The sequence below is a fragment of the Staurois parvus genome, unplaced genomic scaffold (genome assembly GCF_062004578.1).
Source record: "Staurois parvus isolate SC_StPar_1 unplaced genomic scaffold, SC_StPar_1.0 ptg001225l, whole genome shotgun sequence".
Taxonomy (NCBI): domain Eukaryota; kingdom Metazoa; phylum Chordata; class Amphibia; order Anura; family Ranidae; genus Staurois; species Staurois parvus.
In genome coordinates this window covers 97,924-170,012 of record NW_028319021.1, presented here as the reverse complement: position 1 = coordinate 170,012, position 72,089 = coordinate 97,924, and the positions used below count along the sequence as shown (strand labels likewise).

Genomic DNA, 72,089 nt, shown 5'->3' with positions numbered 1-72,089 from the left:
TGGTACAAACAATGATGATAAAAATGGTAATAATATATAATGATAAAACTGATGATAATAATGATTATGAAAATAAATATAGTATGATTTAATCAAACTGATGATAATATATGAAAACCATTAAAAAATAAAATTGGTATAAACAATGTTGATAATATATAATGATAAAATCTATAATAGTAAAGATGATAGTACTATAGCATGATATAAAACTGATATTAATATATAAGAAAGCCAGTAATAATGAAGGTGATACTATACAATGATAAAACTGATAATAAAGATATTAGTGTATAGTGATAAAACTGGTATAGACAATGACGATAATAATAATGATAAAAATGATAATCTATAATGATAAAACTGATGATAATAATGATGATGAAAATAAATATAGGATGATTTTAAACCAGTAATCAAACTGATGATCAGAATATATGAAAACCAGTAAAAAAAAACCTGGTATAAACAATGTTGATAATATATAATGATAAAATCAATAATATTAAATATGAAAATAATATAAGATGATTTAAAGCCAACAATAAAACATATTAATATATAAGAAAACTAGTAATAATGAGGGTGATACCATAAAATGATAAAATTGATGATAATATATAATGATAAAACTGGTATAAACAATGGCAATAATAATAATGAAAAAACCAGTAATATTATACCACGATAAAACTGATAATAATGATGATAATATATAATGATAAAACCAAAAATAATGATGATAATTAGAGATGAGCGAATCGAACTAGGCGAACCGGAATTCGAGTCGAATTTCAGGAAATATTCGATTCGTGTCGAAACCGAAATTTTGCCTACTTCGGGTGCGCGAATCGAACATTTCCCGATCAGCCGGCAAAAGTGTCCCTGCAGTGAGCTCCGCTATTTCTGACAGTTCTCTGACAGAAGGAACACATGTTTAGCGGTTGAAACATTGTATCTATTAGTTTACATTTAGGATACAGATGTTTCAACCACTGTACATGTGAAGAAGTTGTGAGAGAACTGTCAGAAATAGAGGAACTCTGCACATACACTTTTTGCCGGCTTGGAATTATTCTTCTTTTCATCCTACTTCTTCTTCTTCTTCATCCTCAGAAGAAGAGGATGAGGATGAGGATGAAGAAGAAGAAGAAGAAGAAGAAGAAGAAGAAGTAGGATGAAAAGAAGAATAATTCCAAGCCGGCAAAAAGTGTATGTGCAGAGTTCCTCTATTTCTGACAGTTCTCTCACAGCTTCTTCACATGTACAGCGGTTGAAACATCTGTATCCTAAATGGAAACTAATAGATACAATTTGTATCTATTAGTTTCCATTTAGGATACAGATATTTCAACCGCTGTACATGTGAAGAAGCTGTGAGAGAACTGTCAGAAATAGAGGAACTCTGCACATACACTTTTTGCCGGCTTGGAATTATTCTTCTTTTCATTCTTCTTCTTCTTCCTCATCCTCATCCTCATCCTCTTCTTCTGAGGATGAGGATGAAGAAGAAGAAGAAGAAGAAGTAGGATGAAAAGAAGAATAATTCCAAGCCGGCAAAAAGTGTATGTGCAGAGTTCCTCTATTCTGCAGATACACTTAGAGGAGCTCTGCAGATACACTTTTTGCCGGCTTGGAATTAATCTTATTTTCATCCTACTTCTTCTTCTTCTTCTTCTTCTTCTTCATCCTCATCCTCAGAAGAAGAAGAGGATGAGGATGAGGATGAAGAAGAAGAAGAAGAAGTAGGATGAAAATAAGAATAATTCCAAACCGGAAAAAAGTGTATGTGCAGAGCTCCTCTAAGTGTATCTGCAGAGCTCCTCTAAGTGTATCTGCAGAATAGAGGAACTCTGCACATACACTTTTTGCCGGAAACCGCTGTATGGAGTGAATGTCCCAGAACTGTCAGAAATAGACTATTTATGACAGTTCTGGGACATTCACTGCATACAGCTGTTTTAACCGCTGTATGGAGGGAATGTCATGGAACTGTCAGAAATAGACTATTAATGACAGTTCTGGGACTGTCCTTCCATGCAGCGGTTGAAACATTGTATGTATTTGTTTCCATAAATGGATCCATTTATGGAAACAAATACATACAATGTTTCAACCGCTGTATGGAAGGACAGTCCCACAACTGTCATTAATAGTCTATTTCTGACAGTTCCATGACATTCCCTCCATACAGCGGTTAAAACAGCTGTATGCAGTGAATGTCCCAGATCTATCAGAAATAGACTATTTATGACAGTTCTGGGACATTCACTGCATACAGCTGTTTTAACCGCTGTATGGAGGGAATGTCATGGAACTGTCAGAAATAGACTATTAATGACAGTTCTGGGACTGTCCTTCAATGCAGCGGTTGAAACATTGTATGTATTTGTTTCCATAAATGGATCCATTTATGGAAACAAATACATACAATGTTTCAACCGCTGCATGGAAGGACAGTCCCAGAACTGTCATTAATAGTCTATTTCTGACAGTTCCATGACATTCCCTCCATACAGCGGTTAAAACAGCTGTATGGAGTGAATGTCCCAGATCTATCAGAAATAGACTATTTATGACAGTTCTGGGACATTCACTGCATACAGCTGTTTTAACCGCTGTATGGAGGGAATGTCATGGAACTGTCAGAAATAGACTATTAATGACAGTTCTGGGACTGTCCTTCAATGCAGCGGTTGAAACATTGTATGTATTTGTTTCCATAAATGGATCCATTTATGGAAACAAATACATACAATGTTTCAACCGCTGCATGGAAGGACAGTCCCAGAACTGTCATTAATAGTCTATTTCTGACAGTTCCATGACATTCCCTCCATACAGCGGTTAAAACAGCTGTATGCAGTGAATGTCCCAGATCTATCAGAAATAGACTATTTATGACAGTTCTGGGACATTCACTGCATACAGCTGTTTTAACCGCTGTATGGAGGGAATGTCATGGAACTGTCAGAAATAGACTATTAATGACAGTTCTGGGACTGTCCTTCAATGCAGCGGTTGAAACATTGTATGTATTTGTTTCCATAAATGGATCCATTTATGGAAACAAATACATACAATGTTTCAACCGCTGTATGGAAGGACAGTCCCACAACTGTCATTAATAGTCTATTTCTGACAGTTCCATGACATTCCCTCCATACAGCGGTTAAAACAGCTGTATGCAGTGAATGTCCCAGATCTATCAGAAATAGACTATTTATGACAGTTCTGGGACATTCACTGCATACAGCTGTTTTAACCGCTGTATGGAGGGAATGTCATGGAACTGTCAGAAATAGACTATTAATGACAGTTCTGGGACTGTCCTTCAATGCAGCGGTTGAAACATTGTATGTATTTGTTTCCATAAATGGATCCATTTATGGAAACAAATACATACAATGTTTCAACCGCTGCATGGAAGGACAGTCCCAGAACTGTCATTAATAGTCTATTTCTGACAGTTCCATGACATTCCCTCCATACAGCGGTTAAAACAGCTGTATGGAGTGAATGTCCCAGATCTATCAGAAATAGACTATTTATGACAGTTCTGGGACATTCACTGCATACAGCTGTTTTAACCGCTGTATGGAGGGAATGTCATGGAACTGTCAGAAATAGACTATTAATGACAGTTCTGGGACTGTCCTTCCATGCAGCGGTTGAAACATTGTATGTATTTGTTTCCATAAATGGATCCATTTATGGAAACAAATACATACAATGTTTCAACCGCTGCATGGAAGGACAGTCCCAGAACTGTCATTAATAGTCTATTTCTGACAGTTCCATGACATTCCCTCCATACAGCGGTTAAAACAGCTGTATGGAGTGAATGTCCCAGATCTATCAGAAATAGACTATTTATGACAGTTCTGGGACATTCACTGCATACAGCTGTTTTAACCGCTGTATGGAGGGAATGTCATGGAACTGTCAGAAATAGACTATTAATGACAGTTCTGGGACTGTCCTTCCATGCAGCGGTTGAAACATTGTATGTATTTGTTTCCATAAATGGATCCATTTATGGAAACAAATACATACAATGTTTCAACCGCTGCATGGAAGGACAGTCCCAGAACTGTCATTAATAGTCTATTTCTGACAGTTCTATGACATTCCCTCCATACAGCGGTTGAAACCGCTGTATGGAGTGAATGTCCCAGAACTGTCAGAAATAGACAGAAACTGTCACAGAACTGTCCTTCTTCTCATCCTTCTCCTTCTTCTCATCCTTCTTCTCATCCTTCTTCTCATCCTTCTCCTTCTTCTCATCCTTCTCCTTCTTCTCATCCTTCTCCTTCTGCTCATCCTTCTTCTCATCCTTCTCCTTCTTCTCATCCTTCTCCTTCTCCTTCTTCTCATCCTTCTCCTTCTCCTTCTTCTCATCCTTCTCCTTCTCATCCTTCTCCTTCTCCTTCTCATCCTTCTCCTTCTTCTCATCCTTCTCCTTCTTCTCATCCTTCTCCTTCTCCTTCTTCTCATCCTTCTCCTTCTCCTTCTTCTCATCCTTCTCCTTCTCCTTCTCATCCTTCTCCTTCTTCTCATCCTTCTCCTTCTCCTCATCCTTTTTCTTCTCATCCTTCTCCTTCTCCTTCTTCTCATCCTTCTCCTTCTTCTCATCCTTCTCCTTCTTCTCATCCTTCTCCTTCTTCTCATCCTTCTCCTTCTTCTCCTTCTTCTCATCATTCTCCTTCTTCTCATCCTTCTCCTTCTTCTCATCCTTCTCATCCTTCTTCTCATCCTTCTTCTTCTCATCCTTCTCCTTCTTCTCATCCTTCTCCTTCTCCTTCTTCTCATCCTTCTCCTTCTTCTCATCCTTCTCCTTCTTCTCATCCTTCTCCTTCTCATCCTTCTCCTTCTCCTTCTTCTCTTCCTTCTCCTTCTTCTCATCCTTCTCCTTCTTCTCATCCTTCTTCTTCTCATCCTTCTCCTCCTTCTTCTCATCCTTCTTCTCATCCTTCTTCTTCTCATCCTTCTCCTTCTTCTCATCCTTCTCCTTCTTCTCATCCTTCTCCTTCTTCTCATCCTTCTCCTTCTTCTCATCCTTCTCCTTCTTCTCATCCTTCTCCTTCTCCTTCTTCTCTTCCTTCTCCTTCTTATCATCCTTCTCCTTCTTCTCATCATTCTCCTTCTTCTCATCCTTCTCCTTCTTCTCATCCTTCTTCTTCTCATCCTTTTCCTTCTTCTCATCCTTCTTCTTCTCATCCTTCTTCTTCTCATCCTTCTCCTTCTCATCCTTCTCTTTCTTCTCATCCTTCTCCTTCTCCTTCTTCTCATCCTTCTCCTTCTTCTCATCCTTCTCCTTCTCCTTCTTCTCATCCTTCTCCTTATTCTCAGCCTTCTTCTTCTCATCCTTCTCCTTCTCATCCTTCTCCTTCTCATCCTTCTCCTTCTTCTCATCCTTCTCCTTCTTCTCATCCTTCTCCTTCTCCTTCTTCTCATCCTTCTCCTTCTCCTTCTTCTCATCCTTCTCCTTCTCCTTCTTCTCATCCTTCTCCTTCTTCTCATCCTTCTCCTTCTTCTCATCCTTCTCCTTCTCCTTCTTCTCATCCTTCTCCTTCTCCTCATCCTTTTTCTTCTCATCCTTCTCCTTCTCCTTCTTCTCATCCTTCTCCTTCTTCTCATCCTTCTCCTTCTTCTCATCCTTCTCCTTCTTCTCATCCTTCTCCTTCTTCTCATCCTTCTCCTTCTCCTTCTTCTCTTCCTTCTCCTTCTTATCATCCTTCTCCTTCTTCTCATCATTCTCCTTCTTCTCATCCTTCTCCTTCTTCTCATCCTTCTTCTTCTCATCCTTTTCCTTCTTCTCATCCTTCTTCTTCTCATCCTTCTTCTTCTCATCCTTCTCCTTCTCATCCTTCTCTTTCTTCTCATCCTTCTCCTTCTCCTTCTTCTCATCCTTCTCCTTCTTCTCATCCTTCTCCTTCTTCTCATCCTTCTCCTTATTCTCAGCCTTCTTCTTCTCATCCTTCTCCTTCTCATCCTTCTCCTTCTCATCCTTCTCCTTCTTCTCATCCTTCTCCTTCTTCTCATCCTTCTCCTTCTCCTTCTTCTCATCCTTCTCCTTCTCCTTCTTCTCATCCTTCTCCTTCTCCTTCTTCTCATCCTTCTCCTTCTTCTCATCCTTCTCCTTCTTCTCATCCTTCTCCTTCTCCTTCTTCTCATCCTTCTCCTTCTCCTCATCCTTTTTCTTCTCATCCTTCTCCTTCTCCTTCTTCTCATCCTTCTCCTTCTTCTCATCCTTCTCCTTCTTCTCATCCTTCTCCTTCTTCTCATCCTTCTCCTTCTTCTCCTTCTTCTCATCATTCTCCTTCTTCTCATCCTTCTCCTTCTTCTCATCCTTCTCATCCTTCTTCTCATCCTTCTTCTTCTCATCCTTCTCCTTCTTCTCATCCTTCTCCTTCTCCTTCTTCTCATCCTTCTCCTTCTTCTCATCCTTCTCCTTCTCATCCTTCTCCTTCTCCTTCTTCTCTTCCTTCTCCTTCTTCTCATCCTTCTCCTTCTTCTCATCCTTCTTCTTCTCATCCTTCTCCTCCTTCTTCTCATCCTTCTTCTCATCCTTCTTCTTCTCATCCTTCTCCTTCTTCTCATCCTTCTCCTTCTCCTTCTTCTCATCCTTCTCCTTCTTCTCATCCTTCTCCTTCTTCTCATCCTTCTCCTTCTTCTCATCCTTCTCCTTCTTCTCATCCTTCTCCTTCTCCTTCTTCTCTTCCTTGTCCTTCTTATCATCCTTCTCCTTCTTCTCATCATTCTCCTTCTTCTCATCCTTCTCCTTCTTCTCATCCTTCTTCTTCTCATCCTTTTCCTTCTTCTCATCCTTCTTCTTCTCATCCTTCTTCTTCTCATCCTTCTCCTTCTCATCCTTCTCTTTCTTCTCATCCTTCTCCTTCTCCTTCTTCTCATCCTTCTCCTTCTTCTCATCCTTCTCCTTCTCCTTCTTCTCATCCTTCTCCTTATTCTCAGCCTTCTTCTTCTCATCCTTCTCCTTCTCATCCTTCTCCTTCTCATCCTTCTCCTTCTTCTCATCCTTCTCCTTCTTCTCATCCTTCTCCTTCTCCTTCTTCTCATCCTTCTCCTTCTTCTCATCCTTCTCCTTCTCCTTCTTCTCATCCTTCTCCTTCTTCTCATCCTTCTCCTTCTTCTCACCCTTCTCCTTCTCCTTCTTCTCATCCTTCTCCTTCTCCTTCTTCTCATCCTTCTCCTTCTCCTTCTCCTTCCTCATCTCCAAGGGCATTTAAATTAAAGGTACAGTGTTCTGCACTAATTTAAAGGCTCTCTGAAGCCTAGAAACCCTTTAAATAAGTCATCTTCGTAGCGGAGAAATTCGCATCGAATCGAATTTCACACTGGAATTCGCCGAATCAGCCGAATCGAATTTTTCATTTCTTCGCTCATCTCTAATGATAATATTAATAAAGATATTCGTGTATAGTGATAAAACTGGCATAGACAATGACGATAATAATAATGATAAAACTGGTAATAATATTTAATGATAAAACAAACAATATTAATGATGATGAAAATAAATAAAGGATGATTTAAAACCAATAATCAAACTAATGATAATAATATATGAAAACCAGTTAAAAAAACTGGTATAAACAATGTTGATTATATTTAATGATAAAATCGATAATATTAAAGATGAAAATATAAGATGATTTAAAACCAACAATAAAACTGATGATATTAATATATAAGAAAACTAGTAATAAGGGTGATACCATAAAATGAAAAAATTGATGATAATATATAATGATAAAACTGGTATAAACAATGGCAATAATAATAATGAAAAAACAGTAATATTATACCACGATAAAACTGATAATAATAATGACAATATATAATGATAAAATAAATGATGATTATATTATTGAGTGCCAAAACTCGTAATAATATATAATGATAAAACTAATAATATTAATGATGATGAAAATAAATAAAGGATGATTTAAAACCAATAATCAAACTAATGATAGTAATATATGAAAACCAGTTAAAAAAAAACTGGTATAAACAATGTTGATTATATTTAATGATAAAATCAATAATATTAAAGATAATAATATAAGATGATTTAAAACCAACAATAAAACTGATGATCTTAATATATAAAAAAAACAGTAATAATGAGGGTGATACCATAAAATGATAAAATTGATGATAATATATAATGATAAAACTGGTATAAATAATGGCAATAATAATAATAATAAAAACAGTAATATTATACCACGATAAAACTGATAATAATAATGACAATATATAATGATAAAATAAAAAATAATGATAATATTATTGAGTGATAAAACTGGTAATAATATATAATGATAAAACTAATGATATTAATGATGATGAAAATAAATATAGGATGATTTAAAACCAATAATCAAACAAATGATAATATATGAAAACCAGTTAAAAAAAACTGGTATAAACTATTTTGATTATATTTAATGATAAAATCGATAATATTAAAGATGATAATAATATAAGATGATTTAAAACCAACAATGAAACTGATGATATTGATATATAAGAAAACCAGTAATAATGAGGGTGATACCATGAAATGATAAAACTGATAATAACAACAACAATAATGATAATAAAAAAAAGATAATATATAATGATAAAGCTGGTATAAAGGATGATGATAATAATAATAATGATAAAAATGGTAATAATATATAATGATAAAACTGATGATAATAATGATGATGAAAATAAAGGATGATTTAAAACCAGTAATCAAACTGATGATAATAATATATGAAAACCAATAAAAAAAAAAAACTGGTATAAACAATGTTGATAATATATAGGGATAAAACCAGTAATAATATATGGTCATAAAACCAATAAAAATAATTTTAATAATATTGAGTGATAAAACTAGTGTAAACAATGATGATAATATATAGGGATAAAACCAGTAATAATATATGGTCATAAAACCTATAAATAATGATGATAATACTGAGTGATAAAACAATAAAAAAAAAAAAAGTTCTGCGTTTTCCGCTTAGCTGCATAAGTGACAGTTGAGCCGGATAAAACAGGTGAAGACTACTTCTGTATTCATTATGGGAAGTCCATGTAAGAAATCCAGGTGGATGTAAATCTTCCGTATTCTCAATCTGTATCTTTTATCTTTAGGGTATCAAAAATTCCTTCCAATTCCTCTAGTGTGGTGATGGAAGCGTGGACACCAAAAGTCCTGGAGAATAAATAAATGATGAATACATGAAGCCTTTGAATTTGCTAAACTTCTGTCAGCGCGCTGCATCAAGATAAATCCTAAATTTGAACCCTACGGCCACAAAATGGCATTGTATGAATGATACGTCGGTGTACGACCTTCTTAGCGGATCATCAACATCCTATAGATCAATTGTAGTTGATTCACAGAGTGTGTGGCCAATTTCAATCGGCCGATATTCCTGGAATGAAGGATTAGGTTTCGAAAACGAACAGACAAATGTTAATGTATCAACTTCTCATAAAAGTCGTGGAGACGCACGGCTTGCTTCTTTCCCCTCCATCTTGGATAAACATGAGGCAAGAAACCACAAATACATAGAACTCCCGGGAGTTCATTGCAGTTCATTGCAGTTCCCCCGGAGGTAAGTACCCCTGAATAGAGCGAAGTCATACCTTACTATGTACAGTGATACGGGATTATTATACCTCGTGCCTCAATTGGGAATTCCAGCACTCTTCTATGGAGACATTTTTGGGCCTTCCATAGGTGAATAACGAGTATTATCTCTCAAGCATTTTTTTCATGCAAAGCGGGACATTAGTCCTCATCATCCCTACAAGGAACCACACTTGCTCTTACACAGAAGAGACATTTTTGGAGCCCTTTTTAGGCAAATCACTTGAACGTTTCAGTACTACAATGCACAATCGAGATTTTTCAATTATATCCAACAATTTTTTGCTATACAGGAGAATACACCTCTCATCAACCTAAAGAATCTACACAGATTTGTTTCATCAGTGGTAACACCATGCTTTCTATAATGGTAATTATTTCTTCAGGTTGGCAATTCCCATGGTCTCTGAGAAGTTGATACATTAACATTTAAATAACAAAATAAATAAAACATCAAAACAGCGCGAATATGTGAAAATAAATAAATACACACTGCCAAAAAATGAGAAATAATAAGCCAGTCTCACTCCAAATCAACACTGACAAAAAAATATCTAAAATTAAAAATATAAAAAAAATATAAAATTAAAAATATAAAAAAATATCTAAAATTAAAAATATCAAAAAAAATAAAAAATGTAAATTATAAAAAAATATCTAAAATTAAAAATATTAAAAAAATAATAAATTAAAATTATAAAAAAAATCTAAAATTAAAAATATAAAAAAAATATCTAAAATTAAAAATATTAAAAAAATATATATTCATGAAAGTCCTCTTCCCAAAGAAACTTTTAGCCCGTGCTTCCACCAAAATAGTGCTCAAATACTACACCGCACTCACCAGATATTGGTGAAAAAAATGCCCTTTTAGGGTTTTTTTGGGATCCTAGACCCAGTCAGTATGCCTCCAATCCCCAGATATTCCTGGATTTCCCCCACTCCAGACAACAATATAGCCAGCCTCCAACCTCCAGGATCACCAGACACCGCTCTTGGTGTCAGGCGGGTGATGTCTGTCTGTGGGATCGGGTGATTTCTGTGGGATCGGGTGATGTCTGTCTGTGGGATCGGGTGATGGTTGTCTGTGGGATCGGGTGATGTCTGTGGGATCAGGTGATTGCTGTGGGATCAGGTGATTGCTGTGGGATCGGGTGATGTCTGTCTGTGGGATCAGGTAATGGCTGTCTGTGGGATCGGGTGATGTCTGTCTGTGGGATCGGATGATGTCTGTCTGTGGGATCAGGTGATGGCTGTGGGATCAGGTGATGGCTGTGGGATCGGGTGATGTCTGTGGGATCAAGTGATGTCTGTGGGATCGGGTGATGTCTGTCTGTGGGATCGGGTAAAGTCTGTCTGTGGGATCGGGTGATGGCTGTCTGTGGGATCGGGTGATTTCTGTGGGATTGGGTGATGGATGTCTGTGGGATCGGGTGATGGATGTCTGTGGGATCGGGTGATGGCTGTCTGTGGGATCGAGTGATGGATGTCTGTGGGATCGGGTGATGGATGTCTGTGGGATCGGGTGATGTCTGTCTGTGGGATCGGGTGATGTCTGTCTGTGGGATCGGGTGATGTCTGTCTGTGGGATCGGGTGATGTCTGTCTGTGGGATCAGGTGATGTATGTGGGATCGGGTGACGTCTGTCTGTGGGATCGGGTACCGTCAGTCTGTGGGATCGGGTCATGTCCGTCTGTGGGATCAGGTGCCGTCTGTCTGTGGGATCGGGTGACGGCTGTCTGTGGGATCGGGTGACGGCTGTCTGTGGGATTGGGTGATGGCTGTGGGATCAAGTGCCATCTGTCTGTGGGATCGGGTGACGTCTGTCTGTGGGATCGGGTGATGGCTGTGGGATCGGGTGATGGCTGTCTGTGGGATCGGGTGATGGCTGTGGGATTGGGTGACGTCTGTCTGTGGGATCGGGTGACGGCTGTCTGTGGGATCGGGTGACGGCTGTCTGTGGGATCGGGTGACGGCTGTCTGTGGGATCGGGTGATGTCTGTGGGATCGGGTGACGTCTGTCTGTGGGATCGGGTGATGTCTGTCTGTGGGATCGGGTGATGGATGTCTGTGGGATCGGGTGACGTCTGTCTGTGGGATCGGGTACCGTCAGTCTGTGGGATCGGGTACCGTCAGTCTGTGGGATCGGGTACCGTCAGTCTGTGGGATCGGGTCATGTCCGTCTGTGGGATCGGGTGCCGTCTGTCTGTGGGATCGGGTGACGGCTGTCTGTGGGATCGGGTGATGGCTGTGGGATCGGGTGACGGCTGTCTGTGGGATTGGGTGATGGCTGTGGGATCGGGTGCCATCTGTCTGTGGGATCGGGTGACGTCTGTCTGTGGGATCGGGTGACGTCTGTCTGTGGGATCGGGTGATGGCTGTCTGTGGGATCGGGTGACGGCTGTGGGATCGGGTGACGTCTGTCTGTGGGATCGGGTGATGTATGTGAGATCGGGTGACGTCTGTCTGTGGGATCGGGTACCGTCAGTCTGTGGGATCGGGTCATGTCCGTCTGTGGGATCAGGTGCCGTCTGTCTGTGGGATCGGGTGACGGCTGTCTGTGGGATCGGGTGACGGCTGTCTGTGGGATTGGGTGATGGCTGTGGGATCGGGTGCCATCTGTCTGTGGGATCGGGTGACGTCTGTCTGTGGGATCGGGTGACGTCTGTCTGTGGGATCGGGTGATGGCTGTGGGATCGGGTGATGGCTGTCTGTGGGATCGGGTGATGGCTGTGGGATCGGGTGATGTCTGTCTGTGGGATCGGATGATGTCTGTCTGTGGGATCAGGTGATGGCTGTGGGATCAGGTGATGGCTGTGGGATCGGGTGATGTCTGTGGGATCAAGTGATGTCTGTGGGATCGGGTGATGTCTGTCTGTGGGATCAGGTAAAGTCTGTCTGTGGGATCGGGTGATGGCTGTCTGTGGGATCGGGTGATTTCTGTGGGATTGGGTGATGGATGTCTGTGGGATCGGGTGATGGATGTCTGTGGGATCGGGTGATGGCTGTCTGTGGGATCGAGTGATGGATGTCTGTGGGATCGGGTGATGGATGTCTGTGGGATCGGGTGATGTCTGTCTGTGGGATCGGGTGATGTCTGTCTGTGGGATCAGGTGATGTATGTGGGATCGGGTGACGTCTGTCTGTGGGATCGGGTACCGTCAGTCTGTGGGATCGGGTCATGTCCGTCTGTGGGATCAGGTGCCGTCTGTCTGTGGGATCGGGTGACGGCTGTCTGTGGGATCGGGTGACGGCTGTCTGTGGGATTGGGTGATGGCTGTGGGATCGGGTGCCATCTGTCTGTGGGATCGGGTGACGTCTGTCTGTGGGATCGGGTGACGTCTGTCTGTGGGATCGGGTGATGGCTGTGGGATCGGGTGATGGCTGTCTGTGGGATCGGGTGATGGCTGTGGGATCGGGTGACGTCTGTCTGTGGGATCGGGTGACGGCTGTCTGTGGGATCGGGTGACGGCTGTCTGTGGGATCGGGTGAAGTCTGTCTGTGGGATCGGGTGATGTCTGTGGGATCGGGTGACGTCTGTCTTTGGGATCGGGTGATGTCTGTCTGTGGGATCGGGTGATGGATGTCTGTGGGATCGGGTGACGTCTGTCTGTGGGATCGGGTACCGTCAGTCTGTGGGATCGGGTACCGTCAGTCTGTGGGATCGGGTCATGTCCGTCTGTGGGATCGGGTGCCGTCTGTCTGTGGGATCGGGTGACGGCTGTCTGTGGGATCGGGTGATGGCTGTGGGATCGGGTGACGGCTGTCTGTGGGATTGGGTGATGGCTGTGGGATCGGGTGCCATCTGTCTGTGGGATCGGGTGACGTCTGTCTGTGGGATCGGGTGACGTCTGTCTGTGGGATCGGGTGATGGCTGTCTGTGGGATCGGGTGACGGCTGTGGGATCGGGTGACGTCTGTCTGTGGGATCGGGTGATGTATGTGGGATCGGGTGACGTCTGTCTGTGGGATCGGGTACCGTCAGTCTGTGGGATCGGGTCATGTCCGTCTGTGGGATCAGGTGCCGTCTGTCTGTGGGATCGGGTGACGGCTGTCTGTGGGATCGGGTGCCATCTGTCTGTGGGATCGGGTGACGTCTGTCTGTGGGATCGGGTGACGTCTGTCTGTGGGATCGGGTGATGGCTGTCTGTGGGATCGGGTGACGGCTGTGGGATCGGGTGACGTCTGTCTGTGGGATCGGGTGATGTATGTGGGATCGGGTGACGTCTGTCTGTGGGATCGGGTACCGTCAGTCTGTGGGATCGGGTCATGTCCGTCTGTGGGATCAGGTGCCGTCTGTCTGTGGGATCGGGTGACGGCTGTCTGTGGGATCGGGTGACGGCTGTCTGTGGGATTGGGTGATGGCTGTGGGATCGGGTGCCATCTGTCTGTGGGATCGGGTGACGTCTGTCTGTGGGATCGGGTGACGTCTGTCTGTGGGATCGGGTGATGGCTGTGGGATCGGGTGATGGCTGTCTGTGGGATCGGGTGATGGCTGTGGGATCGGGTGACGTCTGTCTGTGGGATCGGGTGACGGCTGTCTGTGGGATCGGGTGACGGCTGTCTGTGGGATCGGGTGAAGTCTGTCTGTGGGATCGGGTGATGTCTGTGGGATCGGGTGACGTCTGTCTGTGGGATCGGGTAAAGTCTGTCTGTGGGATCGGGTGATGGATGTCTGTGGGATCGGGTGATGTCTGTGGGATCGGGTGATGTCTGTCTGTGGGATCGGGTGATGGATGTCTGTGGGATCGGGTCATGTCCGTCTGTGGGATCGGGTGCCGTCTGTCTGTGGGATCGGGTGACGGCTGTTTGTGGGATCGGGTGATGGCTGTGGGATCGGGTGACGGCTGTCTGTGGGATTGGGTGATGGCTGTGGGATCGGGTGCCATCTGTCTGTGGGATCGGGTGACGTCTGTCTGTGGGATCGGGTGACGTCTGTCTGTGGGATCGGGTGATGGCTGTCTGTGGGATCGGGTGATGGCTGTGGGATCGGGTGACGTCTGTCTGTGGGATCGGGTGACGGCTGTCTGTGGGATCGGGTGACGGCTGTCTGTGGGATCGGGTTAAGTCTGTCTGTGGGATCGGGTGATGTCTGTGGGATCGGGTGACGTCTGTCTGTGGGATCGGGTGATGGCTGAGGGATCGGGTGACGTCTGTCTGTGGGATCGGGTGATGTCTGTCTGTGGGATCGGGTGACGGCTGTCTGTGGGATCGGGTGACGTCTGTCTGTGGGATCGGGTGACGTCTGTGGGATCGGGTGACGTCTGTCTGTGGGATCGGGTGACGTCTGTCTGTGAGATCGGGTGATGTCTGTGGGATCGGGTGACGTCTGTGGGATCGGGTGACGTCTGTCTGTGGGATCGGGTGACGGCTGTCTGTGGGATTGGGTGACGGCTGTCTGTGGGATTGGGTGACGGCTGTCTGTGGGATCGGGTGACGGCTGTCTGTGGGATCGGGTGACGGCTGTCTGTGGGATCGGGTGACGTCTGTCTGTGGGATCGGGTGACGTCCGCCTATGGGATCGGGTGTGCAGCCACGCCGTCACTTGTACAGGACATTAACATTTGTCTGTTTGTTTTAGAAACCTAATCCTATGAAAACATTTCATTCCAGGAATATCGGACGATTGAAATTGGCCACACACTCTGTGAATCAACTACAATTGATCTATATGATGTTGATGATCCGCTAAGAAGGTCGTACACCGACGTATCATTCATACAATGCCATTTTGTGGCCGTAGGGTTCAAATTTAGGATTTATCTTGATGCAGCGCGCTAATGACAGAAGTTTAGCAAATTCAAAGGCTTCATGTATTCATCATTTATTTATTCTCCAGGACTTTTGGTGTCCACACTTCCATCACCACACTAGAGGACTTGGAAGGAATTTTTGATACCCTAAAGATAGAAGATACAGATTGAGAATACGGAAGATCTACATCCACCTGGATTTCTTACATGGACTTCCCATAATCAATACAGAAGTAGTCTTCACCTGTTTTATTCGGCTCAACTGTCACTTTTTTTTATTTTATTTTTATGATTGACACAGTGTTGACCATGATATAATGTCTACCTTTTCATGATCTATGTGATCTTAATAAATACAATTGCATTCACTTATATAGTGATCATTACACCGCATAGGATTCGTAATAGACCGCTTTGTGGCAGGTGCTGATATCTATTCATATTTCTGGCAGGGATCTACTGTTGAGGGAGGGGTCTAGTGATGCTGGCTGCAGGGAAATCTGTTGTCGCTGCCATAGGTCTATTGTTGTTGGGGGATATGTTGCTTTGAGGGGGAATATGTTTTTGGGGGGTCAGATTCTGGCAGGGTTCTACTGTTGAGGGAGGGGTCTAGTGATGCTGGCTGCAGGGAAATCTGTTGTCGCTGCCATAGGTCTATCGTTGCTGGTGGGGGATCTGTTGCTGTGAGAGGTGATATTATGTTTTTGGGGGGTCAGTTTCTGGCAGGGATCTACTGATGAGGGATGGGTCTAGTGATGCTGGCTGCAGGGAAATCTGTTGTCTCTGACATAGGTCTATTGTTGCTGAGGAGGTATTTTGTTGCTGGTGGTCCATTGTTGCTGGGGGTGTGTGTCTATTGTTGCTGGAGGGTCTATTGTTGCTGGGGTTGATATTTTGTTGCTGGAGGGTCTATTATCGCTAGCTTCAGGGGATCTATATTACTGCTTTTCTTGTTATCGTTAAATTACTTAGCACCACAAAAAGATTTTTGGTTTTATGTTCTCTAAAAGAGGTGGTACTGGGAGGTGGAACGAGGAACGTTGCTCAGAGGTGGGTAGGGGGTGGAACCGAGGAACGTTGCTCAGAGGTGGATAGAGGGTGGAACCGGGGAACATTGCTCAGAGTTCGGTAGGGGGTGGAACCGAGGAACGTTGCTCAGAGGTGGGTAGGGGGTGGAACCGAGGAATGTTGCTCGGAGGTGGAACCGGGGAACTTTGCTCAGAGGTGGGTAGGGGGCGGAGACAAGGTGTGACTTGGAACCGGGGCGTTCCTGCACCTATTCTCTGAGAAAAAAATGGCCTGTTCTTGAGCAACAGAAACCTGACAGGGATCCTAACCTTTCTGCATGCTATCTCAACCCCGTGACCCCCTAACGTACGCAAATATGCGGCTTCTTGACGGCTGGGCCTTAAAGCCGAGCAGCCACATATTTGTGTACCATTTGAAAACACATATGTGCTGAGAGCTCACGCCCTGTGCACTCCCAGCACATGTGTCGGTGTCTCATGGAAAGGTCCCAATCTCCCCTTGTGATCGGGACCTCTTCCGATCTTGTGACAGTGAATCACGGCAGTCACATGATCCTAAAACCCCGCCCCCGCCTCCTGGCATCTGAAACCCTTTATCATCCATGGGAGGCCAAGGTTTCTGTGTTGATAGCGCACTCACTGCACACTCCCAATACAGTGACCTAGCAGTGATCAGGAGACGGGGGGACAAGCTCCTGATCATGTGACTACTGTGACAGCCAATCAGAGTGGTCACATGATTGGGCAGCCCTTTCCCAACCCCTAGGCATTAGGAATCTGTCAAAGGCATGCCGGGCTGGGTGAGAAGGAGATACATGACAGCATGGCTTGTGTATATACTATTTTTTTTGTCCACGAAAGTGGAGTTTCCCTTTAAATGAAAGTGGAGTTACGCTTTAAAATTATTTTTAAAAAAAACCTCGATCCTCCAGCCCATGCTAACATATCACTTTTGTGTAAGCTGACCCCTTTACTTTTCCCTCTCTCTATTGGGCGTTGAGCCTGAATATTTTCCAGTAAAGCCTTCTGAATCCATCTTGAATTTCCTTGGTCTTCACACCATACACGATTGGGTTCATCATCGGCAGGAGTCAAACACTCAGAATCTCGGCTGTTGTCTTCAGATACAGAGGAGAATCCGGATAATAGAGGAACAGAAAGAGCGGGAAGGCCGAAGAGACGTAAAACAAGGAGAGCAAGATGGCATGAGAGCTGCAAGTGTTCAACGTCTTCCAGCGAGCTTGGGAAGACCGGAGCTTGTGAATGACGTTCAGGATGTTGACGTAGGAGAAAATGACCAGCGTGTTGTCCCCTCCAGGGAAGAGGCAGACGAGGACGATCATATAGACAACTGCGGTGGTCACGCCTCCACACCAAAGCGCTATAATTTCAATGTATTCGCAGTGTGCATGACGAATTATGTTGACCTTGCAGTAAGTCATGTGGGCTGCCAGTGCAGGAATGGGAATCAGCAGAACAGTAGAACGTGAGATGATGAACATCATGGATTTCACGATAAAGGAGCTTCTCATTATTATGGAGTGACGGAGAGGGTGGCATATGGCCACGTACCTGTCGAAGGACATGAGAGCAAAGAGGGAAGACTGAGTTCCCAACATTACATATAAGACGTACATCTGGACCAGGCAAGAAATGCTGCTGATGGTGTTGGAACCGAACAACAAAATTGCTAGAGCTTTCGGAATGACGGAGGAGCACACACTGAGGTCTATCAGTGCCAGTAGAGATATGAATATGTGCATGGGTTCATGGAGCTTCCTGTCCGTCTTCACCAGTGTAATTATGGAGCAGTTGGCTAGGACTGTTATCAGATACATCAACAGGAACATGAATGCGGCCAACTGCTTCTGGCCACCGATCCATGACAGGCCCACCAGAACAAACTCGGGAGGCATTGGGCCATACAAATCCGATGAGTTCATCTTCACAGCTGAAAAGTGAAAAGTGAAAGTTGAAACACACAGCTTTATGTGATTAGTGGTACCATTCTAGTACTGAAAGATCCTGACTGTCTCAATCTGGTAGACCTAACCTAGGTTTGGACCATTTTCAATATTCTGTTTTCTCAACCTCCTGAGATCAAACTCAAAATCAAACTTTTTGGCCTAAAAGCAAAACGCTATGTGTGGTGGAAAGCTAATATTTCACATCACCCTGAACACACCAGACGGGTCAGGGATAAAGTTGTGGAGACGTTTAAAGCAGGGTTAGGTTACCCCGAACTAAAATCTAGTGGAACCAAATGCCTTCAGAAGTCACCTTCTTATTATCACCGCATTAAATAGAGTCCCCCTGTGTGTCATGTGATCTCAGTATAAATACAACTGTTCTGTGAAGCCCTCAGAGGTTTGTTAGAGATTATTAGTGAACAAACAGCATCATGAAGGCCAAGGAACACACCAGACAGGTCAGGGATAAAGTTGTAGATAAGTTTAAAGCAGCGTTAGGTTATAAAAAAAATATCGCAAGCTTTGAACATCTCACAGAGCACTGTTTAATCCATCATCCGAAAATGGAAAGAGTACAGCACAACTGCAAACCTACCAAGACATGGCCGTCCACCTAAACTGACCAGCCGGGCAAGGAGAGCATTCATCAGAGAAACAGCCAAAAGACCCGTGGGAACTCAGGAGAAGCTGCAGAGATCCACAGTTCAGGGGGAGAATCTGTCCACAGGACAACTATTAGTCATGCACTCCACAAATCTGGTCTTTATAGAAGAGTGGCAAGAAGAAAGCCATAAGAAGTTCCGTTTGCAGTTTGTGAGAAGCCATGTGGGGGACACAGCAAACATGTGGAAGAAGGTGCTCTGGTCAGAGGAGACCAAAATGGAACTTTTTGGCCTAAAAGCAAAACGCTATGTGTGGGGGAAAACTAATACTGCCCATCACCCTGAACACACCATCCCCAACGTGGAACATGGTGGTGGCAGCATCATGTGGTGGGGATGCTTTTCTTCAACAGGGACAGGGAAGCTGGTCAGAGTTGATGGGAAGATGGATGGAGCCAAATACAGGGCAATCTTAGAAAAAAACCTGTTACAGTCTGCAAAAGACTTGAGACCGGGGCAGAGGTTTCCTTCCAGCAGGACAACCACCCCAAAACATCCAGCCAGAGCTACAATGGAATGGATCAGATCAAAGCATCTTCATGTGTTAGAATGGCCCAGTCACAGTCAAGACCCAAATCCAATGGAGAATCTGTGGCCAGACCTGAAAATTGCTGTTCCCAGACGCTCTCCATCCAATCTGACAGAGCTTGAGCCATTCTGCAAGCCCATCAATCCATGTCTTCATGGCTCTGGCTTTGTACACGAGGGTACAGTCATACTGGAACAGAAAAGCACCTTCCCAAAACTGTTACCACACCCCATATAGAAGAAAAATATATTTGAAATATATTTTTAAAATATTCTTCCCAAATATATTGACATATATTTTAAATACTACAATTTTTGGCCATATTTAATATATTTCAATAAATATACTGTGTGTGTGTGTGTATATATATATATATATATATATATATATATAAATATAAATGTGTGTGTGTGTATAGATTTCGAATGTGTGATCACTCACAAAGAAATGATCGATCTAAAAATCGAATGGTAGGCGTATTGAGAGACAGAATGTCAACAAAAAATTCAGCAGAAATGCATGTCTAACAAATGACTGATCTGCATGTTCATGAGGGAAAGAAGGATTTGATCCCCTATCATTCAGCAGGATTTCTGGCTACCAGGTGTCTTTCATACAGGTAACAAGCTGAGATTAGAAGCAGTCTCTTAAAGGGAGTGCTGCTAATCTCATTGTGTTCCCTGTATAAAAGACACCTGTCCACAGGAGCAATCAAACCATCAGATTTCAAACTCTCCACCATGGCAAAGACCAAAGAGCTGTCCAAGGATGTCAGGGACAAGATTGTAGACCTACACAAGGCTGGACTGGGCTACCAAACTATGGCCAAGCAGCTTGGTGAGAAGGTGACAACAGTTGGTGCAATCATTCACAAATGGAAGAAACACAAAACAAGTGTCAGTCTCCCTAGGTCTGGTGCACCATGCAAGATCTCACCTCGTGGAATGTCAATGATCATGAGAACAGTGAGGAATCATCCCAGAACTACACGTGAGGATCTTGTCAATGATCTCCAGGCAGCTGGGACCACAGTCACCAAGAAAACAATTGGTAACACACTACGCCGACAAGGACTGAAATCCTGCAGTGCCCGCAAGGTCCCTCTGCTCAAGAAAGCACATGTCCAGGCCCGTCTGAAGTCTGCCACTGAACATCTGAATAATGCAGAGGAGGACTGGTGGAAAGTGATGTGGTCAGATGAGACCAAAAATCCAGCTCTTTAGCGTCAACTCAACTCGCCATGTTTGGAGGAGGAGGAATGCTGCCTATGACCCCAAGAACACCATCCCAACTGTGAAACATGGTGGTGGAAACATTCTGCTTTGGGGGTTTTCTTCTGCTAAGGGGACAGGACAACTGCACCGCAGTGAGTGGGCAAACATTCAAAGTCAGCAGGGGATCAAATACACATTTCCTTCATTGTGTGTATATATGTGTATATATGTTTATATATATATATATATATATATATATATATATATATATTAAGCAGGTTGAACCTTTAAAATGCCCTGTAACATTTCCTAACGCAACCGAAATACAAAATAAAAAAAAATGACTTGCCTATTTTTACATAATGTGGGTGTGATTTCCTCGGCTGAAGTCCTTTTCATTCTGCCGCTGAGGTGCATATGCACCCCTATTTATAGCAGGGCAGCTATTAGTCTTAGTCCGGTGGGTGATTCTTTTCAAAGCATTTTCTAAATTTTTCTAATTGGGAAGTAATAAGGGAATATTTATCTAGTAATAATTACCCTTTGACCTCCGGGGATTGATAGACTCTAGCCAGAGCAGAAGTGCCAATGGGGGATACTTAGAATAAATGTTTTTTTCATTTTCTCAGGCCAGCATAAACAAGGGTTGTTATGTTCATCTGGTGTCCGCTCGTGGCCGAGTTATTCTGCGGATGTACTAAAAAAAAAAGCCAAATGGGACTTAGTACAAGAATTATTAATACAGGTTATGCTGTTTTTTTTAATCACAAATCATCTTATAAAATCCCTAAATCCCTTAAACCATCATACCCCCCTATAAATGAAACATTAAAGTGCTTTTATTTATTTTAAATAATAAAAGTGCCAAAAAAAATGGGCAAAAAAATTTTTTATATACAGTTGTGTTCAAAATATTAGCAGTGTGTTGAAAAAAGTGAATAAAGCTGAAAATCCTTCTAATAGCTTTTCTTTCCATCCACACAAATGCATTGTGAACACGACACATTCTATTCCAAATCAAAACATGCAGAAAAATTTATCAAATTTGTGTTGTTCCTCTAAAAAAATTGAAGAAAAGTGAATATTAGACTGTGCACCACGTGCTTGTATGCATGCCTGACAATGTCGGGGGAGGGTCCTAACGAGACCACGGATGGTGTCCTGGGGGATTTCCTCCCAGATCTGGACCAGGGCATCACTGAGCTCCTGGACAGTCTGAGGTGCAACTTGGTGGCATCGGATGTCCGTTCAGGCACACGTGGGGGGCCATTCAATGGTGTCAATTCCTTCTTCCTCCAGGAACTGCCTGCATACTCTCACCACATGAGGCCGGGCATTGTCGTGCACCAGGAGGAACCCAGGACCCACCGCAGCAGGAGGAACCCAGGACCCACCACACCAGGAGGAACCCAGGACCCACCGCACCAGGAGGAACCCAGGACCCACCGCACCAGCGTAGGGTCTGACAATGGGTCCAAGAATTTTATCCCGATACCTAATGGCAGTCAGGGTGCCATTGTCTAGCCCAGCAATGGGCAAACTACGGCCCGCGGACCTTGTAATCCGGCCCGCGGAGCGTGGCAAACATTGCCTGTCAGGATGTGTGTAGGCGGGGCAGCGTGAGGAGCGGGGCAGCAGGGGAGCTAGGCTCCTCTCACAGTCCGCCCTGAAGACCGGAACGGCGCGGGAACACGGCGAGAGGAACGCGCGGAGCAAAGGTAAGTGAATTGACACAATATGGGGAATGAATTACTATAGGGGGGATGAATTACTATAGGGGGAATGAATTACTATAGGGGGGATGAATTACTATATGGGGGATACTATAGGGGGGATGAATTACTATGGGGGATGAATTACTATAGGGGGGATGAATTATTATATGGGGGATGAATTACTATATGGGGGATGAATTACTATAGGGGGGATGAATTACTATATGGGGGATGAATTACTATAGGGGGGATGAATTACTATAGGGGGGATGAATTACTATGGGGGATGAATTACTATATGGGGGATGAATTACTATATGGGGGATGAATTACTATATGGGGATGAATTACTATATGGGGGATGAATTACTATATGGGGGATACTATAGGGGGGATGAATTACTATGGGGGATGAATTACTATATGGGGGATGAATTACTATAGGGGGGATGAATTACTATGGGGGATGAATAACTATATGGGGGATGAATTACTATAGGGGGGATGAATTACTATGGGGGATGAATTACTATATGGAGGATGAATTACTATATGGGGGATGAATTACTATGGGGGATGAATTACTATGGGGGATGAATTACTATATGGGGGATGAATTACTATATGGGGGATGAATTACTATGGGGGATGAATTACTATATGGGGGATTAATTACTATGCTTACTATGGGGGAATATTACTATACTTACTATGGATGACACATACACATCATTCATCTACTCTTGGTCTGGCCCCCGGGTCCAATATATGAACCCATTGCGGCCCTCAAGTCAAAAGATTGCCCACCCCTGGTCTAGCCTGTAGAGGTCTACACTGACCCACCACGAAAACGGTCATACTGAACCATGTTACAGGCAGCAGAACCTTCTCCACGGCTTCTCCAGACCCTTTCACGGCTGTCACATGTGCTCAGGGTGAACCTGCTCTCATCTGTGAAAAGCACAGGGTGCCAGTGGTGGACCTGCCAATTTTGGGGTTCAATGGCAAATGCCAACCCAGCTCTATGATGCCGGGCAGTGAGCACAGGGCCCACTAGAGGACGTCGGGCCCTCATGCCCCCCTCATGAACTCTGTTTCTGATTGTTTGGTCAGAGACATTCACACCAGTAGCCTGCTGGAGGTCATTTTGTAGGGCTCTGGCAGTGCTCATCCTGTTCCTCCTTGCACAAAGGAGCAGATACCGGTGCTGCTGATGGGTTAAAGACCTTCTACGGCCCTGTCCAGCTCTCCTAGAGTAACTTCCTGTCTCCTGGAATTTCCTTCATGCTCTTGAGACTGTGCTGGGAGACACAGCAAACCTTCTGGCAATGACACGTATTGATGTGCCATCCTGGAGGAGCTGGACTGCCTGTGCAACCTCTGTAGGGTCCAGGTATGGCCTCATGCTACCAGTAGTGACACCGACCCTAGCCAAATGCAAAACTAGTTAAAAACAGTCAAAATAGATGAGTAGGGAAAAAAATTTCAGTGGCCTCCACCTGTAAAACCATTCCTGTTTTGGGGGTCGTCTCATTGTTGCCCATCTAGTGCACCTGTTGTTAATTTCATTACCACTAAAGCAGCTGAAACTGATGAACAACCCCCTCTGCTACTTACCTGACCAGATCCATATCCCAGGAGTTTAATTGACTTGATGCTAGACTCTGATTACAAAGTCTTCCTTTATTTTTTTTAGCAATGTATTTTATTGGGATTTTATGTGATAGACTAACACAAAGTGGCACATAATTGTGAAGTGGAAGGAAATAATAAATGGTTTTCAAAAATGTTTACAAATATCTGAAAAGTGTGGCAGCATTTGTATTCAGCCCCCTTTACTCTGATCCCCCTAACTAAAATCTAGTGGAACCAATTGCCTTCAGAAGTCACCTAATTAGTAAATAGAGTCCACCTGTGTGTCATGTGATCTCAGTATAAATACAGCTGTTCTTTGAAGCCCTCAGAGGTTTGTTAGAGAACATTCGTGAACAAACAGCATCATGAAGGCCAAGGAACACACCAGACAGGTCAGGGACAAAGCTGTGGAGAAGTTTAAAGCAGCGTTAGGTTATAAAAAAATATCAAGCTGTAAACATCTCACGGAGCACTGTTCAATCCATCATACGAAAATGGAAAGCGTATGACACAACTGCAAACCTACCAAGACATGGCCGTCCACCTAAACTGAGCTGGGCAAGGAGAGCATTCATCAGAGAAGCAGCCAAGAGGCCCATGGGAACTCTGCAGGAGCTGCAGAGATCCACAGCTCAGGTGGGAGAATCTGTCCACAGGAGAACTATTAGTCAGCACTCCACAAATCTGGCCTTTATGGAAGAGTGGCAAGAAGAAAGCCATTGTGGAAAGAAAGCCATAAGAAGTCCTGTTTGCAGTTTGTGAGAAGCCATGTGGGGGACACAGCAATCATCCTCTGGTCAGAGGAGAACAAAATTGAAATTTTTGGCTTAAAAGCAAAATGCTATGTGTAGCGGAAAACTAAAACTGCACATCACCCTGAACACACCATCCCTACTGTGAAACATGGCGGTGGCAGCATCATGTGGCGGGGGTGCTTTTCTTCAGCAGGGACAGGGAAGCTGGTCAGAGTCGATGGGAGGATGGATGGAGCCAAATACAGAGCAATCTTAGAAGAAAACCTGTTAGAGTCTGCAAAAGACTTGAGCGGGGCAGAGGTTCCCCTTCCAGCAGGACAACGACCTGAAAAACATCCAGCCAGAGCTACAATGGAATGGTTCAGATCAAAACATCTTCATGTGTTAGAATGGCCCGGTCACAGTCCAGACCCAAATCCAATGGAGAATCTGTGGCCAGACCTGAAGATTGCTGTTCCCAGACGCTCTCCATCCAATCTGACAGAGCTTGAGCGATTCTGCAAATAAGAATGGGCAGAAATGTCCCTCTGTAGATGTGCAAAGAGACATCCCCAAAAAGAGAACAAACAAGAGATCCCTGTGCTCAAATCCATACAGCTAGTGCATGCATTTATCCATCAGGTGCTAAAGGGGTGTAACCACATTAACTCTAGAAATTCTGAAGGACCCTCTGCACACTGGTATATACCCTTTCAAGCATAGTTTGCTTGAAAGGGTATATACCAGTGTGCAGAGAGTCCTTCAGAATCCCCAAAAAGACTCGCAGCTGGAATTGCAGCCAATGGGGGTCCTACAAAGGATTGACTCCGGGGGCCGAATACAAATGCCGCCACACTTTTCACAGATTTATTGGTCACAAATGTTGAAAACCATTTCTCATTTTCCTTCGACTTCACAATTATGTGTCACTTTGTGTCGGTCCATCACATCCAATCCCAATAAAATACATTGTAACATGACAACATGGGGGGCATTTCAGGGAGAAGGGGGGGATACATTGTAACATGACAACACGGGGGACATTTCAGGGAGAAGGGGGGGATACTTTGTAACATGACAACATGGGGAACATTTCAGGGAGAAGGGAGGGATACTTTGTAACATGACAACATGGGGGCATTTCAGGGAGAAGGGAGGAATACATTGTAAAATGACAACATGGGGGGCATTTCAGGGAGAAGGGAGGGATACTTTGTAACATGACAACATGGGGGGCATTTCAGGGAGAAGGGAGGAATACATTGTAAAATGACAACATGGGGGGCATTTCAGGGAGACGGAGGGGATACATTGTAACATGACAACATGGGGGGCATTTCAGGGAGAAGGGGGGGATACTTTGTAACATGACAACATGGGGGGCATTTCAGGGAGAAGGGGGGAATACATTGTAACATGACAACATGGGGGGCATTTCAGGGAGAAGGGGGGAATACATTGTAACATGACAACATGGGGGGCATTTCAGGGAGAAGGGGGGGATACTTTGTAACATGACAACATGGGGGGCATTTCAGGGAGAAGGGGGGGATACATTGTAACATGACAACACGGGGTGCATTTCAGGGAGAAGGGAGGAATACATTGTAACATGACAACATGGGGGCCATTTCAGGGAGAAGGGAGGGATACATTGTAACATGACAACATGGGGGCCATTTCAGGGAGAAGGGAGGGATACATTGTAACATGACAACACGGGGAACACTTCAGGGAGAAGGGGGGGATACTTTGTAACATGACAACATGGGGGGCATTTCAGGAAGAAGAGGGGGATACATTGTAACATGACAACACGGGGAACACTTCAGGGAGAAGGGGGGGATACATTGTAACATGACAACACGGGGGGCATTTCAGGGAGAAGGGGGGGATACATTGTAACATGACAACACGGGGGGCATTTCAGGGAGAAGGGGGGGATACATTGTAACATGACAACATGGGGGGCATTTCAGGGAGAAGGGGGGGATACATTGTCACATGACAACACGGGGGGCATTTCAGGGAGAAGGGGGGGATACATTGTAACATGACAACATGGGGGGCATTTCAGGGAGAAGGGGGGGATAGATTGTAACATGACAACACGGGGGGCATTTCAGGGAGAAGGGGGGGATAGATTGTAACATGACAACATGGGGGGCATTTCAGGGAGAAGGGGGGATACATTGTAACATGACAACATGGGGGGCATTTCAGGGGGGAGGAAGACTTTTTCAAGGCACTGTATATATAGATATATATAGTATGAAAGTCTCATATAATTGTGATCTTCTCCTCACTTCAAACTGTCAGTTCTGAAGATATTCTTTACTTTTTATGCACATTGTGTTATATATATATATATATACAGTCATGGCCAAAAATATTGTCCCCCCTGTATTTCTGCCAGACAATGCACCACGTCACCCAGAAAATGGTTGCAATTACAAATGTTTTGGCATTCTTGTGTTTATATCTTTTGTTTGTATTTGTATGACACAAAAGTTGAGAAACAAATAGCCAAATCTGACACATTCCACACAAAGCTCCAAAAATGAACCGGATAAAATTATTGGCAAATTCTCAAGATTGTTAGAAATAATTGCATTCCAAGTCTGTGACGCTCCTGTCATTTGTAATTAAACTCCCCCGTATCAATGACCAGGAGCTGACAATATAGAAATCACACCGACAACCAGTTAAAATGGTGAAAATGGACTCAACCTTTCTGCTGTGTGTTTCTGTGTGCCAAATGGACCTGGGGTTAGCAACACTTTATTGGTCCTGTGTCCACTGTGCGCAACATTGTCAAGAGGTTTACAGCCCATGGCGCGCTGTAGCTGATATCCCTGGACGTAGACAAAAGAGAAAAACTGATCAAAGATTGCAACGAAGGATTGTTGGAATGGTGGCTAAAGAACCTCGATCAACTTCCAGACAAATCCAAGCTGACCTTCAGGCACCGGGTACAACTGTGTCCGCTCACAATATACGTCCCATCTGAATGAAAAGGGACGCTATGGTGGGAGACCCAGGAGGACCCCACTGCTGACACAGAACTATGGTAGGAGACCCAGGAGGACCCCACTGCTGACACAGAAATATGGTGGGAGACCCAGGAGGGCCTCACTGCTGATACAGAAATATGGTAGGAGACCCAGGAGGACCCCACTGCTGATACAGAAATATGGTGGGAAACCCAGGAGGACCCCACTGCTGCTACAGAAATATGGTGGGAGACCCAGGAGGACCCCACTGCTGACACAGAAATATGGTGGGAGAGCCAGGAGGACACCACTGCTGCCACAGAAATATGGTAGGAGACCCAGGAGGACCCCACTGCTGACATAGAAATATGGTAGGAGACCCAGGAGGACCCCACTGCTGACTTAGAAATATGGTAGGAGATCCAGGAGCACCCCACTGCTGCCACAGAAATATGGTAGGAGACCCAGGAGGACCCCACTGCTGACACAGAAATATGGTAGGAGACCCAGGAGGACCCCACTGCTGACACAGAAATATGGTGGGAGACCCAGGAGGACCTCACTGATGACACAGAAATATGGTAGGAGACCCAGGAGGACCCCACTGCTGACACAGAAATATGGTGGGAGACCCAGGAGGACCCCACTGCTGCCACAGAAACATAAAACAGCCAGATTGGAGTTTGCCAAAACTTACCTGAGGAAGCCAAAATCCTTTTGGCAGAATGTGCTGTGGAAAGATGAAGCAATATGACACCTTTTTGGTAAAGCCCATCATTCTACTGATTTCAGAGAAAGAAATGAGGCCTTTAAAGAAAAGAATCCAGTCCCTCCAGTCACACATGGTGGGGGGGGTCACTGATGTTTTGTGGTTGCTTTTCTGCTTTAGGCACTGGATGTCCTTACCGTGTGGATGGCATTATGAAATCTGAAGACTACAAAAGAATTTTGGGGTGCAATGTAGGGCCTGATGTCAGAAAGTTGGGTCTCCGTCAGAGGCCATGGGTCTTCCAGCAGGACAGTGACCCAAAGCACACGTCAAAAAGCCCCCAGAAATGGTTTCAGACAAAGCGCTGGAGAGGACTGAACTGGCCAGCAATGAGTTCAGATCTCAATCCCACAGAGCTCCTGTGGAGAGATCTCATAACAGCAGTTGGGAAAAGAAACCCTTCCAACCTGAGAGACCTGGAGCAGTTGGTGAAAGAAGAGCGCTCCAAAATACCAGTAGAGAGGTGGAAGAAACTCATTGATGGTTACAGAAAGCCATTGATTTCAGTTATTTTTTCCAAAGGGTGTCCTACCAAATATTACATGGAGGGTGCCAATAACTTGGCTTTTTATTTCTCCACTTTTGTGTCATACCAATACAAACAAAAGAAATAAACATGAGAATGGTGTGTGTGTGTCAGTCATGGCCAAAAATATTGTCCCTCCTGCATTTTTGTCAGACAATGCACCACTTCACCCGTACAGTATCTTCCAAAAGTCACTTCACCCCTCACAATTTTGTAAATATTTGATTCTCTCTTTTCATGTGACAACACTGAAGAAATGACACTTTGCTACAATGTGACGTAGTCAGTGTACAGCTTGTATAACATGTAAATTTGCTGTCCCCTCAAAAAAACTCAACACACCGCCATTAATGTCTAAACCGCTGGCAACAGAAGTGAGTCCACCCCTAAGTGACAAGGTCCAAATTGGGCCCAAAGTATCAATATTTTGTGTGGCCGCCATTATTTTCCAGCACTACCTTAACCCTCTTGGGCATGGAGTTCACCAGAGCTTCACAGGTTGCCACTGGAGTACTCTTCCACTCCTCCATGACGACATCACGGAGCTGGTGGATGTTAGAGACCTTGCGCTCCTCCACCTTCCGTTTGAGGATGACCCACAGGTGTTCAATAGGGTTCAGGTCTGGAGACATCCTTGGCCAGTCCATCACCTTTACCCTCAGCTTCTTTAGCAAGGCAGTGGTGGTCTTGGAGGTGTGTTTGGGGTCATTATGTTGGAATATTGCCCTGTGGCCCAGTCTCTGAAGGGAGGGGATCATGCTCTGCTTCAGTATGTCACAGTACATGTTGGCATTCATGGTTCCCTCAATGAACTGTAGCCCCCCAGTGCCGGCAGCACTCATAGAGCCCCAGACCATGACATTCCCACCACCATGCTTGACTGTAGGCAAGACACACTTGTCTTTGTACTCCTTACCTGGTTGCCGCCACACACACTTGACACCATCTGAACCAAATCAGTTGATCTTGGTGTCATCAGACCACAGGACATGGTTCCAGTAATCCTTGTCCTTAGTCTGCTTGTCTTCAGCAAACTGTTTGCAGGCTTTCTTGTGCATCATCTTTAGAAGAGGCTTCCTTCTGGGACGACAGCCATGCAGACCAATTTGATGCAGTGTGCGGCGTATGGTCTGAGCACTGACAGGCTGATCCCCCACCCCTTCAACCTCTGCAGCAATGCTGGCAGCACTCATTCGTCTATTTCCCAAAGACAACCTCTGGATATGACGCTGAGCATGTGCACTCAACTTCTTTGGTCTGCCATGGCGAGGCCTGTTCTGAGTGGAACCTGTCCTGTTAAACTGCTGTATGGTCTTGGCCACCGTGCTGCAGCTCAGTTTCAGGATCTTGGCAATCTTCTTCTAGCCTAGGCCATCTTTATGTAGAGCAACAATTCTTTTTTTCAAATCCTCAGAGAGTTCTTTGCCATGAGGTGCCATGTTGACCTTCCAGTGACCAGTATGAGAGAGTGAGAGCGATAACACCAAATTTAACACACCCGCTCCCCATTCACACCTGAGACCTTGTAACACTAATGAGCTACATGACACTTGGGAGGGAAAATGGCTAATTGGGCCCAATTTGGACCTTGTCACTTAGGGGTGGACTCACTTTTGTTGCCAGCGGTTTAGACATTAATGGTGGTGTGTTGAGTGATTTTGAGGGGACAGCAAATTTACATGTTATACAAGCTGTACACTGACTACGTCACATTGTAGCAACGTGTCATTTCTTCAGTGTTGTCACATGAAAAGAGAGAATGTATATACATATATTCTATGTTGTATTAGTTGCAAAAGAGTCTGCACTATGGTTTATTTTCTCTGAGAAGCCAAAATGAAAAATTCTTTACTCATTAGCAGAGAAAATATTTTGAAAAAACAAAACTAAGTATAAATGTTTTGTACCCCTAATGAAAAAGAGAGGACAATTAGGGCTTGCTCACACCTGCACACAGGGGGCAGTAAAACTAGGCAGATGAACCACAGCTTTGCTGCCCCCTTCCGAGCCCCTAAAAAAAAATCTGAAGAATATTTTTTAAATATATTCTTCAGATTTTTTTTCAACATATAAAAAAGTCATTTTAACACACATTTTTACATATATTTGTAAATGCATTCCAAAAATTTAAATTTGTATTTTTAAAGACATGCAGTATATTTGAAATGTATTATTAAAAATATTTTTCATATATTTTGTAACAAAAACGCATTTCAACATGAGTGTATATATATATTTATTTATTTCAAATATATTGAATATGGTCAAAATTGCAGCATTTCAAATATATGGCAATATATTTGGGAAGAATATTTTTAAAGTATATTTCACATATATTTTTCTTCCATATGGGAAACCACACAGATGGGACCACACGCGTGTGTGTTACCTGTAGGACAGCCTACTATTTTCAACAGGATACCGTACGTACAAGAAATGCAGAAAATTTTGCTCTCGCTCTGAAGTTTGCGGCGATACCTCACATGTGTGGTGCGATCACTGTTTACATATGTGTGCGGGAGTATGTGTTTGCATTTGCCTTTGGGGGGGGGGGTCAGGGGTGCTTTACTTTTTGTTTTGTTTTTTTATTTATTTTATTTTAAATTATTTTTTGCACTGTCTCATTTTTGTAACTTTATTGCTATCCCAAGGGTTTGACAACATCCCTTGTGACAGCACGGGCAGTGACAGGTTCTCTGTATGAGGTCTATCACATCCCAAATCCCTCCTCTGCCCTCAAAAGCATCAGATCCAACCAAGATCAGTTTGATCAGATGCTGTTACCAGCCGGTGATGGCCGGCAAACGACAAACCAGAATTGATCAAATCTTTGTCGCTTTCGGTTTCATACACCATAGAGAGGATTTGGGAACAGAAGTTCCTTCTACAACTTTTTTGTGTGCAGCCCTGACCGCCAGCTTCAGTCTCTGACTCCCCATTGGAAGGGGAGAGCCCTGGATGTTGGTAGGAGTGTGGGGAACCACCTTCAGCCACTTACAATTGGACCCCCCCAAGAACACTGGGGGACATCACAAGGGTTGCCTTTCAAGGTTGCAACAATACTCAGAATGTTCATCACAACCCTCCGCACCTTATGGGAATCCAAAGTCATGTGAAAGAAGAATGCGGACGTTTGAGACAAACATTCTGGGCCTTGCTGCTGGCATGGATGGCAACCCTAGAGACTCTCCCCCAGTGTTCTTGGATTTAGAGGGTCCCTTTGTGTGTTATGTTGAAGGCATCAGTTTGCACTTTTTAATCTACATGGCTGGAAGTTCTTTGTGGTCTTTGCATCATACAATATACCATATGCCCCTCTGAAGAAGACAAGCGTACGAAACTTGTTGGGTCATTCCCTGAAGAAGACAAGCGTACAAAACTTGTTGGGTCATTCCCTTAAGACAAGCATACGAAATCCGTTGGGTCATTCCCTGAAGAAAAGTGTATGAAACCCATTGGGTCATTCCCTGAAGAAGACAAGCATACAAAACTCGTTGAGCCATTCCCTGAAGAAGATAAGCATACAAAATGCACTGGGTCTTTCCCTGAAGAAGACAAGCATACAAAACCCGTTGGGTCATTCCCTGAAGAAGACAAGCATACAAAACCCGTTGGGTCATTCCCTGAAGAAAAGCATACAAAACCTGTTGGGTCATTCCCTGAAGAAGACAAGCATACAAAACCCGTTGGGTCATCCCTGAAGAAGACAAGCACACGAAACTCATTGGGTCATTCCCTAAAGAAGACAAGCAAACGAAACTGTTGGGTCATTCCTTGAAGAAGACAAGCATACGAAACTCGTTGGGTCATTCCCTGAAGAAGATAAGCATACGAAACTCAGTTCACTCCATACGAGTTTCATACACTTGTCTTTAACAGGGAATGACCCAATGAGTTTTGTATGCTTGTCTTCTCTAGGGAACGACCCAACGGGTTTTGTACGCTTGTCTTCTTTAGGGAAACGACCCAACGGGTTTTGTACGCTTGTCTTCTTCAGGGTCCGAACCCAACGGGTTTCATACGCTTGTCCTCTTTAGGGAACAACCAAACGGGTTTCATACGCTTGTCTTCTTCAGGGCAACAACCCAAAAGGTTTCATATGCTTGCCTTTCAAAGGGGATGACCCAACGGGTTTTGTACGCTTGTCTTCTTCAGGGTCTGACCCAACGGGTTTCGTACACTTGTTCGCTTCAGGGAATGACCAAACGGGTTTCGTACACTTGTCCTCTTCAGGGAATGGCCCAATGGGTTTCGTACACTTGTCTTCTTCAGGGGAATGACCCAACGGGTTTCGTACATTTGTCTTCTTCAGGGTCCGACCCAATGGGTTTCGTACACTTGTCTTCTTCAGGGTTCGACCCAATGGGTTTCATATGCTTTTCTTCTTCAGGAGACGACCCAACGGGTTTCGTACACTTGTCTTCTTCAGGGGAACGACCCAACCGGTTTTGTATTCTTGTCTTCTTTAGGACAACGACCCAGCGGGTTTTGCAAGCTTATCTTCTTCAGGGTCCGAACCCAACGGGTTTCATACACTTGTCTTCTTCAGGGTCCGACCCAACAGGTTTTTTACGCTTGTCTTCTTCAGGGAATGACCCAACGGGTTTAGTACGCTTGTCTTCTTCAAGGAACATCCGAACGGGTTTTGTACGCTTGTCTTCTTCAGGGCAACGACCGAACGAGTTTCGTACGCTTGTCTTCTTTTATTATTCTGTTCCATTTCATGATACAATAAGGTGTAGAATACAACAGCTGGGAATTGTCATTGAGATAATTGTCAAGAGTCAAAATTTAACTGTTTCAGGAGTGAACTTGGATTGAAGTAGAAAAATAATCACCAACCTCCTGAATAAAACTTTTTAAACACCCTCAAATATTTTATTTATTTACAGTAAATGCTGAATATCTGCAGCCTGGAGGTTTATTTCATAAAATAGATAATTTATGATGATAAAACTGATAATAATAAAGATGATAATAATATAGAATGCTAAAACCAATAATAGAAATGATGATAATATATAATAAGAAAACTAGTAATAATAGGAGTGATAATAAAATGAAGATAAAATCGATAATAACAATAATAATATATGTTTAGAAAAACAAATGATAAAGAATGATAAAACCCATAATAATGATTATAAATAATTAGAAAACCAATAATAATAAAGATGATGATAATAAATATAGGATGATTTAAAAGCAATAATAAAACTGGTAATAATATATAAGAAAACCAGTAATAATGAGGGTGATAACACAGAATGATAAAACTGATAATATATAATGATAAAACCAAAAATAATGATGATAATATTATTGAGTGATAAAACTGGTAATAATATATAATGATAAAACTGATGATAATAATGATGAGGAAAATAAATATAGGATGATTTAAAACCAATAGTCAAACTAATGATAATAATATATGAAAACCAGTAAAAAATTTTCTGGAGGGTCTATTGTTGCTGGGGTGGATCTTTTGTTGCTGGAGGGTCTATTGTTGCCGGGGTGGATCTTTTGTTGCTGGGGGTTCTATTGTTGCTGGGGTGGATCTTTTGTTTCTGGAGGATCTATTGTCCCCGGCTGCAGGGGATCTATATTACTGCTTTTCTTGTTATTGTTAACAAATTTCTTAGCACCCCAAAAAAATATTTGGTTCTCTGTTCTCTAAAATAGGTGGTACTGGGAAGTGGGTAGGGGGCGGAACCAAGGAATGTTGCTCAGAGGTGGGCAGGGGGTGGAACCGAGGAACGTTGCTCAGAGGTGGGTAGGGTGTAGAATCGAGAAACGTTGCTCAGAGGTGGGTAGGGGGTGGACCGAGGAACTTTGCTCAGAGGTGGATAGGGGTGGAACCGAGAAACGTTGCTCAGAGATGGGTAGGGGTGGAACCGAGGAATGTTGATCAGAGGTGGATAGGGGGTGGAACTGAGGAACGTTGCTCAGAGGTGGGTAGGAGGAACCGAGGAGCGTTGCTCAGAGGTGGGTAGGAGGAACCGAGGAACGTTGCTCAGAGGTAGGTGGGGGGTGGAACCGAGGAAAGTTGCTCAGAGGTGGGTAGGAGGAACCAAGGAATGTTGCTCAGAGGTGGGTAGGGGGTGGAACCAAAGAACGTTGATCAGAGGTGGGTAGGGGGTGGAATCGAGGAACATTGCTCAGAGATGGGTAGGAGGAACCGAGGATCGTTGCTCAGAGGTAGGTGGGGGGTGGAACCAAGGAACGTTTCTCAGAGGTGGGTAGGGGGTGGAACCAAAGAACGTTGCTCAGAGGTGGGTAGGTGGCGGAGACAAGGTTTGACTTGGAACAGGGAAGTTCCTGCATCTATTCTCTGAGAAAAAAATGCCCTGTTCTTGAGCGACAGAAACCTGACAGGGATCCTAACCTTTCCGTATGCTATCTTAACCCCTTGACCCCCGACCGTACGCAGATATGCGGCCTCTTGATGGCTGGGCCTTGACGCCGAGCGGCTGCATATTTGCGTACCATTTGAAAACACATATGTGCTGAGAGCACGTTCCCAGCACGTATCTCGGTGTCTCACGGAAAGGTCCCGATCTCCCCTTGCAATCGGTACCTTTTTCCGATCATGTGACCGCCATGACAGCGAATCACAGCGATCACATGACCCTAAAACCCCACCCTCACCTCCTGGTGTCTGAAACTCCTTATCATCCATGCGAAGCCAAGGTTTCTGTGTTGATAGGGCACTCACTGCACGCTCCCAATACAGTGACCTAACTGTCATAGACAGCTCTAGCAGTGATCAGGAGACGAGGGGACCAGCTCCTGATCATGTGACCACTGTGACAGCCAATCACCATGGTCACATGATCGAGCAGCCCTTTCCCAACCCCTAGGCATTAGGCATGCCGGGGCTGGGTGGGAAGGAGATACATTACAACTTGGCTTGTGTAGCAATTGTATATACTATTTTTTTTCCCTTTAAATGAAAGTGGAGCTACCCTTTAGAATTATTTATTTAAAAACCTCGATCCTCCAGCCCATACTAACATATCACTTTTGTGTAAGTTGACCCCTTTACTTTTCCCTCTCTCTATTGAGCGTTGAGCCTGAATATTTTCCAGTAATGCCTTCTGAATCCATCTTGAATTTCCTTGGTCTTCACACCATACACGATTGGGTTCATCATCGGCAGGAGTAGAAAACTGAGAATCTCGGTCATTGTCTTCAGATACAGAGGAGAATCCGGATAATAGAGGAACAGAAAGAGTGGGAAGGCCGAAGAGACGTAAAACAAGGAGAGCAAGATGGCATGGGAGCTGCAAGTGTTCAACGACTTCCAGCGAGCTTGGGGAGACCGGAGCTTGTGAATGACGTTCAGGATGTTGACGTAGGAGAAAATGACCAGCGTGTTGTCCCCTCCAGGGAAGAGGCAGACGAGGACGATCATATAGACAACTACAGTGGTCAGGTCTCCACACCAAAGCTTTATAATTTCAATATATTCGCAGTGTGCATGACGAATTATGTTGACCTTGCAGTAAGTCATGTGGGCTGTCAGTGCCGGGATGGGAATCAGCAGAACAGTAGAACGTGAGATGATGAACATCATGGATTTCACGATAAAGGAGCTTCTCATTATTATGGAGTGACGGAGAGGGTGACATATGGCCACGTACCTATCGAAGGACATGAGGGCAAAGAGGGAAGACTGAGTTCCCAACATTGCATACAAGACGTACATCTGGACCAGGCAAGAAATACTGCTGATGGTGTTGGAACCGAACAACAAAATTGATAGAGCTTTCGGAATGACGGAGGAGCACACGCTGAGGTCTATCAGTGCCAGTAGAGATATGAATATGTGCATGGGTTCATGGAGCTTCCTGTCCATCTTCACCAATGTAATTATGGAGCAGTTGGCTAGGACTGTTATCAGATACATCAACAGGAACATGAATGCGGCCAACTGCTTCTCGCCACCGATCCATGACAGGCCCACCAGAACAAACTCGGGAGGCATTGGGCCATACACATCCGATGAGTTCATCTTCACAGCTGAAAAGTGAAAAGTGAAAGTTGAAACACACAGCTTTATGTGATTAGTGGTACCATTTTAGTACTGAAAGATCCTGACCAGGGGCGGAATGGCAACTCATGGGGCCCCTGGGCAATAGGGGATCATGTGGCCCCTGTGTCCTTGCCCACACTCAAAGCACACCCGAAAAAGCCTATAAAAAGGTACCAGGGGCATTTCATGGGGTCCCCTACTGACCCCAGGCCCTCGGGCAATGCCCGAGTGCTCGAATGGTCAGTCCGCCCCTGATCCTGACTATCTCAATCTGGTAGACCTAACCTAGGTTTGGACCATTTTCAATATTCTGTTTTCTCAGCCTTCTGAGATCAAACTCAAAATTTAACTTTTTAGCCTAAAAGCAAAAGGCTATGTGTGGTGGAAAGCTAATATTTCACATCACCCTGAACACACCATCCCCACCATGAAACATGGTGGTGGTAGAGTCATGTTGTGGGGATGCTTTTCTTCAGCAGGGACGGAAAGATGATCAGAGTTGATGGGAAGATGGATGGAGCCAAGAAGAAAACCTGTTAGAGTCTGCAAAAGACTTGAGACTGGGGCGGAGCTTCTGCTTCCAGCAGGACAACGACCCGAAACATCCAGCCAGAGCTACAATGGAATGGTTTAGATCAAAGCATCTTCATGTGTTAGAATGGCCCAGTCACAGTCCAGACCCAAATCCAATGGAGAATCTGCGGCCAGACCTGAAAATTGCTGTTCCCAGACGCCCTCCATCCAATCTGACAGAGCTTGAGCCATTTTGCAAAGAAGAATGGGCAGAAATGTCCCTCTCTAGATGTGCAAAGAGACGTCCTAAAGACTTGCAGCTGGAATTGTCCTACAAATTATTGACTCCGGGGGGGGGGACTGAATACAAATCCATGCCACACTTTTCAGATATTTATTTGTAAATAATTTTGAAAAACATTTCTCGTTTTCCTTCCACTTCACAATGATGTGCCACTTTGTGTCGGTCCATCACATCCAATCCCAATAAATACATTGTTACATGACAACATGGGGGACATTTCAGGGAGAAGGGGGGGATACATTGTAACATGACAACATGGGGGACATTTCAGGGAGAAGGGGGGGATACATTGTAACATGACAACATGGGGGACATTTCAGGGAGAAGGGGGGGATACATTGTAACATGACAACATGGGGGGCATTTCAGGGGGGAGGAAGACTTTTTCAAACACACCTACCTATATGACCCAAGCTAGGGGAACACCTGACCATAACACCTACCTATATGACCCAAGGTATGAGAACACTTGACCATCACACTTACCTAAATGACCCAAGCTATGGGAACACCTGACCATCACACCTACCTATCTGACCCAAGCTATGGGAACACCTGCCCGTAACACCTACCTATCTGACCCAAGCTATGGGAAAACCTGACCATAACACTTACCTATATGACTCAAGCTATGGGAACACCTGACCATCACACCTACCTATCTGACCCAAGCTATGGGAACACCTGACCATCACACTTACCTCTCTGACCCAAGCTATGGGAACACCTGACCATAACACCTACCTATATGACCCAAGCTATGGGAACACCTGACCATAACACCTACCTATATGACCCAAGCTATGGATACCTATATGACCCAAGCTATGGGAACACCTGACCATAACACATACCTATATGACTCAAGGTATGGGAACACCTGACCTTCGCACTTACCTATATGACCCAAGGTATGGGAACACCTGACCATAACACATACCTATATGACCCAAGCTATGGGAACACCTGACCATAACACATACCTATATGACCCAAGCTATGGGAACACCTGACCATCGCACCTACATATATGACCCAAGCTATGGGAACACCTGACCATCACACCTACCTATATGACCCAAGCTATGGGAACATCTGACCATAACACCTACCTATATGACCCAAGCTATGGGAACACCTGACCATAACACCTATCTATATGACTCAAAGTATGGGAACACCTGACCATAACACCTACCTATATGACCCAAGCTATGTGAACATCTGACCATCGCACCTACATATATGACCCAAGCTATGTGAACACCTGAGCATAACACCTACATATATGACCCAAGCTATGTAAACACCTGAGCATAACACCTACATATATGACCCAAGCTATGGGAACACCTAACCATCACACTTACCTATATGACCCAAGGTATGGGAACACCTGACCATCACACCCACCTATATGACCCAAGGTATGGGAACACCTGACCATCACACTTACCTATGTGACCCAAGCTATGGGAACACCTGACCATGACACTTACCTATATGACCAAAAGCAGGTGTACACCTGACCATCACAAAGGTATGTTGAGGTGCCTCCACATGATTGAGTTTAGGATTTTCACAGTAAAGGGTATTAGTAATATTACATCATACCATGGTTTGACCAGTTAGCCTGGAGGAACTTTGGCCTGACCTCACTGATCGTATAGGTGGTCAATTTTCTACAACCACTTGACCCTATAGTGTATATCTGATGTGCATGTATCCCCTAGTCCAGAGAATTCTGAAGCCACTGGGTATAAGTCAGCATCGTCCGAACATTTTCAAAAATAGAGATAACGGGAAATATAACACAAATTTTATTTATTCACAAACATCATTAATTGTTATCCACGAGGAGCTATGGATACAATCATCAAATCCCAAAATCAGGTGACCATGGAAGGTAAAGAGATACAGCCAAGGGCTGGAATGAGAGGAGAGAAGAAAAATATTTGATGCTGTACTGGGGCCAGTACCACATCCCAAACATTAGACTTTAAAACTTTTACTCATATGCACAAGACTATCTATATATATAAAAAACTATGTACATAAAGTGAATGAAATGTGTATTTGCTCCCCTGTTGATTTTAAATGTTTGCCCACTCACAAAGAAATGATCGGTCTATAAATCGAATGTTCGGTGTATTGTAACACTGAGAGACAGAATAGCAACAACAAATTCAGCAGAAATGCGTCTAACAAATGATGACTGATCTGCATGTTCATGAGGGAAATAAGGATTTGATCCCCTTCACAAAACATGACTTAGTACTTGGTGGCAAATCCCTTGTTGGCAATCACAGAGGCCAGACGTTTCCTGGAGTTGGCCCCCAGGTTTGCACACATCTCAGGAGGGATTTTGGCCCACTCCTCTTGGTAGATCCTCTCCAAGTCATTAAGGTTTGGTGGCTGATGTTTGGCAACTTGATCTTTCAGCTCCCTCCACAGATTTTCAATCGGATGAAGGTCTGGAGACTGGCTAGGCCACTCCAGGACCTTAATGTGCTTCTTCTTGAGCCACTCCTTTGTTGCCTTGGCTGTATGTTTTGGGTCATAGTCATGCTGGAGCACCCATCCACAACCCATTTTCAATGCCCTGGCTGAGTGAAGAAGGTTCTCACCCAAGATTTGAGGGTACATTGCCCCGTCCATCGTCCCTTTGATGCGGTGCAGTTGTCCTGTCCCCTTAGCAGAAAAACACTCCCAAAGCAGAATGTTTCCACCACCATGTTTCACAGTTGGGATGGTGTTCTTGGGGTCATAGGCAGCATTCCTCTTCCTCCAAACACGGCGAGTTGAGTTGATGCCAAAGAGCTCGATTTTGGTCTCATCTGACCACAGCACTTTCCACCAGTCCTCCTCTGCATCATTCAGATGTTCAGTGGCAAACGTCAGACGGGCCTGGACATGTGCTTTCTTGAGCAGAGGGACCTTGCGGGCACTGCAGGATTTCAGTCCTTGTCGGCGTACTGTGTTACCAATTGTTTTCTTGGTGACTGTGGTCCCAGCTGCCTGGAGATCATTGAAAAGATCCTCACGTGTAGTTCTGGGATGATTCCTCACTGTTCTCATGATCATTGACACTCCACGAGGTGAGATCTTGCATGGTGCACCAGACCTAGGGAGACTGACACTTGTTTTGTGTTTCTTCCATTTGTGAATGATTGCACCAACTGTTGTCACCTTCTCACCAAGCTGCTTGGCCATAGTTTGGTAGCCCAGTGCAGCCTTGTTGTAGGTCTACAATCTTGTCCCTGACGTCCTTGGAAAGCTCTTTGGTCTTTGCCATGGTGGAGAGTTTGGAATCTGATGGTTTGATTGCTCCTGTGGACAGGTGTCTTTTATACAGGTAACACAATGAGATTAGCAGCACTCCCTTTAACAGACTGCTTCTAATCTCAGCTTGTTACCTGTATGAAAGTCACCTGGGAGCCAGAAATCCTGCTGAATGATAGGGGATCAAATCCTTCTTTCCCTCATGAACATGCAGATCAGTCATCATTTGTTAGACGCATTTCTGCTGAAATTGTTGTTGCTATTCTGTCTCTCAGCGTTACAATACGCCGAATGTTCGATTTTTAGACCGATCATTTCTTTGTGAGTGGGTGAACAGTCAACATCAGCAGGGGAGCAAATACTTATTATGTGTGGTGTGTGTGTGTGTATATATATATATATATATATATATATATTTATTTTTTTTTAATTTACCATAGACTCTTAAAATCATGTAAGAACATATAAAAGAGAAATTCTTAATAATATATTGATCATAGCAGATAATCGACATTAACCACTTGCCTTCCTTTAGGCCATTTTACTACGTCTTTGACCTTAAGTGGTTAAAACGAGCTGCAGCCGTGAGCTTTGCCATCTTTTTCTTTAAGCTGGTGAAAGGCTGCTCAGTAAAAGTTGTCACTTTCACGATAGTGAGACGGGCCACCTTAAAATTTAACTTAAAGTTAAGTTTAAAAAAAGTGTAAAAACAACTATTATTATCAGTATATTTGCTTGATTGCATTTTATTGTACTAGTTTTATACAAATTTTCACTTTTGCAAATTTGTATTTGGACTTTTTCGCTGGACTCTTTTTCTTTTTTCTGCACTTTGATTTTGATTAATAGGTGATTATGTAGAAAATGTTTTTATTTTTCAATATATTTGCTTTATTGCCTATTCTTTATGTCAAGTTGGGATTCTCTTTATTTGGGAATTAGGGATAGGGATGGTATCACAATTGTAAGGTGGCAGCTTTGTTAATTTTGCTAGCACCTCAGTGCTAATTTTCTTTGTTTTTGACACATAATTTGGAGTCTTGATATATTTAGTATCTATTTATTCAATGCAACTACACATTATTTATTTTGTATTTGTATGTACTAAAATTGAGTTTAATTTTCCCTAAAAATATGCATTTATTAAAGTTGCAGCTGCCACCATTTTATTCTACAGGGCGCCTGCTTTAAAAAAAAAAAATCAATACAGTAATTGTTCGGGGATTCTAATAATTTTCTAGCAGAAAAATGCTGATTTTACAATAGGTGTGAAAAATGTAAAATTTGCCCTGGATGTGAATTGGTTAAACCTCAATGTAGAGCCGCAACCAAACCACAATTTAGCCCAAAGCTGGCCATACAGGTATAGATTTTTGTTCAAGAAATTTAATTCCACGAATATTTGATTTTCTAATTGGTAGTGGGGTCAAATCCATGTTTATTTTCGACAGCGGAGATGGTAAAATTCTAAGGGGCAGGAAGGAAAATTTTTGGAAAGTGTACGTGGTTATTGTTCAGAAATTACATTAATTTTAAAGTCGAATGTTAAAAGCAAAAGACAATTTTCCAACAACATTCGTCCATTCACCGAATGTTCAAAGAATTCTTATGAATACTCTCATCCGAAAATCTACACATGTATGGCCACCTATAGACCAACACAAAATTGCGTTGACTGCAAAGATTGTTATATTGTAGCAAAATCTATTTCCATTAAAATGCTCCGATTCCTGTATTCTTGGAAAGATAACTCCCAATTCATTTCTCTGATCTGCTTCATCGGGGTATTAGGAGGTATATATCATTAAAATGTAAAGGTGGAAAATGAGAGAGAGCGAGAGAGAGATATGTATGTATATATATATATATATATATATATATATATAATAATGTATTATATATAATAAATTTGAGAGTTTTAAGCTCTGTCATAATTAAAAAATATATATATATATATGTGTGTGTCTAGACATATATAAAGCTTTATATATCAGGCAGGTTGAACCTTTAAATGTAAATGTGGAAAATGATCAGTCATACTATGAAACAGACAGCAATAAAAATCTGGCAGTGGGGCTAACCCTCTATCCAAAACAAGAAAAAACATTTTTACATTTTCTCTTAAATTCAATAAATCAGAGAATTTTAAGCTCTGTCATAATTAAAATATATATATATATATAGAAAGAGAGAGAGAGAGAGATGTGTGTGTGTTTATTTATATATATATATATACTGTGTGTGTGTGTGTATATATATATATATATATATATATATATATATATATAGGTTTATTCAATAAGTTAGAGAATTTTAAGCTCTGTCTTGCTTAAAAATATATTTAAAAAAAAAAATATATATATATATATAAAAAGCTTTATATATCAAGCAGGTTGAACCTTTAAAATTAAAATTCACTGTAACATTTCCTAACGCAATCAAAAAAAATAAATAAAAAAAAATAAAATGACTTGCCTTATTTTACATAATGTGGGTGTGATTTCCTCCGGCTGAAGTCCTTTTCATTTTGCCGCTGAGGTGCATATGCACCCCTATTTATAGCAGGGCAGCTATTAGTCTTAGTCCGGTGGGTGATTCTTTTCGAAGCATTTTCTAAACTTTTCTAATTGGAAAGTAATAAGGGAATATTTATCTGGTGAATAATCACCCTTTGACCTCCAGGGATTGATAGACTCTAACCAGAGCAGAAGTGCCAATGGGGGATACTTAGAATAAATGTTTTTTTCATTTTCTCAGGCCAGCACAAACAAGGGTTGTTATGTTCATTTGGTGTCCGCTCGTGGCCGAGGTATTCTGCGGATGTACTAAAAAAAAAGCCAAATGGGAATTATTAGTACAAGAATTATTAATACAGGTTTTGTTGGGGTTTTTCTTTATCACAAATCATCTTATAAAATATGAATCCCTTAAACCATCATACCCCCATATAAATGAAACATTAAAGTGCTTTTATTTATTTTAAACAATAAAAGTGCAAAAAATGGGCAAAATAAAAAAAATATATATATGTACACAGTATATAACATATTGTGCATATTATGTGTAAGTCACCCTGTGCCTGTTAGGGGTGCAGGGTGATATGTCCTAATATTGTGTAGACATGTATAGGTGGGGTGGGGGTTGTGGATTGGTTAATGCCATGTGGTTGCATCCCATTGTTCTATTGTGTGTCTTGCTTAGGAGCAAACTATTATAGGATGTATGTGTTTGTGCGTATTGGCTTTGTGGGGGGTGTCTGCTGATGTGTCTCTTATTGCTAGATGTGGTTTGCCCCGCCCTGTGTTATTATGCAGGGAGGGGGGGAATTGTTCCCAGTGTCATTGGTTATCTTCCAAGACTGGTGTCGTCTAGTTTTTTATGATCAGCGGTGGTGTCTGTGGTCGGTGTTCGGACGGGGAAGCGGGAGTCTAACGGAAATACCCAAGCGCAGACTGGGTCTGGTTCCGTTACATTGGTGGCAAGTGGTGGGATTGTGCTTCCTGGCTGTGAACACGTCCAAACCACTTCAGAGATTCAAGATCAGGAAAGGAGACGTTGGTCACCCCAGTGGAGATATGGACCTGGCATCAGAGTTCCCAGGGCTGCTGCAGATCGTTCTTGAAACATACCCCAGGACTGTGTCTGCGGATGAGTACCTGGAGCTCAGGCAGCGGATTTGGGTGGTGCTTTGGAGTGGAGCCCTCCAGGTCGCTGGTATGTACAAGGTTAAGTGCTATCCAACCCCAGGGGAAAGGGCCAGGGACCATCGGATGTTACAGATGCCATTCCTGGGAGAGCAACCACCAGGAGCAATGGGTGACTGAGTTTGACAGGCTGGTCCAGCAGGAGATAGAGCTGGACAACCGATATCTGGCTCTGCAATGATACGCAGAGCAGAAATATTTAGGGGTGTCAACACCTGATGTCCGTGGATGGGACTTCGGTCTCCACTGACACAACCCCAGAAAAAGGTCTGGCATTGGGACAGGAGAATGTCAGCCTTACTTTGCGAACACTGGGGGATGTCCATAAAGTCAAAGTGGATGAGACTACAGTCACTACCTGGATACCCCAGGGATGCTGGGCAGTCGGCCCAGATCCCCAACAGCATGATGGAGTCAGCCCAGCCATCCTGTCTTCTCTCCAGCGGCTGAGAGGACTTCAGGGAGAAGGACCAGCCCGTACTTCTCCCCAGCGGTGGGTATGTTCTACGAGAGAGGCAGAGGTTGGCTGGGTGAGTAATGCTATGTTTGGGACAATTTGCTTGGGGTACTGTTTGGGCGCTGGCATTGGGGGACTGGAAGTACAGACTAACTTCGGAGTCCGCCAGTCTGGGGTTTACTCCTGTGTTAGTCTCCTGCCGAAAGAAGAGATAAGTGACGGGAGTCACTTTGGGTGGGGGGCCCATGGAACGCAGCTCACTTTGGAGAGGTGGGGAGACTCCTGTCTCAGCTCCCCATATCCCTATTATGTGTAAGTCACCCTGTGCCTGTTAGAGGTTCGGGGTGATCTGTCCTAATATTGTGTAGACATGTATAGGTGGGGTGGGGGGTTGTGGTTTGTTTAATGCCATGTGGTTGCATCCCATTGTTCTATTGTGTGTCTTGCTTGGGAGCAAACTATTATTCGATGTATGTGTTCATGTATTGGCTTTGTGGGGGGTGTCTGCTGATGTTGCTAGATGTGGTTTGCTCCGCCCTGTGTCATTATGCAGGGAGGGGGGAATTGTTCCCTTGAATGTATATATCTTGTATCTGTGTTAAAATAAAGGAGTCTATTTCCTGGTTTCCTTCCAAGACTGGTGTCGTCTAGTTTTGTTAGTGGCCTCCACCTTTAAAACCATTCCTGTTTTGTGGGTCGTCTCATTGTTGCCCATCTAGTGCACCTATTCATTTCGTTAACACCAAAGCAGCTGAAACTGATTAACAACCCCCTCTGCGACTTACCTGACCAGATCAATATCCCAGGAGTTTCATTAACTTGATGCTAGACTCTGAGTACAAAGTCTGCCTTTATTTTTTTGAGCTGTGTATTTTATTGGGATTGGATGTGATAGACCAACACAAAGTGGCACATAATTGTGAAGTGGAAGAAAAATGATAAATGTTTTTCAAAATTTTTTACAAAATATCTAAAGCGTGTGGTGTACATTTGTATTCAGCCCCCTTTACTCTGATACCCCTAACTAAAATCTAGTGGAACTAATTGCCTTCAGATGTTACCTAATTAGTAGAGTCCCCCTGTGTGTCATGTAATCTCAGTATAAATACAGCTGTTCTGTGAAGCCCTCAGAGGTTTTAGAAAACATTAGTGAACAAACAGCATCATGAAGGCCAAGGAACACGCCAGACAGGTTACATAGTATGACAGAGTATGGCACAACCGCAAACCTACCAAGACATGGCCGTCCACCTAAACTGACAGGCCGGGCAAGGAGAGCATTCATCAGAGAAGCAGCCAAGAGGCCCATGGGAACTCTGGAGGAGCTGCAGAGATCCACAGCTCAGGGGGAGAATCTGTCCACAGGACAACTATTAGTCGTGCACTCCACAAATCTGGCCTTTATGGAAGAGTGACAAGAAGAAAGCCATAAGAAGTTCCATTTGCAGTTTGTGAGAAGCCATTGTTGGAAGAAAGCCATAAGAATTCCCGTTTGCAGTTTGTGAGAAGCCATGTGGGGGACACAGCAAACGTGGAAGAAGGGGCTCTGGTCAGAGAAGACCAAAATTGAACTTTTTGACCTAAAAGCAAATTGCTATGTGTGGCGGAAAACTAACACTGCACATCACACTGACACACCATCCCCACCGTGAAACATGGTGGTGGCAGCATCATGTGGTGGGGATGCTTTTCTTCAGCAGGGACAGCGAAGCTGGTCAGAGATTATGGGAAGATGGATGGAGCCAAATATGGGCCAAATTTAGAAGAAAACCTGTTAAGATCGGGGTGGAGGTTCCCCTTCCAGCAGGACAACGACCCGAAACATCCAGCCAGAGCTACAATGGAATGGTTCGGATCAAAGCATCTTCATGTTAGAATGGCCCAGTCACAGTCCAGACCCAAATCCAATGGAGAATCTGTGGCCAGACCTGAAAATTGCTGTTCCCAGACGCTCTCCATCCAATCTGACAGAGCTTGAGCGATTCTGCAAAGAAGAATGGGCAGAAATGTCCCTCTGTAGATGTGCAAAGAGACATCCCCAAAAAGACTCGCAGCTGGAAATTGCAGGGAACGGGGGTCCTACAAAATATTGACTCCGGGGGGGGGGCTGAATACAAATGCCGCCACACTTTTCACAGATTTATTGGTCACAAATGTTGAAAACCATTTCTCATTTTCCTTCCACTTCACAACTATGGGCCACTTTGTGTTGGTCCATCACATCCAATCCCAATAAAATGCATTGACTGTTCTGGTTGTAACATGACAACACGGGGAACATTTCAAAGGGGAGGACGACTTTTTCAAGGCACTGTATACTTATATATAGTATGAAAGTCTCTTATATAATTGTGATCTTCTCACTTCACACTGTCAGTTCTGAAGATATTCTTTACTTTTTATGCTATGTTATGTATATAAATATATATACAGTCATGGGCAAAAATATTGTCCCCCCTGTATTTCTGTCAGATAACGCACCACTTCACCCAGAACATTGTTGCAATTACAAACGTTTATTTGTATGTTTATTTACTTTGCTTGTATTGGTAGGACACAAAAAAGTGGAGAAACAAAAGGCCAAATCTGACACATTCCAGGAAAAACCCCAAAGATGGACCGGACAAAATTATTGGCAGCTTCTCAAAATTGTAAGAAATAATTGCGTTCCAAGTCTGTGAGGCGCCTGTCATTTGTAATTAAACTCCCCTGTGGAGAGATCTCAAACCAGCAGTTGGGAAAAGGAACTCTTCCAATCTGAGAGATCTGGAGCAGTTGGTGAAAGAATAGCGCTCCAAAATTCCAGTAGAGAGGTGGAAGAAACTCATTGGTTACAGGAAGACCTTGATTTCAGTTATTTTTTTCCAAGGGGTGTGCTACCAGATATTAAATTGAGGGTGCTAATAATTTTGTCCAGTCCATTTTTATAACATAAGAATGCCGAAACATTTGTAATTTTCTGGGTGAAGTGGTGCGTTATCTGACCAAAATGCACGGGGGACAATATTTTTGGCCATGACTGTATATATTTATATATATATATGTGCAGGAGCGGACTGACAACTCATGGGGCCCCCGGGCAATAGGGGATCATGGGGCCCCTGTGTCCTTGCCCAAACTCAAAAAAGCCTATGAAAAAGGTACCAGGGGCATCTCATGGGGCCCCCTACTGACCCCGGGCCCTCGGGCAGTGCCTGAGTTTCCAAATGGTCAGTCCGCCCCTGTATATGTGTATATATGTAAAGGGAATTCTTCCCACTGATCACCGGAGCAAGAAGGCCCTTCTCGAAATGACTACCAATGTAAGGTGGACTTACTCATACTGAGCACCAATCTGAGACGCTACAATTTTCTGGCCATTATTATTACGGTTTATTTAATTTTATAATTATTATTAAAATATTGTCCTTATCCTCCCTTTTCTTATATTTCATCTAACTAATGTAGACATAATAATTATAAGCCAGGGTTTCCTGAGACCTGAAGGTTGTTTTCAAGGGTTCCTCCATGATAGTAAGGTGGAGAACTGCTTCTCCACACTATCAAATGCTTTTTAAAAGCATCTCTATGTTCCTCAACTACAGAATTTAGTTATTTCCGCCGGATAATTTTATTTTAGCAAATATCTGATCAATAATATGAAGCAGTAACAGAATAAAGTGATGGCTGGATTTCAGTGTTTCCTGGAAACTCCACGGCTCGTTATGGATGCGTCATCCTTCCTCCTCCAGCACTTCTGCCCCTAATGAGCCCAGATGGAAGGATAATCCAGAGATAGCGGAGGAGCCGGACGAGGAGCACAGACCCACCATGAGTAAGTCATACAATATCCATCACTAAATAGTTTTACATTTATCTATCTATCTCTAAATGTTCATCTATTTATCTATCTATTTCTATTTGTCCATTGACTGATCATTCTATCCATAGCTAAATATCTATCTATCTATCTATCTATAATCTATCTATCTATCTATAATCTATCTATCTATCTATCTATCTTTAATTATCTATCTATCTATCTATCTATCTATCTATCTATCTATCTATCTATCTATATATCTATCTATCTATCTATCTTTAATTATCTATCTATCTATCTATCTATCTATCTATCTATCTATCTATCTATCTATCTATCTTTAATTATCTATCTATCTATCTATCTATCTATCTATCTATCTTTAATTATCTATCTATCTTTAATTATCTATCTATCTATCTATCTATCTATCTATCTATCTATCTATCTATCTATCTATCTTTAATTATCTATCTATCTATCTATTTCTATTTGTCCATTGACTGATCATTCTATCCATAGCTAAATATCTATCTATCTGTCTGTCTTTATCTATCTATCTATCTATCTATCTATCTATCTATCTATCTATCTATCTATCTATCTATCTTTAATTTATCTATCTATCTACGGTGAAGGAAATGCGTATTTGCTCCCCTGCTGATGTTGAATGTTCGCCCCTCACAAAGAAATGATCGGTCTAAAAATCGAATGTTTGGTGTATTGTAACACTGAGAGACAGAATACAACAACAAATTCAGCAGAAATGCGTCTAACAAATGATGGCTGATCTGCATGTTCATGAGGGAAATAAGGATTTGATCCCCTTCACAAAACATGACTTAGTACTTGGTGGCAAATCCCTTGTTGGCAATCACAGAGGTCAGATGTTTCCTGGAGTTGGCCACCAGGTTTGCACACATCTCAGGAGGGATTTTGGCCCACTCCTCTTGGCAGATCCTCTCCAAGTCATTAAGATTTGGTGGCTGGCGTTTGGCAACTCAAAATTTCAGCTCCCTCCACAGATTTTCAATCGGATTAAGGTCTGGAGACTGGCTAGGCCACTCCAGGACCTTAATGTGCTTCTTCTTGAGCCCCTCCTTGGCCGTGTGTTTTGGGTCATTGTCATGCTGGAACATCCATCCACCACCCATTTTCAATGCCCTGGCTGAGGGCAGAAGGTTCTCACCCAAGATTTGAGGGTACATTGCCCCGTCCATCGTCCCTTTGATGCGGTGCAGTTGTCCTGTCCCCTTAGCAGAAAAACACCCCCAAAGCAGAATCTTTCCACCACCATGTTTGACAGTTGGCGAGTTGAGTTGATGCCAAAGAGCTGGATTTTGGTCTCATCTGACCACAACACTTCCAACCAGTCCTCCTCTGCATCATTCAGATGTTCAGTGGCAGACTTCAGACGGGCCTGGACATGTGCTTTCTTGAGCAGAGGGACCTTGTGGGCACTGCAGGATTTCAGTCCTTGTCGGCGTAGTGTGTTACCAATTGTTTTCTTGGTGACTGTGGAGAGTTTGGAATCTGATTGTTTGATTGCTCCTGTGGACAGGTGTCTTTTATACAGGTAACAAAATTAGATTAGCAGGACTCCCTTTAAGAGACTGCTTCTAATCTCAGCTTGTTACCTGTATGAAAGACACCTGGGAGCCAGAAATCCTGCTGAATGATAGGGGATCAAATCCTTATTTCCCTCATGAACATGCAGATCCGTCATCATTTGTTAGACGCATTTCTGCTGAATTTGTTGTTGTATTCTGTCTCTCAGTGTCACACCGAACATTCCATTGTTAGACTGATCTGTCTTTAATTATCTATCTATCTATCTACCTACCTATAATCTATCTATCTATCTATCTATCTATCTATCTATCTATCTATCTGTCTATCTATCTATCTATGATAGTTTTTTAGACTGATCATTTCTTTGTGAGTGGGCAAACATTCAAAATCATCAGGGGATCAAATATTTATTTCCTTCTATCTATCTATCTATCTATCTATCTATCTATCTATCTTCATTTGTCCATTGATTGATCATTCTATCTATACCTAAATGTCTATCAATCTATCTATCTATATATCTTCATTTGTCCATTGATTGATCATTCTATCTATACCTAAATGTCTATCAATCTATCTATCTATCTATCTATCTATCTATCTATCTATCTATCTATCTATCTGTATATCTTCATTTGTCCATTGATTGATCATTCTATCTATACCTAAATGTCTATCAATCTATCTATCTACAAATAATTGTCCATCAGTTGATCATTCTACTTACTGTATATCTATCTATTATTTATCTATGTACAGCAAAGCTTTAATCCATAGAAAACTAAACTGTAGGGTTCTAAGTAATCTTTTAAAGTAATAATTCTTAAAGAAATATGTGAGTGTGAACATTTCCATGTCTTCTCTGCTACAGATATTGTTTCAGCAGAATGCTCAGTATAGTTGGGATTATTAGGTATGGTTGCTGGTGATAGGATTAGTGTCACACTTTTTTGGCTCATTATGTTCAGCATAATTAAAATGTTTTCTGTGACAAACACAGAAGTACATTAAGCTGCAGATTTCCGCTGAGTGATGAGAAGAATTGATAGCTCTGAAAAAATGTATATTTTCTTTGTTTTTTTTATTGTGATTAGAAGTAAAAATGTTTACCAAATCTAATCACGGTCAGGTTATTATTAAATATTGTTTGAATAGGCTTGAATGAAATAAACTTGAATAGGCAGCAAAGTGAAAGAGACAAGCTATGTTTTATCTCAAAAATAATTTTAGAGTGTAATATCTGAGCAACAATCCTCACAAATATTGCACAGTGACTGGACAGTATGTAAGTAGCTTGGTTAGGCTGCAATTTACATTGGAGAAACAAGGCAGCTTTTACCTTGAAAGAAACATTAGATTGTATTATTTGAGAAAAAAGAGCCAGAAATATTGGTCAGTGTCTGGACAGTATGTAAGCAGCTTGTTTAGGCTGCGACTTACATTGGAGAAACAAGGCAGCTTTTACTTTGAAAGAAACATTAGATTGTATTATTTCACAGACAACAGCCAGAAATGTTGTTCAGTGACTGGACAGTATGTAAGCAGCTGTATGTAAGCAACTTTGTTAGGCTGCAATTTACATTGGAGAAACAAGGCAGCTTTTACTTTGAAAGAAACATTAGATTGTATTATTTGAGAGACAACAGCCAGAAATATTGGCCAGTGACTGGACAGTATGTAAGCAGCTTGGTTAGGTTGCAGCATAAGAAGGAGAGGGGAATCGGGTTTTACCTTGAAATAGAAAAAGAGAATGTACTTTCTAAAAGACACTAGCCACAAATATTGTACAGTGGCTGGGCAGTATTTAAACAGTTTGACTAGGCCACAATGTATATGTATTGACTGTTCCATGTCATGTTAGAAAGATTAGTAGCCTGACCCAGCACTTCAAATGCTGTACTCTTTGCTGTCCTACTGATATTTCCCACCACCATTGAGGCATAGCTAGTTTAAAACCTTTACTGTTTTTAAATGTATAGCGTAGTCCAGGAATCACTAAATGGCGGACTGCAGTCTGAACACCGACTGGGTGACAGTCCTGTCCGGCCGCAGCCTGAGTGGACTCCTCTCCTCCCGCCGCTGCAGCTGTTAGAAATTGGGAGGAATGGCACCTGCCACTGCCGTAGTCGCTGCTGCTGTTGAAGTCACAGCAGGGAAGAGGGCGGGAGAAATGGAAGGAAGGACTCCTCTTTTGAATGTACCGGCTTGCTGCCACTGCCACTGGGCTTGGAGCAGGGAGGAGGTCGGGAGGCACTTCAGGTCTACAGGGGGAGTGGAGGAGAGGAGCCAATAAGCGGGTCACTCACCTTTTAACAAGAAGGGTTGGGCAGCTCACAACCTCAGTGGAGACATTCTGTGCTTCTTGCCCTCTTCCCTGCTCTGAGTTCAGAGACGGCAGTGGCAAGCCGGTAGATTCAGAAGAGGAGTCCTTCCTTCCATTCCTCCCGCCCTCTTCTCTGCTGGGACTTCAACAGCAGTGGCGACAATGGTGGTGGCAGGCGAGTACCTGCAGAACAGGAGTCCACCCCGCCATTCCTCCCGCCCTCCACAATGTGGATTTAAGTTAGGGGGGAGTTTATGGGGGGGAGGGGGTTGTGATGTCAGAGGGGGGAGCTGTGAGAGGGGGAACTGTGATATGGAGGAGCTGTGATGTGGGGGGGGGGCTGTGAGAGGGGGAAGCTGTGTTATGGAGGACTGTGAGAGGGGGGAGCTGTGATTTAGGGGGCTGTGATGTGAGTGGGGAGCTGTGAAATGGGGAGAGGCTGTGGGGTGCAGCTGTGATAAGGGGGGCTGTGAAGTGAGAGGGGGGAGCTGTGATATGGGGAGCTGTGATATGGGGGGCTGTGAAGTGAGGGTGGGGAGAGCTGTGAGAGGGGGGAACTGTAATACTGAGGGGGGCTGTGATGTGGGGGGGGGGGGGGCTGTGATGTGAGAAGGAGAGCTGTGATATGGGGGGCTGTGATGCGAGGAGAGCTGTGATATGGGGGGCTGTGATGTGAGAAAGAGAGCTGTGATATGGGGGAACTGTGATGTTAGAGGGGGAGCTCTGATATGGGGGGCTTTGAAGTGAGGGGGGAGCTGTGAAATGGGGGGGAGGCTGTGAGGGTGCAGCTGTGATATGGGGGGCTGTGAAGTGAGAGGGGGAGCTGTGATATGGGTGGCTGTGAAGTGAGGGTGGGGAGAGCTGTGATAGGTGGGAGTTATGATGTGAGAGGGGGAGCTGTAATACTGGGGGGGGGGGGGTGCTGTGATGTGAGAAGGAGAGCTGTGATATGGGGGGCTGTGAAGTGAGAGGGGGGAGCTGTGATAGGGGGCAGTTGTGATATGGGGGGCTGTGAAGTGAGAGGGGGGAGCTGTGATATGGGTGGCTGTGAAGTGAAGGTGGGGAGAGCTGTGATATGGGGGAGTTGTGATGTGAGAGGTGGGAGTTGTAATACTGGGGGGGGGGGGGGCTGTGATGTGAGAAGGAGAGCTGTGATATGGGGAACTGTGATGTTAGAGGGGGAGCTGTGATATGGGGGGCTGTGATGTCAGGAGGAGGGAAACTGTGATGTGGGAGGTTGTGATTGCAAGTGGGACTGTGATGACAAGGAGGGACTGTGATGTAAGCGGGGCTATAATGTTGGGGGGGGGGGGGCTCTGACGTGAAAGGGAGTTGTGATGTACGGGGGCTGTGATGGGAAATGGGGGGACTGAGGACATTAATTAGAGGCTGTGATGTGAAGACCTGAGTAATAGAAGAAAAAAAGTGGCAATCCTTTCATCTGTCTTTACACCCTTTTTTTTCCTCTGGATCAGTATCAAGATAAGCCCGCACCCCACGTTCTGGGACACACTTTCACCTCTTCTTTGAGTGGCAACAAAAGCAATATAACAGGTCACAAAACTTGATGACGACAGCTTAATAACAGCGCATGGTCTTGATGTCTCACATTTTCAGTTTCGTGTTTGTCGTCATCAAATATGAATGGATCTCACATTGGTGTTTTTTGATATCTTTGTCATAAGACCGTTTCAAATTTAATACAGCATATCCTAATATTGTTATATTTCTATTTCCTTCAATAAAACTTCCAATCATTGCGGTTCTTTACATAAGATAAGGAGTTGGGGCGTCTGCAGCTCACAGTTTGGTGTCTGGGTAACTGGCACCAATATGAAGAGGTTTGTATTGCTAGTGATTAAATCCCTATTTATTATATCATTACCGGAGGCAGCGCTGCCTCAGGAAGGAAACTGGCAAGTAATTAGTTGAACTTATAAACTGATTCATCCAATTGTTGTATTTATTATCTCATTGTGTTCCTCATAATAACACCTTTGACAAAAATGAGCAAACTAGGATTTTTTTTTTTTACAAAAAAATTTATAAATGCAATAATAATAATCAAATTGATTACAAAAATGTGCATTATTTTTTTTTTTACTTTGGAGCCTACAAAGTATTGCAACCAGAATTAGTGGATCATGGTAGTGAAGACCAAAAAACAGAGCGAAACGACCTTGATCCTTCCTCCAGACCAAGGTATGGACCTAGGCTGGGACAGAAGTCTCCAGAAATCTGTGAATTGGGCCCATGATCTACTGAAAAGTAAACACAGATGCAACACCTCCTGCGGTCAGGGACCCAGACCAGTAGAGGGCCGATGTACCAATACTATGTAAGAGTATGGGAATTCGTCCAGGACCCATCAAAGGCTGTGCAGCTCTAACCCCAAGCTGGGGAAGCTCGATACAAACTGTAGCGAAGAACAAAAAAACAGAGCGCAACGACCATGCGCGTTACCTCAGTAAACAATTAGTAGATTTATTGATTTAGGAGATATACTCACAAAAGTAGTAATAGAACAGGCATGTAAAATCCAAAACCGAACCATATGATAAGGAGACACGTGCGAATCCCATCAGAAGGGGAGATTCTAAGAGTGCCGAAGACGCGTTTCAAAAGGGGGTCCCTTCTTCATCAGAGCTTTAAAATCCAAAACCGAACCATACGATAAGGAGACACCTGCAAGTCCCATCAGAAGGGGAGATTCTCAGAGTGACGCAGACGCGTTTCGAAGGGGGGTCCGTTCTTCATCAGAGCTTTAAAATCCAAAACCGAACCGTACGATAAGGAGACACATGCGAATCCCATCAGAAGGGGAGATTCTCAGAGTGACGAAGACGCGTTTCGAAGGGGGGTCCGTTCTTCATCAGAGCTTTAAAATCCAAAACTGAACCATATGATAAGGAGACACCTGCAAATCCCATCAGAAGGGGAGATTCTCAGAGTGACGTTGACGCATTTCAAAGCGGGGGTCCCTTCTTCATCAGAGCTCTAAAATCCAAAATCAAACCATACGATAAGGAGATACGTGCGAATACCATCAGAAGGGGAGATTCTCAGAGTGACGTTGACGTGTTTCGAAGGGGGGTCCCTTCTTCATCAGAGCTCTAGAATCCAAAACCTAACCATACGATAAGGAGATACGTGCTAATCCCCTCAGAAGGGGAGATTCTCAGAGTGACGACGCGTTTTGAAGGAGAGTCCCCTCTTCATCAGAGTTCTAAATTCCAAAACCGAACCATACGATAAGGAGGCACAGAGCTCTGATGAAGAAGGGACCCCCCTTCGAAACGTGTCAACATCAATCTAAGAATCGCCCCTTCTGATGGGATTTACACATATCTCCTTATCATATGGCTCGGTTTTGGATTTCACTTGCCTGTTTTATTACTACTTTTGTGAGTATACTTCCTAGATCAATAAATCAACTAAATGTTTACTGATGTAATGCGCATGGTCGTTGCACTCTGTTTTTTTTGTTCTTTGCTACAGTTTATATCAAGCTTTCCCAGCTTCAGGTTAGAGCTGCACAGACTTTGATCGGTCCTGGAAGAATTCCCATACTCTTACATAGTATTGGTACATTGGTCCTCTACTGGTCTGGGTTCCTGAGCACAGGAGGTGTTGCATCTGTGTTTACTTTTCGGTGTATCATGGGCCCAATTCATAGATTTCTGAAGACTTCTGTCCCAGCTCTAGGTCCATACCTTGGTCTGGAGAAAGTATCAATGGATGACTTCACCGTCCTTGTGTTCCATTGAGATTGGCATTGGTGGCAGATGGGATTTGTAGTTTTCCTATTCATACATTTAAAAACACACAGGGAGCTCCAGGAAGAGAAACCCCCTGGATCCAGTAAGGGGAGAAGGTGGGCAGTTTGAGGATGGGGGCTGCAGATTGTATGTGTCATATTACACCCTAAATATGGGTGGATAGGGTGGACATACTTTTAAAGTTTATATCGGCAAAACTTTTTTTAGTTTTGGATAGGGTGTGGAAGGGTTGGATCCACTGGCAGATTTTGCACCAAGCTTGGTAAATAACCCCCGGGAAGTGGAGAGAAATCTCCCCACCTGGACACCTGGATAAGAAAAAAAACCTTATCTATATAGGGATTGCCAAAACTTTCTAAACAAAAGGCTAGTTTACTGCTGTTTTTCAGATTTTTTGGGGGTGGGGGGGGGCACGGAATGTTGCCAGTGGCCATCGTTGGTGTCAATGGACAGAATATGGTTGTTATCAGTGGAAGGAATAGTGGCCCATTCTAGGTATCAGAAAAAGGAATACTACCCCATTGTTGGTGTCAGTGGGAGGAATAGTGCCTCATTGTTGGTGTTAGTGGGAGGAATAGTGCCCCATCATTGGTGTCAGTGGGAGGAATATTGCCTCATCATTAGTGTCAATGGAAAAACGATTATCCAAATAACAAATACAGTACATGAAAAAATACAAAAACAAAATAAACTCCCGTAAAATGGTGTGCTGTTGCTCAAAAGCTGTCATTTCTATCCACCAATCTTCACATTCTGGGTGACTATTTCCAGAGACCACAATAACCCACCTGAAAGAAAATGGTCCTCATATATCTGCTGAAGATATTTTCACAGGATGTGTGTTTATTGTACAACATGTCCGCACAGGTCAACCAACAGGGTATAGACAGCCCTCCCACAATGGGCCCTGGGCCATATTGGTTTAAACAGGGGGCCCGGGTTTACCTAGGAAGCTCAGCCTCTTCACACCCAAGGGAAAGTCACAGCCATCTGACTTGGTGCCCACCATTGACGGCTGCTCCAGCTCCTCTTTCCATTGTTATTCTATTGTTATTCTGTAAGTGGAGGGAATTTCATTCTGATTGGTTAGGGGCTCCATCCATTAGACTCATGACAGCTCCACCGAGCGAGTGTTGCCCCTTGGGAGATGCAGGCATTCTCCCAATATCCTGAGCTCTGTCATCCACCACAGCTCCCCTACGCTGCTGCTACTGTAAACTGCCCAGGGACCCTTCACTTCCACTGCACAGGGGTCCCCCTGCTGGACACTCTCCATGAATAAATTAATGCTGTATCATCACTTACTGGGGCAGACCAACAAGGGGGAGCCCAAAAGCAATTTGTGGTGTCCAGGAGTTCTGCCGTGTCATCTCCCCAGACTGGGGGGAGCGAATCTGATATGAAGTCCAGTTACATCAGGAGTAGCAGTTCCATTATGCCCTACTCTGTGGATAATTTTGAGACATTGTAGTCAGTGCCCCCCCAAGTCTGGCTGACTTGGGCTCTGGAAATGTAGCAGGGTCACCTCTTAACCTGACCCTGATTAGCTGACCAGGATGTGACTTCTCCATCTCCTTGATTGGTTGAGTAGGGCTCTGGAAGTACTGGGGTCGTCTTCTGTCCTGGATATGATGGGAAATGGCTTGTTGGGGATGGGGAGAAGACCTTGACAAGGAGGCATTTTATTGTAAATTCCAAAGTTCCAACAAGAGGAGAGCTGTCTTTATGTTTTCAATGAACAACACTTTATTTGAAAAATATACCTGAAAAGGTTCTAACCAGTACCGATTCTGCTAAAACCAAAAAAAATGAATATATTGGCTTTAGACATTCTTTAAAGCTGTAGATAAAAAGCACTCATATATAGTTTTTTATTCTCATACAATTATTAAAATATAGAAGCCAATCAGCCTTTGGGAGTAATTCTAATTCTTCATATGAGGATTAAGATGAATTATTTGCTTCTATCACCTTCCCTTGCTACCAGTAGGGTGCGTCCACCTTTACACCTCACATTTAGCAGCCCCCCTTCCTTTAAGTCAAGCAGGTCTACCAGTATTAGGTTTGCCCCCATGATTTATTATCCAAAATTGCAGTGTACACTCTGACTGTAGAATGTTGCAAGCAATTCCAAAGTAGAAGAGAGTGGATGTACTGTACAAGGATGGTAGAAACTAGATGGAAGCCACTCGGGACAAGTCAGGACTAGCAGCTGATAGCAGATGTAATTCATGGACATAGCAAAGGTTGGGGGAGGGGGGAGACAGCAAAAGGATCTGATAATGTAGCAAAGGCCAGGATGGGCAGCAGATGAGAGAAGTATTGATTAGACTTAGCAAAGGTCAGGGCAGACAGCAGAAGGATCTGGTAATGTAGCAAAGGTCAGGGTGGGCAGGTGGTAGACAGTGGAGGGATCTGGTAATGTAGCTAAGGTCAGGGCAGGTGGCAGACAGTAGAGGGATCTGGTAATGTAGCTAAGGTCAGGGCAGGTGGCGGACAGTAGAGGGATCTGGTAATGTAGCTAAGGTCAGGGCAGGTGGCAGACAGTAGAGGGATCTGGTAATGTAGCTAAGGACAGGGCAGGTGGCAGACAGTAGAGGGATCTGGTAATGTAGCTAAGGACAGGGCAGGTGGCAGACAGTAGAGGGATCTGGTATTGTAGCTACTTCAGGGCAGGTGGCAGCCAGTAGAGGGATCTGGTAATGTAGCTAAGGTCAGGGCAGGTGGCGGACATAAGAGGGATCTGATAATGTAGCTAAGGTCAGGGCAGGTGGCGGACAGTAGAGGAATCTGATAATGTAGCTAGGGTCAGGGCAGGTGGCGGACAGTAGAGGGATCTGGCAATGTAGCGAAGGTCAGGGCAGGTGGCGGACAGTAGAGGGATCTGGCAATGTAGCGAAGGTCAGGGCAGGTGGCGGACAGTAGAGTGATCTGGCAATGTAGCGAAGGTCAGGGCAGGTGGCGGACAGTAGAGGGATCTGGCAATGTAGCTAAGGACAGGGCAGGTGGCAGACAGTAGAGGGATCTGGTAATGTAGCTAAGGTCAGGGCAGGTGGCAGACAGTAGAGGGATCTGGTAATGTAGCTAAGGTCAGGGCAGGTGGCAGACAGTAGAGGGATCTGGTAATGTAGCTAAGGACAGGGCAGGTGGCAGACAGTAGAGGGATCTGGTAATGTAGCTAAGGTCAGGGCAGGTGGCAGACAGTAGAGGGATCTGGTAATGTAGCTAATTCAGGGCAGGTGGCAGCCAGTAGAGGGATCTGGTAATGTAGCTAAGGTCAGGGCAGGTGGCGGACATTAGAGGGATCTGATAATGTAGCTAAGGTCAGGGCAGGTGGCGAACAGTAGAGGGATCTGGTAATGTAGCTAAGGTCAGGGCAGGTGGCGGACAGTAGAGGAATCTGATAATGTAGCTAGGGTCAGGGCAGGTGGCAGACAGTAGAGGGATCTGGCAATGTAGCGAAGGTCAGGGCAGGTGGCGGACAGTAGAGGGATCTGGCAATGTAGCGAAGGTCAGGGCAGGTGGCAGACAGTAGAGGGATCTGGTAATGTAGCTAATTCAGGGCAGGTGGCAGCCAGTAGAGGGATCTGGTAATGTAGCTAAGGTCAGGGCAGGTGGCGGACATTAGAGGGATCTGATAATGTAGCTAAGGTCAGGGCAGATGGCGAACAGTAGAGGGATCTGGTAATGTAGCGAAGGTCAGGGCAGGTGGCGGACAGTAGAGGAATCTGATAATGTAGCTAGGGTCAGGGCAGGTGGCGGACAGTAGAGGGATCTGGCAATGTAGCGAAGGTCAGGGCAGGTGGCGGACAGTAGAGGGATCTGGCAATGTAGCGAAGGTCAGGGCAGGTGGCGGACAGTAGAGGGATCTGGCAATGTAGCGAAGGTCAGGGCAGGTGGCGGACAGTAGCGGGATCTGGCAATGTAGCGAAGGTCAGGGCAGGTGGCGGACAGTAGAGGGATCTGGCAATGTAGCGAAGGTCAGGGCAGGTGGCGGACAGTAGAGGGATCTGGCAATGTAGCGAAGGTCAGGGCAGGTGGCGGACAGTAGAGGGATCTGGCAATGTAGCGAAGGTCAGGGCAGGTGGCGGACAGTAGAGGGATCTGGCAATGTAGCGAAGGTCAGGGCAGGTGGCAGACAGTAGAGGGTTCTGGTAATGTAGCGAAGGTCAGGGCAGGTGGCAAAGAGTAGGGTCGTTTTAAAAAAGTAATTTGCATTGAGATTTATTGTGCAGGAAAAGTAAGAGCAGTGGGAAGGCAATATTTAAAAGTTAAGTGATTGTTTTGCCTTTCCTTTGAATTTATTTAATTTTTAGAATCTGTGTATGTTATCAGCTCCTCTAAGCAACCTAATCTTGGAACTCAAATATGTGGTGGCTTTTGGGTCATCTCCATCAAGCTGGTAGTTGGACACAATCCTGACATTTGACCAGTCCTTAAATTCTTATACCAAAAAGGCAACCATTTGTGTTCTGGCTATGGCAAAAGTAGGTTTCCAAGGGACTAAACTGTCAAACCACTGTTTCACTTGGCTGGAGGTGCCTTCACTTGTCTCAGAGACATTAGATTGTGATCTGACCCAACAGCAAGCTGTAATGAGCGTGACCTTTATACCACCATAGTCTATTCAATGTAAACTGTATTGAGCAGGACCCTCATTTCTCCTGTCCCCTATTAGACTGTAGTCTGTAACAGGGGCGGACTGACAACTCATGGGGCCCCTGGGCAATAGGGGATCATGGGGCCCCTATGTCCTTGCCCACACTCAAAGCACACCCAAAAAAGCTTATAAAAAAGTACCAGGGGCATTTCATGGGGCCCCCTACTGACCCCGGGCCCTCGGGCAGTGCCCGAGTGCTCGAGTGGTCAATCCGCCCATGGTCTGTAATAATCTGGACCCTCATACCTCCTGCCCCCTATTAGACTGTAGTCTGTAATAATCTGGACCCTCATACTTCCTGTTCCCTATTAGACCATTCACTGTAATGTGCAGGACTGTCATACCCCTTGTTTCCTATTTGATGAAAACAGTAATTACCAGGACCTTTATGCATGCTTTTTTTCCTATTAGATGTAACCTGTAATAATCGGGACCCTCATTCCTCCTGTTCTCTATTGGATGTAACCTGTAATGATCGGGACCCTCAAACCTCCTGTTCTCTATTGGACGTAACTTGTAATGATCGGGACCCTCATACCTCCTGTTCCCTATTAGATGTAACCTGTAATGATCGGGACCCTCATATTTCCTGGTCCCTATTAGATGTAAGCTATATCAAGCAGGACCCTCATACCTCCTGTCCCCTATTAGACTGTAGTCTGTAATAATCTGGACCCTCATACCTCCTGTTCCCTATTAGACCATTCACTGTAATGTGCAGGACTGTCATATCCCTTGTTTCCTATTTGATGAAAACAGTAATTACCAGGACCTTTATGCATGCTTTTTTCCTATTAGATGTAATCTGTAATGATCGGGACCCTCATACCTCCTGTTCCCTATTAGATGTGACCTGTAATGATCGGGACCCTCATACCTCCTGTTCCCTATTAGATGTGACCTGTAATGATTGGGACCCTCATACCTCCTGTTCTCTATTAGATGTAACCTGTAATGATCGGGACCCTCATACCTCCTGTTCCCTATTAGATGTGACCTGTAATGATCGGGACCCTCATACCTCCTGTTCCCTATTAGATGTGACCGGTAATGATTGGGACCCTCATACCTCCTGTTCTCTATTAGATGTGACCTGTAATGATCGGGACCCTCATACCTCCTGGCCCCTATTAGATGTGACCTGTAATGTTCGGGACCCTCATACCTCCTGTTCTCTATTAGATGTGACCTGTAATGATCGGGACCCTCATACCTCCTGGTCCCTATTAGATGTAACCTGTAATGATTGGGACCCTCATATTTCCTGTTCTCTATTAGATGTAACCTGTAATGATTGGGACCCTCATACTTCCTGTTCTCTATTAGATGTAATCTGTAATGATCGGGACCCTCATACCTCCTGGTCCCTATTAGATGTGACCTGTAATGATTGGGACCCTCATACCTCCTGTTCTCTATTAGATGTAACCTGTAATGATTGGGACCCTCATACCTCCTGTTCTCTATTAGATGTAAGCTATATTGAGCTGACCCTCATACCTCCTGGCCCCTATTAGATGTAAGCTATATTGAGCTGACCCTCATACCTCCTGGCCCCTATTAGATGTAAGCTATATTGAGCTGACCCTCATACCTCCTGTTCCCTATTAGATGTATGCTATATTGAGCTGACCCTCATACCTCCTGACCCCTGTTGTATTCTGTATTGCTAACCATGTTTGTTTTATGTTTCAGACACTATAGAAGAGCAGTACACAATATAATTGGGCTATGTAAATGATGATGAAGATGATGTTGATAGTAATAATAATAATAGTGACGTTATTTTTTTTTCCCCCCACTATAGGTGGAGCCCTGTTGGCATACGATTCAAATTCAGGCACAAACTTCACAAGTAACTCATCCCAAGGCTTCAGCTTCATCTGCTTTCCTGAAGTTCACAGCTCGGATATCGCAGCCCCTCTTACATTCTTACTTATTGCTGCCATCATTTCCAATGTGATCTTGTTGTTCATCATCTTTATTGAGCCAAAACTTCACCATCCAATGTATTACTTCCTGGCTATGCTGGCCATGGTGGACATTCTTCTCTGCACTGTCACCACACCCAGAGTTTTGCTTATCCTCTGGACAGAATATAAAACCATATCAGAAAGTGCCTGCTTTAGTCAAATGTTCTTCAATACCTACTGGTCAGCCATGGAGTCTTCCATATTTTTAGTCATGGCCTATGACCGGTATGTGGCTATCTGCAACCCTCTTCACTACCCTACCATCATCACCAATAAACTTGTGGCCAAAGCTTGCGTGTTCATTGTTGTCAGGAACTTGGTGGTCGCATTGCCGCCTCCTGTACTGGCAGCAAGACTTGACTATTGCGCCAGTAGACAGATTCGTCATTGCTTCTGCGAGAACATGTCTGTAGAGAAGCTGTCATGCAGCGACTACACCGCAAGCAGCATCTTCGGGTTGGTGTGCTTCTTGTTGTTCGGAGGAACAGACGTTTTTCTCATCATGGTTTCCTATTTCCTCATTCTCCGCATAGTAGTGAAAGCTCGCTCCTTCAGCGCTGCCTCCAAAGCCTTCCGCACATGCGGTTCCCACCTTATCGTAATATGTATATTTTACTTTACCGTGGCCTCCACGATAGTGTCCAGTCGGACACTCCAGGAGCTCCCCCGTCCCATTCATGTAATATTTTCTATTCTGCACTCCCTTTTGCCTCCATTGTTGAATCCTCTTGTGTATGGTATGCTGACCAAGGAGATTAGAAACTCTGTAAAGAAGATGATTGGAAAGATAAAGATTCATCCATGAGTTGAGTGCAATGGGAAACAGGACTCCTCTTTTACTGATCCTAAGACAAAAAAATGGAAGAAAATTCTCTTTTTGGACTGTTGAGGTGTTCCGAAGAGATCAGAGAATGACATTATGGAAGGCAGTTAAGGTCTGATGGTATATATTGGAAATTTGCTCTTCTCCACACCAGGGTGAGAATGGAAAGAAAGTAACCCTTCCAGGAAACATTGGGATTTGACTCAGATCTCTGAAAGTTGGAAGATACAATTTTGAAAGGTTTTCCTATCTGCAGCATGCCATTCATGAGGCGGCATAACGTCAAGTAACTTAAGGTTTTGTAGATGATGGATGGTTGAGCATTGTCTATTTGTCATGACTGGGGAACCGTTAACACTGAACTGGGACCCAAGTGGAAAATGAATAGTTGTAACACTTTCTGCCCTCTTGAAGACATGAATATAATTAAAATTTTCTTGTTTTGTGCTTTTTATGTTCTCAAGTCCCACCAATAATTGTTTAAATTCCATTGCTGATTTTGATTAATGGCCTTCCCGTGTACCGGCATTATTTTTTTCTTTTACCTTGCTTCTGTAGCAAGAAACATTATTATTATTATACAGAATTTTTATAGTGCCAAAAGTTTGCTCAGCGCTTTACAATATAACGGGAGACAATACAGCAACAGTACAGTTCAATACAAGAGGGTTAGGAGGGCCCTGCTCCTCGGAGCTTACAATCTAGGAGGGAGGGGCTAGTAGTACAAAAGGTAGTAACTGTGGGGGATGGACTGGTTGGAAGAGTAGAAGATTCCATTGTTAGCTGAGGGCAGGATAGGCTTCTCTGAAGAGATAGGTTTTCAGAGATCACCTAAAAGTGAGCAGAGTAGGCGTTAGTCTGATAAATTAGGGTAGAGAATTCCAGAGGATGGGAGAAGCTCTGTAGAAGTCCTGGAGACGAGCATGGGAGGAGGAGACAAGGGACCTAGAGAGCAGGAGGTCCTCTGAGGAGCGAAGAGTACGGTTTGGGTGATATTTAGAGATAAGATCGGTGATGTAATTTGGGGCTGAGTTAGAAATGGCTTTATACGTTATTGTTAATGTTTTGAATTTTATCCGTTGGGCAACGGGAAGCTAGTGGAGGGATTGGCAGAGAGGGGTGGGGGACACTGAGTGAAGGCCAGTGGAGAGATTGGCAGAGAGAGATGGAGGACACTGAGTGGAGGCCACTGGAGGGATTGGCAGAGAGGGATGGAGGACAGTAAAGGGATTGGCAGAGAGGGGTGGCAGATACAGAACGGTTAGTAAGGTGGATGAGTCTGGCAGCAGCATTCAAAGCCTGTGATGAGGTCGGCCAATGAGGAGGAAGTTACAATAGTCAAGGTGAGAGATAACAAGGGAGTGAATGAGTTGCTTAGTGGTTTCCGAGGTTAGGAACGGGCGTATCTTGGAGATGTTGCGGAGGTGAAGTCTACAAGATTTGGACAGTGATTGGATTTGGGGCTGAAAGGACAGATGGGAGTCTAGGATTACACCTAGTACCCTGGCATGGGGGGAGGGAATGATGATAGTGGTATTGATCTTGATGGAGAAGTCAGGGGAGGGGGCACGGGCTGGAGGGAATACTAAGAGCTCAGTTTTGGAAAAATTGACTTTGAGAAAGTGGAGTGACATCCATGCCGATATGTCACTTAGTAAGTTAGTAATGCGAGAGGAGACTGAAGGGGTGAGGTGAGCGGTAAAAAATTAGATTTGTGTGTCATCAGCATAGAGATGGTACTTAAAGCCATGGGAGTTTATCAAGTGACCAAGGGAGGAGGTGTAGATGGAGAAGAGAAAGGGCCCGAGGACAGAACCTTGAGGGACCCCTACAGAGAGAGGGAGTGAAGAGGAGGAGGCAGCGTTATAGGTAACTCTGAAGGAGCGCTGCAATAGGTAGGAGGAGAACCAGGAGAGAGCAGAGTCTTGGAGGCCAAGAGAGTGGAGTTTTTTGAGAAGGAGGGGATGGTCAACCGTGTCAAAAGCCGCAGAGAGGTCAAGTAGTAAGAGTATAGAGTAGTGGCCATTGGTTGGGATGAGTACGGAGTAGTGGCCTTTGGTTGGGATGAGTACGGAGTAGTGACCATTGGTTGGGATGAGTACGGAGTAGTGGCCATTGGTTGGGATGAATACGGAGTAGTGGCCATTGGTTGGGATGAGTACGGAGTAGTGGCCATTGGTTGGGATGAGTACGGAGTAGTGGCCATTGGTTGGGATGAGTACGGAGTAGTGGCCATTGGTTGGGATGAGTACGGAGTAGGGGCCATTGGTTGGGATGAGTACGGAGTAGGGGCCATTGGTTGGGATGAGTACGGAGTAGTGGCCATTGGTTGGGATGAAAATGGAGTAGTGGCCATTGGTTGGAATGAGTATAGAGTAGTGGCCATTGGTTTTAGCAGTTAGTAGATCATTAGTGAGTTTTAGTAGGGCAGTTTCAGTGGAGTGTAGTGAGCGAAAGCCAGACTGTAAAGGGTCAAGAAGGTTGTTGTCGATGAGATGGGAGCTCAGGCGATTGTAGACTAAGCGTTCTAGGATTTTAGAGGTAAATGGCAGCTAGGAGATGGGTCTTAAGTTGTTCGGGTTGGTGGGGTCCAGGGAGGGTTTTTTTAAGTATTTGAGTGATGTGCACATGTTTTAGAGGGGAGGGGAAGGCACCGTTAGGGAGAGATTGAAGATGTGAGTGAGGGAGCATAGGATGGAATAAAAGGGTGACCGTAGTAGTTGTGAGAGGACATTATCCAGGGGGCAGGTAGTGAGACGGGCTTCTGAGAAAACCTTAGTGACCTCTTCGGTAGTAGCAAGGTTAAAAGAGGAAAGTGTTGAGGGAGGTTTAGTATTAGCTATGCTAAGTTGGATGGATGTCTGTGCAGTGGCAATACCCCTACGAATTTCGTCAATCTTGTTTTTGAAATGATTTGCAATCTCGTGAACAGTGAGTGAGGTACTGGGTGGAGGTGAGTGAGGTACTAGGTGGAATAAGTAGAGAGTTAAAAGTAGAGAAGAGACGACGAGGACTGGATGACAAGCTATTGATGAGAGTGACAAAGTAGGCTTGTTTGGCAGCATGAAGGGAGGAAGTGTATGTGAAGAAAGCAGATTTATATCGAGTGAACGCTTGTTGAGATTTGGTTTTATGCCACAATCGCTCCAGCACACGGCTATGTCGTTTAAGATTTCTGGTGTGGTCAGTCTGCCAAGGTTGTAACGGTCGGGGCCTGAAACATCTTCTATTACTTCATATGTTGTATTCACCAGGCTTCTAGAATTCTTGGGAGGTCAGCTTCTTATGATGTAAATACACCCCCAGAACTACAGCTCCCAAGAGCCCTTTCTTTACACACAGTGTGAGGGCAGGCTTTTGGGGTTCAAAGCAGCAGAAATGTTTTTCTAGGAAAGAAATCATTGTATGTATATTTATTGGAACAGAAAGGGTGGGGATAGGTGGATAGGGACAGAGGGAGGTGGCATTCTGTAGTCCAGCAGGCATAGCTGACTACACTGCTTGTAATTTCAGTGCAGTAGAGACTAGGGGGTCATTTACTAAAGTTGGAGAGTGCAAAATCTGGTACAACTCGGCACAGAAACAAATCAGCTTCCAGGTTTTATTGCCAAAGCTTCACTGAACAAGCTGAAGTTAGAAGCAGATTGGCTACCATGAAAAGCTCCACCAGATTATGAGTGTTCCAGTTTTAGTATATCTCCCCCACTGTGTTGTCAGCCCAAAAAGAATGTTGGAGGCACACTGGCAATAGGTATTTTTCTGTACTCGTGTTTTATAAATGGATAAATCAGATGGAAATGTGAACATACCGCAGAGATGTACTGAATATTTATACACTATATTGCCAAAAGTATTGGACCTCCTGCCTTTCCACACACATGACTTTTAATGGCCCCCCAGTCTTAGTCCGTAGGGTTCAATATTGAGTTGGCCCCGCCCTTTGCAGCTATAACAGCTTCAACTCTTCTGGGAAGGCCGTCCACAAGGTTTAGGAGGGTGTCTATGGGAAGGTTGGACCATTCTTCCAGAAGCACATTTGTCAGGTCAGGCACTGATGTTGGGGGAGGAGGCCTGGCTCACAGTCTCCGCTCTAATTCATCCCAAAGGTGTTCTATGGGGTTGAGGCAGGGGCGTATTGACCATTTGGAAACTCAGGCACTGCCCGAGGGCCCGGGGTCAGTAGGGGGCCCCATGAGATGCCCCTGGTACCTTTTTCATAGGCTTTTTTGAGTTTGGGCAAGGACACAGGGGTCCCATGATCCCCTCTTGCCCGGGGGCCCCATGAGTTGTCAGTCCGCCCCTGGGTTGAGATCAGGACAGTCAAGTTCCTCCACCCCAAACTGTTTCCTCCATGTCTTTATGGACCTTGATTTATGCACTGGTGCGCAGTCATGTTGGAACAGGAAGAGGCCATCCCCAAATTCTCCCCACAAAGTTGGGAGCATGAAAATGTCTTGGCCAAACTTTACACTTGGCACAATGTAGTCAGGCAAGTACCATTCTGCTGGCAACCGTCAAACCCAGACATGTCCATCGGATTGCCAGACAGAGAAGCGTGATTGTTCACTCCAGAGAACACTGCTCTAGAGTCCAGTGGCGGCGTGCTTTACACAACTGCATCTGACACTTTGCATTGCACTTGGTGATGGAAGGCTTGGATGCAGCTGCTCGGCCATGGAAACCCATTCCATGAAGCTCTCTACGCACTGTTGGGCTCATCTGAAGGCCACACCAAGTTTGGAGGTCTTTAGCTATTGACTCTGCAGACAGTTGGCGACTTCTGCGCACTGTGCGCTTCAGCATGCGCTGACCCCGCTCTGTCATGTGACGTGGCCTACCACTTGGTGGCTGAGTTGCTGTTCCCAGTTTCTTCCACTTTGTTATAATCCCACTAATGGTTGAGTGTGGAACATTTGCCTGCCCATTCTACCCCCCCCCCCCCATCCATAGAAGCTGTACGATAGCTGCCATCAATAAAAAGCACTCTATGAATGGAGAGGGATGACTTTTTGATTCATCCGTCTATCCATTCATAACATGCTTTTCCTTAAGGGAAACTATTGTACAGGTTCTATGAATGGAGGAGGGGGCAAAAAAGGTAAGAGTTGTTATTACTCTTGACAAGTGCCTATGACAGATCCAGCAGCTTGTATTACCCTCTGGATCCAGAAGATTACCACCGGGATCTCACATGACCATTATCCTACAGCAATCACATGACCATTATCCTACAGCAATCACATGACCATTATCCTACAGCAATCACATGACCATTATCCTACAGCAATCACATGACCATTATCCTACAGCAACAGGCTATACAAAGCACCGTGATGATGTCACTGTTGCTTTTCCAAGGCAAATATCTAGGTTTGCAAAGGCATTTGGAGCACACAGAGTGCTTTTTGTCTATTGCTGAATATATTTAAAGGGACATTTCTGTGCCTGGAGTTTGTCTGTTACTGCTGCATAGGGATTTTTTTCTCAGAGAATAGGTGCAGGAACTCCTCCCTTCCGAGTCACCCCTTCCCGCCTCCGAGCACCATTTCTTGGTTCAACCCCGTATGCAGCTCTGAGCACTGTTCCTTGGTTCAACCCCCCCTACCCACCTCCGAGCACCGTTTCTTGGTTCAACCCCCTACCCACCTCCGAGCACCGTTCCTTGGTTCAACCCCCCTACCCACCTCCGAGCACTGTTCCTTGGTTCAACCCCCCCAACCCACCTCCGAACAGCGTTCCTTGGTTCAACCCCCTACGCACCTCCGAGCACCGTTCCTTGGTTTGACCCCCCTACCCACCTCCAACCACCGTTCCTTGGTTCAACCCCCCTACCCACCTCCAACCACCTTTCCTTGGTTCAAACATCCTACCCACCTCCTAGCACCGTTCCTTGGTTCAACCCCCTACCCACCTTTTGAGCACCGTTCCTTGATTCAACTCTCTATGCACCTCCGTGCACTGTTCCTTGGTTCAACCCCCTACCCACCTCCGAGCACCATTCCTTGATTCAACTCCCCACCCACCTCCAAGTACTGTTCCTTGGTCCAACCCCCTATCCACCTCCCAGTACTGCCCCTTTTATAGAATACAGACACAGATAATTTGTATGGAATTTGGTAATGATCGCAAGAAAAGCAGTAAAATAGATGCCATGCAGCCAGCAACAATAGATCCCCCAAGCAACAGTAGACCTTCCCACCAACAATGGACCCCCCACAACAAAATACCCCTCCAACAAGAATAGATCCCTCCCAGCAACAATTTCTCAGAGAATAGGTGCAGGACTCCCCTCTTCTGAGTCACCCCTTGTCTTCGCCCCCTACCCGCCTCCAAGCACCATTCCTTGATTCAACCCCCTACGCACCTCCACGCACCGTTACTTGGTTCAACCCCCTACGCACCTCCACGCACCGTTCCTTGGTTCAACCCCCTACACACCTCCACGCACCATTCCTTGGCTCAACCCACTTCCGAGCACCATTCCTTAGTTCAACCCCCTACCTACCTTTGAGCACTGTTCCTTGGTTAAACCCCCTACTCACCTCCGAGCACCGTTCATTGGTTCAACCCACTACCCACCTCCGAGCACCGTTCCTTGGTTCAACCCACTACCCACCTCCGAGCACTGTTCCTTGGTTCAACCCCCTACCTACCTCCGAGCACTGTTCCTTGGTTCAACCCCCTACTCACCTCCGAGCAACGTTCCTTGGTTCAACCCACTACCCACCTCCGAGCATCGTTCCTTGGTTCAACCCACTACCCACCTCCGAGCACCGTTCGTTGGTTCAACCCACCACCCATCTCCGAGCACCGTTCCTTGGTTCAACCCTCTACGCACCTCCGAGCAACGTTCCTTGGTTCAATCACCTACCCACCTCCGAGCACCGTTCCTTGGTTCAACCGCATACCCACCTCCGAGCACTGTTCCATGATCCACCCCCTACGCACCTCCGAACACCGCTCCATGGTCCACCCCCTATGCACCTCTGAGCACCGTTCCTTGGTGCATCCCGCTACCCACCTCTGAGCACCATTCCTCAGTTCAACTCCCTTCCCACCTCTGAGCACCGTTCCTCGGTGCAACCCGCTACCCACCTCCGAGCACCGTTCCTTGATTCAAACCCCTATCCCCCTCTGAGTACTGCCCCTTTTATAGAATGCAGACAGTCAATTTGTATGAATTTGGTAATGACAGCAAGAAAAGAAGTAAAATAGACCCCCTGCAGCCAGCAACAATAGATCCCCCAAGCAACAATAGACCTTCCCACCAACAATGCCCCCCCCACAACAAAATACTACTACAACAACAATAGATCCCTCCCAGCAACAATTGACCCTTCCCCAGCAACAACAGATCCCCCGCCAGCAAAAATAGACCCCCCTTCTCAAAAATAGATCTTCTCCAGCAACAATAGATCCCTCAGCAGCCATCATCAATAGACCCTCCAGCACAGCCCAGCACCTATTGCCATTACATCCAGTGCTGGAGGTGCTGGAACAGCGTTCCCCCGGAAAAAAAGGCCTGATGCTGCACACAAGGACTGGAGATGGGAACAGATGCGGTCAGATGTCCTCCACTATTACAGGCAGTACAAAATAATATCATTAGAAGCATTTAATGGATCTGGTTTGGGCGTGAGGCCTCATCACTCG

The 72,089-nt window shown here is 44.4% G+C and overlaps 3 protein-coding genes across 3 annotated transcripts; 1 reads left to right on the top strand and 2 right to left on the bottom strand.

Moving 5' to 3' along the window:
- Positions 1-17,550: 17,550 nt before the first annotated feature.
- LOC149438021 (olfactory receptor 52L1-like) lies at positions 17,551-18,402 on the bottom strand. Its single transcript, XM_089660334.1, has one exon. It carries the CDS (start codon positions 18,400-18,402, stop codon positions 17,551-17,553), a length of 852 nt encoding a protein of 283 aa, XP_089516460.1.
- Positions 18,403-36,266: 17,864 nt separating this feature from the next.
- LOC149438020 (olfactory receptor 52L1-like) lies at positions 36,267-37,223 on the bottom strand. The gene has a single exon (XM_089660333.1). It carries the CDS (start codon positions 37,221-37,223, stop codon positions 36,267-36,269), a length of 957 nt encoding a protein of 318 aa, XP_089516459.1.
- Positions 37,224-49,264: 12,041 nt separating this feature from the next.
- LOC149438019 (olfactory receptor 56A4-like) lies at positions 49,265-64,886 on the top strand. Its single transcript, XM_089660337.1, has 2 exons — positions 49,265-49,318; positions 63,448-64,886. The coding sequence occupies exons 1-2, from the start codon at positions 49,315-49,317 to the stop codon at positions 64,416-64,418; spliced, it is 975 nt and encodes a 324-aa protein (XP_089516463.1). The 5' UTR covers positions 49,265-49,314; the 3' UTR covers positions 64,419-64,886.
- Positions 64,887-72,089: the final 7,203 nt, after the last annotated feature.

Excerpts from the sequence above, each read along its gene's own strand:
- LOC149438020 (XM_089660333.1), bottom strand. The coding sequence starts at position 37,223 with ATGAACTCATCGGATGTGTATGGCCCAATGCCTCCCGAGTTTGTTCTG.
- LOC149438021 (XM_089660334.1), bottom strand. The coding sequence starts at position 18,402 with ATGAACTCATCGGATTTGTATGGCCCAATGCCTCCCGAGTTTGTTCTG.